At 40.2% G+C, this 72089-nt stretch overlaps 2 protein-coding genes across 4 annotated transcripts; both read left to right on the top strand.

The window, feature by feature from the left end:
• Positions 1 to 842: 842 nt before the first annotated feature.
• Positions 843 to 31820, top strand: lrif1 (ligand dependent nuclear receptor interacting factor 1). Of its 3 annotated transcripts, none has more exons than XR_002427581.2 (4): positions 843 to 1140; positions 6923 to 8546; positions 29691 to 29815; positions 30394 to 30516. XR_002427581.2 is itself a non-coding variant. In XM_021313820.2 (4 exons), the coding sequence occupies exons 1-3, from the start codon at positions 1133 to 1135 to the stop codon at positions 9317 to 9319; spliced, it is 1761 nt and encodes a 586-aa protein (XP_021169495.2). In that variant the 5' UTR covers positions 843 to 1132; the 3' UTR covers positions 9821 to 10003. The 3 variants fall into 3 exon arrangements, 2 of the variants coding, with proteins under 2 accessions (XP_021169495.2, XP_021169494.2); XM_021313820.2 differs by lacking the exons at positions 29691 to 29815; positions 30394 to 30516 and adding exons at positions 9191 to 9319; positions 9821 to 10003; XM_021313819.2 differs by lacking the exon at positions 29691 to 29815 and having other exon boundaries at positions 844 to 1140; positions 30394 to 31820.
• Positions 31821 to 45525: 13705 nt separating this feature from the next.
• On the top strand, positions 45526 to 55573 carry LOC105921442. Its single transcript, XM_036133107.1, has 3 exons — positions 45526 to 45562; positions 54227 to 54478; positions 54611 to 55573. Exons 2-3 carry the CDS (start codon positions 54227 to 54229, stop codon positions 54962 to 54964), a joined length of 606 nt encoding a protein of 201 aa, XP_035989000.1. The 5' UTR covers positions 45526 to 45562; the 3' UTR covers positions 54965 to 55573.
• The last annotated feature ends 16516 nt before the right edge of the window (positions 55574 to 72089 follow it).

A 72089-nucleotide genomic window follows, 5' to 3' on the forward strand; every position in this document is an offset into this window, starting at 1 on the left:
GTGAGCACGGAAGCCAGACTGGAAAACGTCAAAGCGGCTGGTCGTTGTTAAGAAGGTGTTTAATTGTTGAAACACAGCTTTTTCAATAATCTTACTGATAAAGGGGAGGTTTGAGATGACTAGGGGAATGAGTGTCCAACACCACTCGTAAACCGTCGCAAACACAAAAGTATTAAGTCTTCTTGGTCAAGACAGGGTTTCTGAAGTAAAGGTTTAATGACAGCTATTTATAAGCCTGTGGTACATATTCACAACATTTCTCCCGTGAGGCAGGCAAACGATCAGCCTAACGACTCTCAATCATAAGGGGCGATCAGTTCCATATTAATCTGCATGTGAATCTAAACTCTAACAGTGCCTCACCGGCAGGTCTATAAAGATTGGAACTCCACGCTACTCCAGACATTTTGAATTGAGAAAGCTTCCTGGATGGGAAGCGAAAATGTCTTCAGCTTTAGAATAAAAGTCCAGTTGTTTTATTCTGTGACCTTTTTGGACTGCTCATGAGCTGGATGACTGAGAATCTTCACCAACACCTTGTAGCTAACTTTTTAACTTAGAATATCACAGAAATGAACAGAAATACATACAGTACTGTAATTTAAATTTCTAAGCACAAAATGGAATAATCAGAACAAATTAGATTTATTTTTAGTGTGTAATACAAGTAATCTCACTATGAACCAGGATTCAATTAATACAATTATTCATAAAGACTTTAATTAACTAAAACAAACAAGTACAAAAAGTAATTCTGGCTTGGAAGTTCAAAGAAAGAAAGTTTATGTGGATGTGTTTAAACACCACATCCCAGCCTGTAGGCGGCAGTAATGCGCCACCAAAGCGTCTGCTTGCTTCGTCAGAGAGCAGTAGAAGAACAGATGGATCTGCCGCACTTCAGTTGTAGGTGTTGTTTTGGAAATAGGACACCGTGTTTAAATCAGATGGTAGTGTCCTTGTGTTAATGCATATTTTGGATACATTATGGATGGGTAGCATCACGGATTTTTTAAACGGTAGAGCACCCTGTGATCCGCACTCAACAGACTGCAGGAATTAGCCGGCCCCCTGAGGCTTCCTGCTTCCATTCCCTCCATTGGAAACCAGGCTTCATCTGCTGAGGAGAAACAACATGGACAGGTATGTTGGCGACCTGTTCGGTGAAAATAAAGGTAGCAAAAGAGACCAGCAACTTAGAATTTGTAGTCAGCTTCCCTCTTCTCTACCACATATTCTGTTCTGACAGAGCTCTAGTTTGGTTAAAGATGCAGCATAAAACCAACAAAAAAAATTATAGCAAACCCAAATGTATCATGTTTCAGTATCAGTTACAGTGATGTGAAAAAGTGCATGCCCCCTTCCTGGTTTCTTTTTTGTTGTTGTTTCATGTTTGTCACAATTAAGTGTCTCAGAACATCAAACAGGTAGCAATATTACTCAAAAGACATGACATGTAAACACATTTGTTTTATTATCAAGGGAGGAGAAATAATTAAAAGTTATACAGCCATGTGTGACAAAGTAATTGCTACCCCAACATCCAAAGAAGTGCAGGCCTCCTTGCCTCAGTTAAGGTCAGAGTTTATGCCTCCACCATCAGAGACTGGGCAAAAACAGCCAGCATGGTAGAGGTCCAAGACCAACACATCTTAATGATCCTCAAAAGCCTTTTGGGAAAACCTGTGGACTGATGAGACAAATGTTGAACTTTTCAGAAGGCGTGTCTCCCGATACATCTGGCACTAAAGTAACACAGCATTTCAGAAAAAGAACATCATGGCAACAGTAAAATCTGGTGGTGGTCCGGGGCTGTTTTCCTGCTCCTGGACCTGAAAGATTTGCTGTGATAAATGGAGCCATGAATTCTGCTATTGACTAAAAATCCTGAAGGACAAGGTCCTGTCATCTGTTTGGGACCTCAAGCTGAAACCAACTTGGGATTTGCAGCAGGACAATGATCCAAAACACACCAGCAGGTTCACCTCTGAATGCCCGAAGAAAAACACAATGAAGACATTTTGAGTGGCCTAGTCAAAGTCCTGACCAGAATCCTACTGAGATGCTCTGGTATGACCTTAAAAGGCAGTTCATGCTGGAAAATCCTCCAATGTGACTGATTTACAACAATTCTGCAGAGATGAGTGGACCGACATTCCCCCACATCGCCCCTCATAGCAGCAACAGCTAGGGCCCCTCATAGCTGTTTCTACAATGAGGGGCCCTAGCAGTTATTAGGTTTAGTGGGCAATTCGTTTTTCACACAGAGCCATGTAGAATTGGATTTTTCCCCTTAATGATAAAAACCTATAATTTGTTTTTACTTGTGTTGGTTTTCACTAATATTTACATTTATTTAGATGTTCTGAAGTGTCACAAACATGCAATAAATAAATATATGTCAAATGTGTGAAATGTTATTACATTATTAAGGCCAATTAATAACTACAGTTCTTTTGAACATTTAACCCTCAGTTTCCCTCATCCAAACTGCCAAGCAATAAAACCTCTTCTGTTTGTTGTTTTGTATCGTCCACCAGGCCCTTACACTCAGTTTTTGAATGAGTTGTCAGATTTCTTATCTGATTTGGTGTTAAATACTGATAAGGCTATTATAGTGGGTGATTTTAACATCCATGTTGACACAGAATGTGATAACCTTAGTGTAGCCTTTAAAACTATCCTAGATTCAATTGGTTTTGCTCAAAATGTGCATAAACCGACGCACTCTTGGCTCCATACTTTAGACCTTGTGCTGACATATGGCATTGATTGTGAAGAATTAACAGTATTTCCTCACAACCCTGTCCTATCTGATCATTTTTTAATAACATTTGAGTTTAATCTAACTGAGTTCTCCACCCCCAAAAGAGGGTTCCATTATAGTAGATCTTTATCGGATAATGCTGTATCAAAACTTAAAGAGTCTGTCCCCTTTTTAATATCCTCCGTATTGCAGAAATGCCCTGTAGATGGCAGCAATGTTGTTTCTTCCAATTCACAAATAGATGTCTTTGTAAACGGTATGACTTCGTCATTGCGTTCTGCATTAGACAATGTAGCTCCCTTGAAAAAGAAGGTGATTATTCACAGGAAGCTGGCTCCTTGGTTTAATTCAGAGCTGCGTTCCTTGAAGCACAATGTTAGGAAATTGGAGAGAAAATGGCGCTCTACACACCAAGAGGAATCCTACTTAATCTGGAAGAACAGTCTATTGTTGTATAACAAGACCCTTCGCAGAGTTAGAGCAGCATATTTTTCATCATTAATTGAGGAGAATAAGAATAATCCTAGATTTCTCTTTAGTACAGTTGCCAAACTTACCCAGAGCCACAGCTCTGTTGATCCATCCATTCCCTTAGCTCTTAGCAGTAATGATTTTATGGGATTCTTCATAAATAAAATTGATTCCATTAAAAATAAAATAATTGGCATCCTCCCAAACATGATTACCTCATCCTCAGTAAGTGAGGCAGCATTGGAGGAATCCTTAGAACCTGCGCAGTGTCTGAACTGTTTAAAAGCAGTAGAGCTTTTTGAGCTATCTAAAATTTTAGCTTCATCTAAACCTTCTACCTGTATGCTAGACCCAATCCCAACCAAGTTGTTTAAGGAGGTATTCCCTCTGATCAGTGGTCCTATTTTAGACATGATTAATCTATCCTTGGTAAATGGATATGTACCACAGGCTTTTAAAGTAGCTGTTATTAAACCTTTACTTAAGAAACCATCTCTTGATCAAGATGAGTTAGTAAATTACAGACCTATATCTAATCTTCTTTTCTTATCTAAAATTCTTGAGAAAGTAGTTGCTAATCAACTATGTGAACATTTACAAAGTAATGACCTACTTGAGGAGTTTCAGTCAGGCTTCAGAGCTCATCATAGCACTGAAACAGCTCTGGTGAAGGTCACTAATGATATTCTCATGGCCTCAGATAATGGACTTGTGTCTATACTTGTCCTGTTAGATCTCAGTGCTGCGTTTGATACAGTTGATCACAATATTCTCCTACAAAGACTTGAACATACTGTAGGGATTAAGGGGAAAGCATTAGGCTGGTTTAAATCTTATCTGTCGGACAGATTCCAGTTTGTTCATGTTAATAATAAATCTTCCTCAAACTCTTGGGTCACCTGTGGAGTACCACAGGGTTCAGTTCTTGGACCAATTCTATTTACTATATATATGCTTCCGATTGGCAAAATTATCAGACAGCATGGGATTAATTTCCACTGTTATGCTGATGACACTCAGCTATATTTATCCATAAATCCTGATGAATCCAATCAGTTACTTCGACTGCAGTCATGTCTTGATGACATCAAAAGCTGGATGACTTTAAATTCCCTGCATTTAAATTCTGACAAGACAGAAGTTGTAATCTTTGGGCCAGAGTCTTCAAAAAATAAAGTTCTTAATCAATCCCTTAATCTGGATGGCATTAACTTGGCCTCTGGTAATAAAGTTAAAAATCTTGGTGTTGTTTTCGACCAAGACATGTCATTTAAATCCCATATTAAACAGGTTTCCAGAGTTTCCTTTTTTCACCTCCGGAATATCGCCAAAATTAGAAACATTCTGTCCAGGAGTGATGCTGAAAAACTAGTCCATGCATTTGTTACTTCAAGGCTGGACTATTGTAATTCTTTACTATCAGGAAGTCCACAAAATGCAGTTCGAAGTCTTCAGCTGATTCAAAATGCTGCGGCAAGAGTTCTGATGAAAATCAACAAGAGGGATCATATGTCTCCAATTTTAGCTTTCCTTCATTGGCTTCCTGTTAAATCAAGAATAGAATTTAAAATTCTCCTTCTAACGTATAAAGCCCTTAATAATCAAGCTCCATCATATATCAGAGCTCTGATTACCCCGTATGTTCCTAACAGAGCACTTCGCTCTCAGACTGCAGGTCTGCTGGTGGTTCCTAGAGTCTCTAAAAGTAGAATGGGAGGCAGATCCTTTAGCTATCAGGCTCCTCTCCTGTGGAACCAACTCCCAGTTTTGGTCCGTGAGGCAGACACCCCGTCTACTTTTAAGACTAATGTTAAAACTTTCCTTTTTGACAAAGCTTATAGTAAGTGTGGCTCATGTTACCCTGAGCTATCTCTATAGTTGTGCTGTGATAGGCCTAGGCTGCTGGAGGACATCAGGGTCTATTTTTCTCACTCTACTGATTTCTACTGTTCTCCAGTTTTGCATTGTATTACATTGAAATGACTGTTGTCATTTCAGCTTTTAACTTTTTGCTCTCTCTCTTTTTCTTCATAGTAGGTACACCTGGTCTGGCGTTCTGTTAACTGTGACATCATCCAGAGAAGACGGCTCACCCGCTACTACCATCTAATGTAGAACAGATTACTGGATCAATGTGTGCTTCTGTGCTTTTTTGTCTCTCTTGTTGTGTCTCTGCTCTGTCTTCTGTAACCCCAGTCGGTCGAGGCAGATGACCGTTCATACTGAGCCCGGTTCTGCCGGAGGTTTTTCCTTCCCGTTAATGGGTGGTTTTTCTTCCCACTGTCGCTTCATGCTTGCTCAGTATGAGGGATTGCAGCAAAGCCATGTACAATGCAGATGACTCTTCCTGTGGCTCTACGCTTCCCCAGGAGTGAATGCTGCTTGTCGGGACTTTGATGCAATCAACTGGTTTCCTTATATAGGACATTTTTGACCAATCTGTATAATCTGACCCAATCTGTATAATATGATTGAACTTGACTTTGTAAAGTGCCTTGAGATGACATGTTTCATGATTTGGCGCTATATAAATAAAATTGAATTGAATTGAATTGAATTTGAATTAAAACAAGGATATGATTTCACCCAAAGTACAGACATACCATTTTATTAGTAGAGTTCTTAATAACTGAAATCTTAATATATAATACAGCTCCAGGATGAGGCTTTGTTATATTTAAACAGTGTTGGGCAGCATAGAACTTTTAAGGGAGAATAATTTTGAGTTGCTGAGCTCTGTAGCTTAATAATGGAGCAAAACGCCTCATCCACTCTCAGAACCTGGCATGGGTCCATTGTATGTGCTCAGAACAGTCAGAACCAACAAACCTCTGCATTTGTTGTGTTTTTTCCGCATGGGAGGAAGTACAGAACTTCTGACATTTTAGGGAAATTTGACAACAGTGGGAATGTCAGTTTCTGTTCTGAGTACAGCTTGGTGCAAGTAAATGCACGTCATTGTTGCATTATTTGATTTTGAGCTCTTATAAACTGTACATTAGCAACACTTTTTAATCTGAGCAGATATGAATCCGATCAGGGAATTTAGCGCATTTAAACATAGCTATTGTCATTAACCAGCTAACATCAGCATCAGGCGAGCTATCAGCCAAACTAACATTAAGACTCGGTCATAGTCTTGCAGGACTTTTCTGACAGTGTGCAGGCTAAGCGCTGTCAGCGTTTCCTCACCTTGAAACAGAACAACGTCAGATATTGTAATAACTTTCCCTGCTGTTTAGCTTCTATCACTCTCATCGGTGACTGCATGTTGTTTCAGGCGCTGTATCATAACCATGGTGCACTTGTGCCATGTCAGGTCACTTTTGCAAAGCTTGCTTTTTACCTATTTTTTTTTTTTTTTTTTGGTTTTGTGAAGTGTTCCCAATGTTTTGAGTACTTGGTACAAACAAAAGCAGTATTGTGGATGAAGACAGTGTAAACAAATAGAAGTCTGTTTCCAGATGCCCATCCCACAATGCAGTGCGGTTGTTACACCACCCTCTCAAGCCCAATGTTAGAAGATCTATATTAGAATGACTAATTTTCATGTCTTAGTGAGCCAACAATAACGGTAACAAGAGACTGTCTGTCAGATGAATGTTTGTAGGAGATTAAAATGTATACTTTTAGATGGCTTGTCTTTTTTTCACATTTCCATACTTTTTGTTGTTTATGTCTTTGTAGGAGCAGTATCCTCTACCAGGCAACGCCTGCTGTTGGTGCCGATGGAAAAAACATAATGAAGCTGATTCCTGTCCTAAGAAACAACACACAGCCTCTCCCGACCCAGGCGACTGTCCAAAGGAGCAACAGACAGTCCTATTTGACTCAGACGTCTGTCCAGATAATCACTGCATCATCTTTTTCCACCCAGATGCCTGTCCCAGCGGCCATTGTGTCGTCTGACCCAACTCAGTCGCCAGTACAAATAATCGACGCAGAGTTTTTTCCATCTGAGATGCCGGCCCAAACGGCCAATGGACAGGCCTGTCAAACTCTGACACCTGTCCAGATAGTCAACTGTGAGTCTTTCCCGATTCAGACGGCTGATGTAAGGACCAGCGGACCGTCTTTGCGGGATCCGGTACCTGTCCCAAGGCCCAGTCAACAGTCCCACCTGACTAAGATTCCTCAGAAAGTCATCACTTTGCATAACCCCGTGCTCCTGAGTGCCCCTCCAAGGTTTATCAGCAGGCCAGTTTCTGATTTGAATATGTTGTCAAGCCAAATCTGCTCATCTTCTAGAGGCTCCTTAAATGAACACAGTTCTCATGAGAAGGCTGTGAGTTTGGTGGGATGTCCTATTGAACTTCCAGTTACAGTTAAGTCTCCAGGCTTCCCCAAATCAGAAGTCCTAAATATTCCCAGGGAAGCACCGGTGCAGGGAATTTCTGTATCCACGCCCCAGACAGCAAGTTTCTCTACCAGATGTAGTTCACCCACTGTGATCTATATGTCACCTGTTACCACGGTGAACCAAAAGGTAACCCAAACTATTGCCAGTGCAGCTGAAAAACTTAGAGAATTGGCAATAAAAGCAAATCCTTGTCACTCACCTAGTAACGGTGGCGAATCACAAATGTTTACCTGTGATTTTCCTCCAAGGAAAGGAAAAACTCCAACATTAAAACTGATTCCAAAAGTTTCAAAAAGACCCAATAGTCCAACACGGTGGGTGATAGAAGAGATGGACAGCTGCACAGCCATGAAACCCCTTTCATCTGAATCTGCCTCCTCAGGAAATCTTCACTCAACCTCCAAGAAAGATGTTCCCAATAAAACGCTGCCACAAAATCACTGTGTAATGTATGATGGAAGGCTGTTTTTTATAACCAAAAAGGACAGCTCATCTTCTGAATCCGCTGCAGCTGCAGAGCCCGTTCCTTCATCTTCACAACAGCCACTCAAGTCACCTGTAACTCTCACAAGTGAAGTGATAGATCTTTGTGGTGAGGACAGCTCTCTGTCCTCTAACATGCCTGCGATTTATCATGGAGATGAAGATAACGTAATCTTTGTGTCTTATGTTCCACCCAAATCCAAGTCTGGCTCTGCACAGAAAGTCCAGCTGGGCTGTGGCAGCTCCAACAGCAGAACTGATGTTTCAGCTGAAAGAGGTGGAGGGCAGGTCCAGAACAAGTCCATCAGCCATGATAAAAGTGTTTATGGTCCAGCAGAGATAGACGTTACTGAGAGTTTAAAGACAAAGGATCTGAAGAGAATCCCTAACCATCAGTTAGACACCCTGGAGATGGATGCAGAGATGAGAAGTTTGGCAAATTCCAGCGAGTGTGGTCCAGCAGTACAGGTGAGGCCACTTCCAAAACATTGCTTTTTTGGAGCACTGCATTGAGTTTTGAGTGATCAGTTTTTTTGTTTCCAGATAATATTCCACTCTATCCATTTTGGACGCAGACAATATTGTGACATATTAGCTTCATGTCCTGCTCACATGTCTTCATTTCAGAGTGAGGAGGTTACATATTAACCTTGTAGCTCGTCCATACCGGTACCGGCATGAGCAGAGTGACAGCCATTTTTAACCACCTTTAAAAGTAGGCCTGAGACAGTCATGTTTTTTTCCTAAATCCTCATAAGGAGGAGGGTTAGAGGTTTCTTAAACAAGTTGGATTTTTTTTAAATTCACAGATACTTTTGATTTTACAAAAAAGATGTTATTTAAAACTATATCAAACATTGCCGACTCTCTTGGAAAAATGTTTCGCTGCACAGAGATGATTAGCTCCACTCCCACACCCATTGGAAACTAAAGACTAACCTTTCCAGCAAGGTCTATGTCCGACATGTTCCGGTTATTTAATGTCCGTACATAGCAGAGGGAACAGAACTGCCAAAGCAGTTGTCATTTTGCTCCCAGTTGGAGCGTGTTGTTTTCGCAAATCTCTTCAGCATTTATTTTTTATTTGAACGTCTGTCATTATATTGGTGCAGAAGAGGACATTGACCGCACTACAAGAAGTTATAAGGACAGGTGACACTGAGATAGAGGGGTTTATAACACCGGCGTGGATTTCGAAGAGGAGGGAGATAAAAACTGCTTATTATGGACCTGATCATTGAGTAAGTAATAGTTACTTTTTATTTCCACCATCTTTACATTACTTGTTGGCTATTTCAAAAAGAGACTATAGGTTATGCTTATTTGTGTCTTGTGATCCAAAAACTTTGTAGAGGAGTCCCCTCTCTCCCCCGCCCTCGTAGAACAGAAATTCCTTCCGGTGCATATATGTTGGATTGTATGAAGCTGTTATATAATTTACACTTTTCTAATACGACTGTTATTTTTACAACACTTTTATGTTACTGTGTGATTTTATTTTAATTTTACAATGTTTGTTTATGATTTTAGAAATGGTAAATAACAATTTGTGGTATATACTTTATATAATAAGGCTTGGCCCTACTGTAACAACTATTCATTGATAATAAATTGTGACACATTTTATACTTCACAATAAGGGCTTCCTGTCACATTTATACATGTTTATTAGTCAGATGCAACCTGTCATTGAGATTAACACAGTCAAATGTAATCTTCAACATGTGTCCTTGTTTCCCCAGTGACAATGGGAGAAACAAAGAAGAAGAGTATCAGCCATGGACTGCCTCAAGGCCTGTGAAGCATAAGGCACAACATTGTTGTTTCATTGATAATTCTGTTTTGCAGATTTGGTTATTTGCACTTTTATTGAACCCTTTTTCAATAAAATTCCTGTTGTTGGTGACAAAAGGACACAATTCAGCTCATTTCCTCTTCATTTTATTGATTTGGTGCTGTGTACAATGATACATTTTGATGATACACAATACAGGGTAAATGTCTTGATCAAAGGCTATATATACAATATGTAGGAGTTCCTACAATTAAAATCAGCACGTTTCACTAGATTTCTTTTTATGCGGTTAAAAACATATTTGGCACAGTTTTGGCACATTTGGCTAAATGGTAATATTACAGGTCTGCCTGGCACACTGCTCACAAAAACAATTGTGGAACGAATATGCTTTAGCTGATTTAGAACATATTTAATGCAGGTATAGTCAAGATATGGATCTATAAAGTCTTATGCTTCTACCTTTTCAAAAGGGTTTTCATGTTGTTTTGCAAAAACACCATCATTTTTTTTTTTTTAAAACCACCCATAAATCAGACATTTGCAATAGTGATTCCCCTGGGAACATATTTTATATATGACCTTGACACGGATACCAAAAATGTGCAGTTAGACTTTATAGCTGTGTTTGATTTATATCAGTTATGTAATTTCAGGGGCAAACTGCTTCTAAAACCTTCTAGATTTAATTAAAACACTCAAACTGCTTCCATTCAGGACATTCATCACTGATAAGAGAACAAAACTGAAAAATTCTAAATTTAAGATATAAGACAACTAGCACTTAAACAATAATGCAAAATCATAGTTACTCCTTAATGGTTCTCTGCTGTACGTGTAAAAGTAAGTAAAAATGCTCCCTTTCAATGTTAGAATGATAAGTCTTAGTTACAGATAATAGACCAGAATGTTGCAAGGCTATATAATACCAGACAAACATGAAATGCCATGCCATTCCTGAATATTGGAATATTGATTACAGTTAAACCATATTTTCCCCTCTTCTCTGTTGTTTCCTTCAAACCTGTTGTTGCCGTCCAACCTTCTTCAAAATTCAATTCAATTTAATTCAATTTTATTTATATAGCGCCAATTCATGAAACATGTCATCTCAAGGCACTTTACAAAGTCAAGTTCAATCATATTATACAGATTGGGTCAGATTATACAGATTGGTCAAAAATGTTCCTATATAAGAAAACCAGTTGATTGCATCAAAGTCCCGACAAGCAGCATTCACTCCTGGAGAAGCGTAGAGCCACAGGGAGAGTCGTCTGCATTGTACATGGCTTTGCTGCAATCCCTCATACTGAGCAAGCATGAAGCGACAGTGGAAAGAAAAAACACCCGTTAACGGGAAGGAAAAACCTCTTGCAGAACCGGGCTCAGTATGAACGGTCATCTGCCTCGACCGACTGGGGGTTACAGAAGACAGAGCAGAGACACAACAAGAGAGACAAAAAAGCACAGAAGCACACATTGATCTAGTAATCTGTTCTACATTAGATGGTAGTAGCGGGTGAGCCGTCTTCTCTGGATGATGTCACAGTTAACAGAACGCCAGACCAGGTGTACCTACTATGAAGATAAAAGAGAGAGAACAGAAAGTTAAAGCAGAAATGTAATGCAATGCAAATCTGGAGAACAGTACACTGGAGAACAGTAGAAATCAGTAGAGTGAGAAAAATAGGCCCTGATGTCCTCCAGTAGCCTAGGCCTATCACAGCACAACTATAGAGGTAGCTCAGAGTAACATGAGCCACTCTAGTTATAAGCTTTGTCAAAAAGGAAGGTTTTAAGATTAGTCTTAAAAGTAGATAGGGTGTCTGCTTCACGGACCAAAACTGGGAGTTGGTTCCACAGGAGAGGAGCCTGATAGCTAAAGGATCTGCCTCCCATTCTACTTTTAGAGACTCTAGGAACCACCAGCAGACCTGCAGTCTGAGAGTGAAGTGCTCTGTTAGGAACATACGGGGTAATCAGAGCTCTGATATATGATGGAGCTTGATTATTAAGGGCTTAAGAAGAATAATAATTTTAAATTCTATTCTTGATTTAACTGGAAGCCAATGAAGGGAAGCTAAAATTGGAGAAATATGATCCCACTTGTTGATTTTCATCAGAACTCTTGCTGCAGCATTTTGGATCAGCTGAAGGCTTTGAACTGCATTTTGTGGACTTCCTGATAGTAAAGAATTACAATAGTCCAGCCTTGAAGTAACAAATGCATGGACTAGTTTTTCAGCATCACTCCTGGACAGAATGTTTCTAATTTTGGCGATATTCCGGAGGTGAAAAAAGGAAACTCTGGAAACCTGTTTAATATGGGATTTAAATGACATGTCTTGGTCAAAAATAACACCAAGGTTTTTTACTTTATTACCAGAGGCCAAGTTAATGCCATCCAAGTGATTGGTTAAGAAGTTTATTTTTTGAGGACTCTGGCCCAAAGATTACAACTTCTGTCTTGTCAGAATTTAGATGCAGGAAATTTAAAGTCATCCAGCTTTTGATGTCATCAAGACATGACTCCAGTCGAAGTAATTGTTTGGTTCATCAGTATTTATGGATAAATATAGCTGAGTGTCATCAGCATAACAGTGGAAATTAATCCCATGCTGTCTGATAATTTTGCCTATCGGAAGCATATATATAGTAAATAGAATTGGTCCAAGAACTGAACCCTGTGGTACTCCACAGGTGACCCTAGAGTTTGAGGAATATTTACTATTAACATGAACAAACTGGAATCTGTCCAACAGATAAGATTTAAACCAGCCTAATGCTTTTCCCTTAATCCCTACAGTATGTTCAAGTCTTTGTAGGAGAATATTGTGATCAACTGTATCAAATGCTGCACTAAGATCTAACAGGACAAGTACAGACACAAGCCCATTATCTGAGGCCATGAGAATATCATTAGTGACCTTCACCAGAGCCGTTTCAGTGCTATGATGAGCTCTAAAGCCTGACTGAAACTCCTCAAGTAGGTCATTGCTTTGTAAATGTTCACAAAGTTGATTAGCAACTACTTTCTCAAGAATTTTAGATAAGAAAAGAAGATTAGATATAGGTCTGTAGTTTACTAACTCATCTTGATCAAGAGAAGGTTTCTTACGTAAAGGTTTAATAACAGCTACTTTAAAAGCCTGTGGTACATATCCATTTACTAAGGATAGATTAATCATGTCTAAAATAGTGTCACTGATCAAAGGGAATATGTCCTTAAACAACTTGGTTGGGATTGGGTCTAACATACAGGTAGAAGGTTTAGATAAAGCTAAAATGTTAGATAGCTCAGAAAGCTCTACTGCTTCTAAGCAGTTCAGACACCGCGCAGGTTTACATTAAATTAAAATTAAATTGAACATGTGTAAATCACGTTTCACGAATATAAAGTATGTTCTGAGATTATTGCGTGCATGTTCCTTGCTAGTTTCCTCTTGTTGGCCATGCATGCACACTTCTAGTGTTAGCCTTTCATTGTATTTGATAGTATCTCTTTCATTGTATCCATTTCATTGTATCTCTGTAAACCACGTACAAGTTTATGAGAAGAAGAGGAAGGCCTCAGTAGAAAAAGAAATAAGACCAGAGGGGATTTGAGTATTTTTTTCACAGAAGCCCTCCCTCTGAAGAGCAGAAGAGCAGGTAAAACTGTCTTGCACATGCATAGTTATTCAAAAAGGGACTTGGGCGTTTCTTACTTAGATTTTAGGAAAAAAGGTTTCTTAATACTGCAGTAAGGAGTTCTAAGAAAACTGTGGACTTTGCCTGGAAATTTGAACAAGCACACCTTCCATGTAACTCCTCCTTGCTCTCTGCTGCGCTGCAGCTCTCCCTCCACAGCTCCTCCTCTACAGCGATGCCTGCCGTGCTACACCAATGTTTTCCTGTCTTTCTTTACTGAGCAGGTACAACTCCAGAAATTGGCATTTCTTTCTGAAAAACAACTTGTTTTTCCACCATTTCTCCACATAGCTGCAGTGCACTACCAACCCTCAGCTTGGATGATAGAGACAGATTCTACAAAATATGTAAAAATAGACTCATAAAAGTTACATAGTGCAGCTTTTAGTAAAGGTTTAATAACAGCTACCGTGAAAGTCTATGGTACATATGGGTTCACTAAGGATATATCAATCATATCTAAAATGGGAGGCATTACTCATAGGATTAAATAACTTGGTTGGGATTGGGTCTAGCATATAGGTAGAAGGTTTAGATTAAGCTAATATTTTAGATAACTCAATAAACAGTACCCTCTCTAGAGTCACAGAATCTGATAGCACACGGAAATTTGTGTAACACCTGTCTGCCCTATAATAGCACCAAACTTTTGTCTGTTCCTTTATAATAGTGGCAGTGTGCTTCAATTCCTCATCAAAAGATGTTGCTCGTTTGGTTTGAAGTATGGCGCACAAAAGTTATCCATTGTAGCATTGGTGAATTTGTGATCGACCTCATGGTCTCCTGTAAAAAGCTGAGGTAGGCCAATTACCTGAATTACTTAAACCTGGCTTGACATAGTCACACCTGTTGTGCCTGGTTTGGTCTTGTGAAACAGATAAAGCCATGATCACACTAAGTAATACATGGCTGTATGTCTGATTCTTTTTCTAAATTCTGCTTTTTGAAACAGCCCTGTGGATGAATATTGAACAGCATCTGTAGCAGCAGGACATCAGTGGGGGTTGCTTACTAATGAGACAATTTTTAAAATGTAATCCACAGTATAGAGTCTTCTAATTTAGCATGTGTGCGACAAAGACTAGAATTAGAAACCAATATCTATTGGGAATAACATACATTGTTTATTATGCTAAATTATAAAGCATTGTTTATACAATATAAGCCAATAACCTTCATTAACATATTCAAAGATGCATATTTTATCATATTATCAAAATATTCTAAGATGACCGAAACTCTAGAGGGAACGTTATAAGCGTTAATTTAAGTACCTGGGTTAAAGTTAGAGTGGGCGATTTTTCTGGAAATGTAGGTAAGAAACGGTCAAGTCCCTTTTTAAATAATTGTGTATGTCCAGGACCATTTTACCTGCTCTTCTGCTGCTCAAGGCGATCACATGAAAGAAATCTCTAAATCCACTCTGGTCTTACTTCTTTCTGAGGCCTCTTCTTCCTCTCATAAACTTGTAAGACAGTTTGCTTATTGCAACTCTCAGCTATTTTCAAAGTATATGGTGAGAGCAGCGGTGCAACAATGAAGCTAACTGGATACATAAACACTAGAAGTGCGCATGCTTAACCAGGAAGAGTAAACTTGCAAGGAAGGTAAATGCACATTGGCGTTATGTGAGCGTGTCTAAGTGATTGGCATGTGAGACAACCAATAGATAAGGCAATCCCCCCAGAACTCAAAGCCAAAAAAAGATCTGTCACTATACCTTTAAGTATTTTTTTGGCCAAAAATGACTGACCAATCAATTCCAAAATACTTAGCCAGTTTCATTGTTTAATAAAATTCCAAAAATATTCTTAGATAACCAGGGCTATATAAGGAAACTTATACTGTACATAATCATGACCCTAAATCTAAAGTGTTTTCAATAGAAAAAAAAATCTGACATTTAAGCCATATAAGCCACTAGTGATCTGTATGTAAAAAAAATTAAAACCTATATTTTCGTAGAATTCCCAAAATATTCTTTGATGACCGAAATGGTAGAATAAACCATATAAATGTTTACTCAAGTATACTGCTCAAAAAATAGAGGGAACACTTAACACAATGTAACTCCAAGTCAATCACAATTCTGTAAAATTGAACTGTCCACAATCAGTTTCAGGGACATTCTAAAACGCTTAACGTGAAAAAGCTTAACGTTGCTTAAGGTAGGAAAACAACAAGGGATCATCACTAGGGATGGGAATCGAAAACCGGTTCCTGTTCAGAACAGGTTCAGTGTTTTTCAATTCCGTGGCACCGTTTGGCAGCTCGATTAACGATTCAATTCAATTCAATTCAATTCAATTTTATTTATATAGCGCCAAATCATGAAACATGTCATCTCAAGGCACTTTACAAAATCAAGTTCAATCATATTATACAGATTGGGTCAGATTATACAGATTGGTCAAAAATGTCCTATATAAGGAAACCAGTTGATTGCATCAAAGTCCCGACAAGCAGCATTCACTCCTGGGGAACCGTAGAGCCACAGGGAGAGTCGTCTGCATTGTACATGGCTTTGCTGCATCCCTCATACTGAGCAAGTATGAAGCGACAGTGGGAAGAAAAACTCCCCATTAACGGGAAGGAAAACCTCCGGCAGAACCGGGCTCAGTATGAACGGTCATCTGCCTCGACCGACTGGGGTTACAGAAGACAGAGCAGAGACACAACAAGAGAGACAAAAAAGCACAGAAGCACACATTGATCTAGTAATCTGTTCTACATTAGATGGTAGTAGCGGGTGAGCCGTCTTCTCTGGATGATGTCACAGTTAACAGAACGCCAGACCAGGTGCACCTACTATGAAGAAAAAGAGAGAGAGCAAAAAGTTAAAAGCTGAAATGACGATAGTCATTTCAATGTAATACAATGCAAAACTGGAGAACAGTAGACTGAAGAACAGTAGAAATCAGTAGAGTGAGAAAATTAGACCCTGATGTCCTCCAGCAGCCTAGGCCTATCACAGCACAACTATAGAGATAGCTCAGGGTATGAGCCACTCTAACTATAAGCTTTGTCAAAAAGGAAAGTTTTAACATTAGTCTTAAAAATAGATAGGGTGTCTGCCTCACGGACCAAAACTGGGAGTTGGTTCCACAGGAGAGGAGCCTGATAGCTAAAGGATCTGCCTCCCATTCTACTTTTAGAGACTCTAGGAACCACCAGCAGACCTGCAGTCTGAGAGCGAAGTGCTCTGTTAGGAACATACGGGGTAATCAGAGCTCTAAAATATGATGGAGCTTGATTATTAAGGGCTTTATACGTTAGAAGGAGAATTTTAAATTCTATTCTTGATTTAACAGGAAGCCAATAAAGGGAAGCTAAAATTGGAGAAATATGATCCCTCTTGTTGATTTTCATCAGAACTCTTGCCGCAGCATTTTGAATCAGCTGAAGACTCCGAACTGCATTATGTGGACTTCCTGATAGTAAAGAATTACAATAGTCCAGCCTTGAAGTAACAAATGCATGGACTAGTTTTTCAGCATCACTCCTGGACAGAATGTTTCTAATTTTGGCGATATTCCGGAGGTGAAAAAAGGAAACTCTGGAAATCTGTTTAATATGGGATTTAAATGACATGTCTTGGTCGAAAACACCAAGATTTTTAACTTTATTACCAGAGGCCAAGTTAATGCCTCTGGTAATTCTGTTTTCGATTGCGTTGTGCTGCGGCTCTGAGCAAGTTACGCAAGTTACGTCACGTTTTTTTACGTAAGTTACACACCCGGCATTCAATAAGCACATAAAACTATCAGAAAATCGAAACCAAAGTCCAATTATTATGGACGTTATATGACATTAAGCGTTTCTCAATTAAGGTCTGTATTAAAAGGAAAAAGCTTAACGCGGTTTAATGTACCTAATCAATGATCACCAAATTTCTCTTTCATATTGCTCCTAATAAGCACATAAAACTGTCAAAAAAATCGAAACCAAAGTCCAATTATTATGGACGTTATATGACATTAAGTGTTTCTGCTTCATTGAGCACTATTGAAAGGAAAAAGCTTAACGCGGTTTAATGTACCTAATCAACGATCAATGATCACCAAATTTCTCTCATATATTGCTCCTAATAAGCACATGAAACTGTCAAAAAAATTGAAACCGAAGTCCAATTATTATGGACGTTATATGACATTAAGCGTTTCTGCTTCATTGAGGACTATTGAAAGGAAAAAGCTTAACGCGGTTTAATGTACCTAAACAACGATCAATGATCACCAAATTTCTCTTTCATATTGCTCCTAATAAGCACATAAAACTGTCAAAAAAATCGAAACCAAAGTCCAATTATTATGGACGTTATATGACATTAAGTGTTTCTGCTTCATTGAGGACTATTGAAAGGAAAAAGCTTAACACGGTTTAATGTACCTAATCAACGATCAATGATCACCAAATTTCTCTCATATATTGCTCCTAATAAGCACATGAAACTGTCAAGAAATCGTGGGTGTTTTGCTCATTTTAAAATGTTTCTTAAATAGTGGAGAAACGAGTTGAGAGTTAAGAGGAAGTATGCCGAGTGTAGCTCAACTTGGAGTCGAGGAAAGTTCTGGCTCCGCCCATCTCGAATGCCGTTGGTTAAGTCATTTCTCCAGTCAGTCCCAAAGCACACTGAAGGTCCAATGAAAATGTTTGTTGTCATTTGAATCTTGAATAACGGACTCTTAAGACTGTCAGCAGCACAGACCTTCACTTGTACATTTCACAGCATTTTCACAGAGCTTCAGTTTATTCAGTAGTCTTCCTACAGCATTGCATTGAGCTTAGTTCTTACTTAAAATCCAACAGCCTTTTTAAAGGCAATTTAATCCATCTTTTATAGCAACTTATTATAGAATAGACTAGTATAGTGTTAGGCCCATATAATTACAGTTAAGCCTATAGGCTACTGTATCTAATACAGTCTATATATGTGTATAACACATACTGTATAGAACGTTATTAAAGTCATTGTCCAATTTGCAAGCAAATTCTTGTTTTTCTTTCTTTGTTTAACATATCACAATTCAGTACAGTATTTCAGTATTACAGTTTTTCATTAAAATCTTTAGTATGGTTATGGCTTTCATGCAAAAAAAGAATTTACTTTGGGTGAAATAGAGACTATTCTGTGCGATTCTGAGAGGCACAAAGACAGTATTTTGCACGAACTGCCCCTGGATCCCAAGGTGGGTGATGTGTACCTTTATCGAAATTTGAAGGGAGGTAGATCAGATATGGACTTTCGTTTTGACCAAATGTCTTGGAAACAGAAGGGATCAAACTACCATAACATAAAAAAATATGGTGGTAGAGTGCTGAAGCGGTACTATCACATCAGGACAGCGCAGTTTAGCAAAGGTTCATCTCAATTCAGAAAAAATGTTTACTGTCTGCTGCAGCAAGGTGAAGATGTTAATTTGGGAAATTTGTATCTGATCCATTATTTGGGAGATGTGTCCATCTATGTGCCAATGAAGCATGGTAATGCAAAGTCAGATCGGGTGTTCATTCCCTCTAAAAAAGAGGTGTTTACAGAAATCCTACAAAATGACCAGGGGCAGGCTCTATCGAACATCTACCGATCCACCTTGTCTGGAGCCTCCAGTGGTAATGTGGAGCACATGCCTGTTAATAGCCCACGTAACCTCAAACAGGTCCAAAACATTGTGTACGCTAGCAGAAGTAAAGACAGAATCTCACCTGATGAAATGTTTAGTCTCCATGAGCTGGCATATCAGCTTCCAGGTTTCGTCTGGCACATTTCAAGTTTTCCTGACCTTCTGGTTTTTGCAGGGATACCAGAAATGATTGATTTAGCACGCACCAATTTGGTCAAAGCAATGAAATTTAACTACCCTCAAATGCTGAGTTATGACACCACATTTCAGATGGGTGATTTCTATGTTTCTGTGCTTGCGATGAGGAACACATCGCTTGTTAATGAGCCAGATGTGGGTTGGGGAACTACACCCTAAAGCGAGGGGTCCCTGTTGCTCTGAGGGATGTCAAAATGCCCTCATTCATTCCTTTAGAGAAAATAGTGGAACGAGTCAAGTCTGGTGTTAAAGGTGAGCAATGTAGTGTTGAAACAACTGCATCAAAGACTTCCTTAGCTAGAACTGTGGTTGAGATGGGCCTGGTGAGTCTGAGTGCATCTTCAGGGGTGTTCATAGTTAAAAGTCCAACAAATGAGTCTGTCCATGTTGTTCAAAGCACCTCCAGCGGCACAACATGCTCTTGTCCTAGTTCAGGGAAATGTTTCCACATCCTTGCTGTGGAAATGGCTACTGGGCTGCATTTACCCACAAAATGTACCTACAGTCTTTCTTTGCTGCGGAAAAGGGATAGAGGAAATGAAAGCAAATCTGGCAGGAAAAAATCTAGAACGAAGGACTACGATTATACAGTCAGTCCGGCCCCAGATTCAGTCCTTTCCCAAGTACAAGAACCTGAGCATGATAGTGATACTGAGAACAATACATTTGCTCCCTGGCTACATGTACAAACACCTGAGCCTAACTGGTCGTCAGTGTCTCGCAGAAGCCAGTGTCTTGCTCCCAAGATCTGGCTTGAAGGGGAGACAATTGAGCAGGCCATCGCAGGCTACATTTGTCAGGCAGCAAAAATCGACTCTGGAAATGGAAAAATGGTATTATGTGTGCCGACGTACATTTATCAGATGGCTGCAGTTTTGAATTTTGGCCCAATTTTGCAGTTATGCGCAGCACAAAGGGCTCTGAATTTTGACACGATATCGATGCCCTTCAACACCGATGTTCAAGGTTCAGGCTTACACTGGGTTCTAGCATCAGCCGATTTTAGGGATCGGGACATTTCCATCTACAATTCAATCCACAGCTCTACAACTGCAAACACTGCCTGCTCAACACTTCTCAAAGTTGTGGCCTATATTTTCACGGCTGCTGGAGAAGATTTTAAGGTATCTGATTGGACTGTTACAGACGTCATAAATGTCCCACAACAAAGTAATGGATATGACTGTGGTGTTTTTACTGTTCTCTATGCCTGTGCAATCATCAGGAACGATCAATTAGGGCCAGTGGACAGCCACAAAGCCAGACTATGGATCCACTCTCTCATTGAAGAGTACATGCCAGGGAAAGTCAGACGTTCAGGCCTCTCCCAAAAAAAACTATCACAAATGTATGTGCTCCAACTGAACTCAACCTAGGCATTTTCAACTATATGAGGTTCTTCCAGGCATTCATCGTCTTCGTCTTACAGGGTATCATCACCTTTTCTTGTTTGTTAAAAACTTGGATAAAGCAAGAGACCGTTACAATAAAAAAAGAAAAAAAAAAGAAGAGACCGTTACAAAAAAAAGAATAAAAAAAAGAAGAGACCGTTACAATAAAAAAAAGAATTAAAAAAAAGAATAGCAGTTTGTATTATAGTTTTATTTGTTTACTTTTTATCTAGGTTCAACTAGACCTCGACTCACATCCTCTTTTAGTTTTTTCCCCTATTCCCTCAAGCCCGAGGGGCCAGAATTGTTTTTGGTTACAACTCAACCAGTTTTGCATATGGCACGCAAGTATGAGTGACTTCCATCCTTACACTACAACTTTGCATCTTGCAGGGTTGGTAATCCCAGGGTAGCTATGTAGGGCACTTGCGCCTGGTAGTGCTAACTAGCCAATGGTGTAAATAGTTAATCAATATATCTATCTATCTATCTATCTATCTATCTATCTATCTATCTATCTATCTATCTATCTATCTATCTATCTATCTATCTATCTATCTATCTATCTATCTATCTATCTATCTATCTATCTATCTATCTATCTATCTATCTATCTATCTATCTATAATAACAGAGCAATGGGGTGATTTGAAGAAAGAGGACAGATGTGGACTAATTAGTAAGACCATGATTAGTTATTAAATGACATTGGTTAGTGTTCTATCATCTTGACTGTTGTCAACTTAAATGAGTGAGACACATATGCCTCAGTCTCCATCACATGCCTGAGTCTCTATTTCTGTATTAATGTCAATTTTGATCCAATGTGACTGCTGTTTCATGTCTACTATATTTTTTTCCGCTGTGGATATTATTGAGCTTGTAGAAGTTTTAACTCTTACATTCTGAACATCTCACACTGCCATTGCCCTATGTCATTTCTGAATCATATCACATTATCTGTCTCTCTTTTAAATGCCTATTAGGCTACAATGTCTATGTGTTTTATATATAATATAGAAATAAAATAACCCAGGCAGTCTCAGAGATGTTTAAATTAGTTTAGTCTAATTTGGTGATTACCGAGCGTTGTTTAGGTACATTAAACCGCGTTAAGCTTTTTCCTTTCAATAGTCCTCAATGAAGCAAAAACGCTTAATGTCATATAACGTCCATTGGACTTTGGTTTAGATTTTCTGATAGTTTTATGTGCTTATTAGGAGCAATATGAAAGAGAAATTTGGTGATCACTGAGCGTTGATTAGGTACATTAAACCGCGTTAAGCTTTTTCCTTTCAATAGTCCTCAATGAAGCAGAAACGCTTAATGTCATATAACGTCCATAATAATTGGACTTTGGTTTCAATTTTTTTGACAGTTTTATGTGCTTATTAGGAGCAATATAATAGAGAAATTTGGTGATCATTGATCGTTGATTAAGTACATTAAACCGCGTTAAGCTTTTTTCTCGCCATAGGCGCCAATGAAGAAGAAAACATTAATGTGAGATATCTTCTATAATCGTTGGATTTGGGTTTATTTCTTTTTACAGGCTTAAGTCTTCACGACAAGATATGGCCATGCGAAATTTGGTGATGATCCCTCGTTGTTTTCCTACCTTAAGCAACGTTAAGCTTTTTCACGTTAAGCGTTTTAGAATGTCCCTCAGTTTCACCTGCTGTTGTGCAAATAGAATAGACAACAGGTGGAAACTATAGGCAACTAGCAAGACACTGTTGTGCTATTACACACTGTTTAAAGTTATTTAATGTATAATAAAAACTCTTTGTCTGTTAGGTATTGTCTGGTGAATATCAATCCAAGGCCTGATATTGGGACAATAATTGAAAGGAATGATTTGAGCATTGCCGTTCTTTTAACAACAAACTCTGCACACATATAGAATAAATGAGTGACGACTTCTCTTCAAGTTCAAGAATTTATTAACATAAATAAATGAACATCCAGAGAACATCACTATAAAATGCTGTTTTGTCTGAATTAACACTATATTTCAGTCAATAAATGCTCTCTACTTGGCTAGTGAAACTTAACCAAAACTACTAAGCAAAATTAAGATAAAAAGAAGCTAAGGAAGTATGTACACACAAAAGAAACAAAAGGACAAAATATGGTTGATCACCATCATCGGAATGAGTCAGCGAATCCTAGTTCACTGAATCTACAGGTCCTTCTCAAAATATTAGCATATTGTGATAAAGTTTATTATTTTCCATAATGTAATGATAAAACTTGAACATTCATATATTTTAGATTCATTGCGCACTACCTAAAATATTTCAGGTCTCGTCTTAATACGGATGATTTTGGCATACAGCTCATGAAAACCCAAAATTCCTATCTCACAAAATTAGCATATTTCATCCGAAAGAACAGTGTTCTTAATACAAAAAAAGTCAACCTTCAAATAATTATGTAATTATCTCTCAACTTTCTCTTCACAATATCCCACAGCTTCTCTATGGGGTTCAGGTCAGGAGAGTTGGCAGGCCAATTGAGCACAGTGATACCATGGTCAGTAAACCACTGAGCAACAGTCCAGTGCTGCTTCTCTGTAGCCCAGGTCAGGCGCCTCTGCCGCTGTTTCTGGTTCAAAAGTAGCTTGACCTGGGGAATGTGACACCTGTAGCCCATTTCCTGCACACGCCTGTGCACGGTGGCTCTGGATGTTTCTACTCCAGACTCAGTCCACTGCTTCCGCAGGTCCCTCAAGGTCTGGAATCGGCCCTTCTCCACAATTTTCCTCAGGGTCCGGTCTCCTCTTCTCGTTGTGCAGCGTTTTCTGCCACACTTTTCCCTTCCCACAGACTTCCCACTGAGGTGCCTTGATACAGCACTCTGGGTAAAGCCTATTCGTTCAGAAATTTATTTCTGTGTCATACCCTCTTGCTTGAGGGTGTCAATGATGGCCTTCTGACAGCAGTCAGGTCGGCAGTCTTACCCAGTGGTGTAGTCTATGTGATACGCGGGTATACGCCGTATACCCACTAGAAAAGCTTGTGAATTTCCGTATAACCACTTAAAAGTGCCCAATAATACGTGACATCGTGTCTGTATCCTGCGCCAATTTCTTTATTAAATTCGCTTATAAACTCATCATTGCTCCTCTCCGATGCCGCTACCTGATGACATTCACTTCCCTTTACCCAAATCTCTCTGCTCTGTGATTAGTTTCTTATTCCGCTGCTTCTTTACGATTGGCTGGGGATGTAGGCGGGAGCAGCTTAGATTGGCTGGGGATGTAGGCGGGAGCATCTTAGATTTGCTGGGGATGTAGGCGGGAGCAGCTTAGGCAGACACACCACTAGTCGAGAGACGCAGCAGCAGTTATGTTACGAAAATGAAGCGAAAACAAGCTACACTTGCCACCGAAGTCATAGAGGCAGCCTCAGAGGAACCTGCCAGTTTGACGAGCGAAATCATCGACAGTAAGGCGCATGACAGCGTTACCCCTGGTGAGTGAAAGTAGTTTGTTTAAAAATTAGCCGAAGCTAGCTTAAGCAGCAACTGCGTCATCGGGCAGTCCCGCTATTTGCAGTAATAGGACAGTATTTTATTGAGTGCAAGTTTGCAGGACTAACATTAAATCAATGACTATTTAAAAAAAATATCTTTGAGTCAGTGTGTCATTGCTTAAAGGATAAGTTTCTTTTTTTCAACCTGGACCTTATTTCTAGGAGTATATACGTACACTAATTCCACAGTAACAATTCTGTATTACTCTGACTCCTACATGAGATATTTAGATTTTTTTCGCGATCAGCACCTATGTCCATATAATGGGAGGAAGCGGGGCAGCCAGAGCGGGCCTCTATATAAGGTATTATCTGCTGCAAAACTCGTTTAATTTCATCAAAACTTACTAATGAATGAACAAACGAGCCAGTATTAATCCAGGTGTTTCAGCAAATAATCAGACACACCTGGATTAATCAGTTCATCCAATCTTGAAAGACCGGAAACAAAGGTGCAGTATTAAGTTCAGGAAGTACTGGAGCTGTGCATAACACCCATTGTTACTGGGGTATTAGTGTACGTATAAACTCCTAGAAATAAGGTCCACGTTGAAAAAAAAATAAACTTATCCTTTAAACAATCAACCAAGTGCAATGCTCTTTTGTACTGTTGTGAAAATGCTTGTTTCCTTTTTTAGATGTGAGCTCCTCCTGGCTCGCAGTGTGGAGTGACAGCCAGGCTAGGGAATTTAAAAACAGACATCCTTGGTTAGAATAGAGGGAGAGAAAGTTAGGTAAATGCCAGATAAACACTGGAGCAGTTATAAAGATTAGTTCATCAAATCAATCTGTGCAGAAAAGTTTAGCAAAATATACGCATGGTAAACATTTTACATTAAACATCAATTAAAAAGTTTATTAGTATAATACATATTAAAGTCTGATAGTTTAATTGTCAAGTTTTAGTTAGTCATAGTGCAAAAGTGTAAGCAGTTAATTATGAATGTTATTGTGGATGTATTGATCCACCAGTAGATGCTATTAGTAATACAGGTCTCCTGTTAATCTTCTTGAACCTAGGAAGTATGTGACAACATGGTTAAGAAACCACCGCTCTGCAACAGAAACAAGAAGACAAAACATAAGGAGCCTCAAAACAAACATGTCTGGAACATTTTATAGACAGTTTTAACCTGCATAGTACTTCTGTACTTACATACTTAAGCATGTTTTGTTGTACTGTTTTATAGATTATACATCTTTTCAATACAAAGCCAACTGTAGTACAGTTTGTTATTCATTGATTCAAATGTAAGCAACTGAGAAATTAAGCAATGTTAAATATGCTCAAAAATAAAAAAAGGTCAATTACATTGCACTTACTGGCGTGCTTATTTCTAAGCACAGTATACCCACTACAATAATGTAGACTACACCACTGGTCTTACCCATGATTGGAGTTTTGAGTGATGAACCAGGCTGGGAGTTTTAAAGGCCTCAGGAATCTTTTGCAGGTGTTTAGTTTTAATTTGTTGATTCAGATGATTAGGTTCATAGCTCGTTTAGAGACCCTTTTCATGATATGCTAATTTTGTGAGATAGAAATTTTGGGTTTTCATGAGCTGTATGCCAAAATCATCCGTATTAAGACAATAAAAGACCTGAAATATTTCAGTTAGTGTGCAATGAATCTAAAATATATGAATGTTCAAGTTTTATCGTTACATTATGGAAAATAATGAACTTTAGCACAATATACTAATATTTTGAGAAGGACCTGTAAGTTAAAGAACCAAAGTTAATTTTAAAGAATGTGGAATGAGGTTAAATTAGCTCAACTAATTTTGAACATTTGGTATGTGTTTCAAACCATTTCAAACCACAATGCAAATTCCGAGCTAAACTAATATTATTTGTTAAAATAACATTTTAAAGAATGATTTGCTCAGTAACTTAGGATGTTGATTTTAGTAATGCGATTATTCCTCTGGGAAACTAGGGGTCGCTGTAGCGATTGGTTGCTAAAACCATAAAAATCAACATTGATGTTCCATATTAATGCGGTACTAATACGCATAGCACTATCGAACGATGGCAGAGCAAAACGAAACAAACCTTTTGTTTGAAACGAACCGTAGTTACACTGTATGTTATCCAGAAAGCTAATAGCCTTTATGCTAGTGGACATTCAGTGCTAATTTTTAAAAGCTTCAGCTCGATTTTGGTCGTAATGAGCAGACCGGAAAACACAAACATTAATATCCCATCAATGTATAAAACTCTTGTGAAAATATAGCGAATATAAATTTGTTATAAATGTAAAAAGACACTCGAATAACATCAGCATGGCATGGTTTCGAAGAAGCTAGCGGGAGCTATCATGTAAGCTCCATGTGTTTTTAAAAACACAGTGAAAACGTATTTAAGTAAACCGTTCTAAATAAACCATTTAACTTTCCCTGTTTATTTCTCTGCCACTTATATTGTATAAACAATTCTCTGCCTCTGTGTCAGTTGGGTTAATTTTGGGCATCCAGTTGGAAGCAGTTGAATTACACCAAGGGAAACCTGGCCCAACTAGGCTGACATACCCCCAATCTTTAAAAAAAAAAAGAAAAGAAATAAAAAACTTTGCGTATAAACGTGGATATAAACGGGATGCAAAAAAAATGAAGAAATAATTGTTGTTGGTGTGAAAGCTCAGGAATAGATGTGTGTGCGAGTGAAAAAAATGAACAAAACATGTGACTATTAAAATGTAAAATTTATTAATTTCAATGTCAATATGTAATACTGTGTCTCTTTGTTTAAGAGACAAAAAAAAATCGGCATGACAACAGATATTTATTTAAATATTTGTTTACACATTGTGTAAACATCAGGGCGTTATGAATAGCAATTTTGCCATTATTGGTCTAAGTTTAACATTTTACAGCACCAGGATGTTTTCATTCCAATTTCTGAAAAATGCTTGAAAAATAAAAAAATAAAGCTATTTTTTGTACAGGCATGTTTTTTACTTGTCATGTATTGCATAATTGCACATTAAAAATGCCCAAATAGGCTTTTACACTTTCAAAAATAAAAAGATAAAATCTGCAATTAATTTGCAATTAGTCTTGAGTTAACTATTGACATTGTGCAATTAATTGCGATTACATTTTTTAATCGTTTGACAGCACTAACATGAATATGCTGACACAAACATAATATTTTATGTGTGTGTGTACATTCACACGTTTCAACTAATAGCAGGAAAGTCTGAGTTCCCCAGCCTTCGTGTCTGCTCTCAATCATCACGAGAAATGTCAACTCTGTGCCCAAATCTGATAAGATATAGGTGAAGGCAGTCTACATCAGCATAATTAAAATTCAGCAAACATGCATCCACATCATTTACACAGCTACTACTACTTTATGAAGTTCTCTATGATGTGACTACCAGGATACGCACTAAAAACCTTGATGTACTTTGTATTATAATATCACTTCAAGAAATTCAAACATGACTTTGGACATGTGTCCCTGATGGATTCAGAGAGATGTGGTGGAGACACTGAGCAATCTCAGGTCATCTACTTTATGGCACCTTGCTGGATCAGAACATAGTGGTAGACGGTTCCTCTGTTAAATGCGGGATGAGAAATTGTGAAGATCCTTCATACCTGCAGCAATCAAGTTTCCTTTTTTATCCTTATCTTATCCTATTTCATCCTTTTTAAAATCAAAATGTAAAATCCAAATGAAGTTTGTTTGGTGCCTTAAAAACTCTGAATATACTAGCTTAAACCTGAACTTTAATAATTTGTGGTTTAGTCACAAGTTTTTCTTTTATGATATGATACAATTATACATTATTTGTTTAATATTTGTCAGACCCAACTCTGGTACATTAAAAAGTCACACTACACAGAACCCATTAAGAAAGTATATGAATTTCTGGTTTGTGGTGTCCAGTTTAAGTTTTGTTGTGTGTTTGAATAAAAAAACTGTGAAACACTGAAGCAGTTTTAATTTTTTTATTAAAGGCCAAGATCCCAGAGCAGGTACATCTGCAGAGAGAGACAGAAAACATATCTATCACAAAACTGAAAACAGAAACTGTCATGTTGTGTAGGCGAGGACCCAAATGCAGAGTAAAGTTGCAGTGAGATTTTAATAGAAAAACAAGTTACACTAACAGATGGAATCCAAAACAACAAATGACAGAAAAATAACAGCATACAGTAGGAGTAAGGAACAAAAATCAGCAACAACCTGAAACCTAATAGTAGGTCTTACTGACGTCATCTTAGGAAAAATCTAAGAATTTCCTGAATTTTAAGGTTTGTTTCCTCGGTCAGATAAGTTATTCACTAAGCATCTTAAGTCTTCAGAGAGTTTCTAAAGTGACACAATGTTAGGAGTAGTGAGGAGGACTTTTAGCGAGCCGAATGGTGTCTGAAGCAGGAAGATGGTGGAAACACAGTAAGCTGTTTGGCTGATCCATCACCTAAACAGTGGAGTATATGAGCACATAAACTTATTTAACAATCAGAGTTATTATCTAGATAAGATAAACTTTACCATCCCCAAAGGGGTTAAATGTCTAGCTTCAGAGGCCCGACCAGTTAAAGGCACGATTCTAGTACCATCATTTTATTAAGGATCAATCTATAATTGTGAAAATATTGGATAATCATGAATAAAGTGGAGGAATTTACAAATAATATATATAAAAGATGTGAGAAAGTATTTTCTGTATTGCACGTTAATTTCAATAGCCTATGGTGTGTAAAAGCACCTAGCCCCTTTGCAGATTTGAACTAGAAATAAGTAAAATGTTCTTAAAATGAGTGTATTTGTCCTTGATTTGAGCAGGTTAATAAGATGATTTGCCAATGGAAAGAGATTTCTCCATCATCTTATTTCAAGTGCAGGATGTCTAATTATCTTATTTTAGGGGTAAATTACTCATTCCATTGGCAGATAATCTTATTTACCTGGCCAAATCAAGGATAAATACACTAACTTTAAGAACATTTTACTTATTTTTAGATCCGTTTTTGCAGTGCTGTGATCCAGAGACCAATTTACCTTTCAGCACACAGCACACTCCTTTATTGTCCTCCCTGCGCTGCCCTGACAAACGCACTGCTGTGTAGCTTTTTTTCTCCATTTTATGTTGGTCGTTCTGCCAAATTCTGCCACTTTATATAAGCAGGCAATCCCAGTGAAATGCTAACATTTGAGAGCACATTAATATCAGTGAAAAAGCAGTAAATGACTGGCGACTAAATATAACTAAGTAAATCAAAATAATGATATAAATAAGGTGCATTCAAATATTTTGATGCTGTGACAATAAATTTACTTGTTTCATCATCATGTCATTTCTTAATCCAGTCTAATCAGTAAATTTCTTTTTCCCTCTTGTACCATCAATCAATCACAACTCTTAGAAGACAGCGTCACACCTAGAAACGGGGTCAACCACAACTCCTCACTAAGATAACAAATGTTGCCATCTCCTTACTCAGAATCGCTCTTAGCAGCATCTGAGTCACTCTGAAGCCAAGATTCCCTGGTAAGAATTTTTAAGCTAAGATAGGAGCTCTCTGAGAGACACTGAAAATCCTTGTTAATATATGGGCACAGATCTGCTTAAACGCTGATAGGACAGGTAGAAAGAAAGCATGAGGAGCCGCTGGAGTGAATAACATTGAAAATGTTTTTGAATTTGAATCCCAAAAATGTACTTATTTCTAAGAATATCTAGCTCATGTGGTTCCTGGACAAGATACTCTCTACCCAACCTATGATTAGTCAGAGCATGTTTTAAGTGAGAAGAAACTCAACGAATATTAGCGAGACCTAATATTGTAGCCAATCAGTGTCAGTGCCATTTAAGATTTTATTTATGACCTGATGTTGACTGTAACATCACCTGTATTGTTCCTCTCTCCAACCTTGCAAATTCTCTCTTTATATGTCTTTATTTGAGTTATTGTTCTGATTTTTCCTTTCTCAAATGGATAGTGAATCTGCCCAGGGAAGTTAGAACATAAAACAAATGGCAGAAAATGTATTCAGTTACATATTGGATGCTTAGTCTGCTTGTGTTTCCTGTGTTTAAGAATTTTTATTTTTATTTATATCTTGCAGAACTTTCAACAGGGTGTTCCTGGGACATCTTTATCAGCATCAGAACCCCATAAAATGTTCGACCACCAGCTCAGGAAAATATTTGGAATTACAGCTGATCTGAAAATTTCTCTTCAAAAGATTGATGAAATGCCACAGACTAACTTTCCACAGACTAAACCCAGAGTTTCAGTAGATGGTAGTGAGTCGTTTAGAAAGGTTTTAAAAATTAAAGAGGTTTCTCTGCAGAACTTTTCCAGTCCAGATAAACTGGATGTAAAGATCCTAACTGAACATGAGCAGTCGCCATCTTCTCACACCACAAATCTAAAAAGTCCAGATATCAAACTGAACACAGTTCATCACTGTGTATCAAATAAGAACTGTTGTTCCAGCTTGGAAATGTCCTTTTTACATGAAGCTGAGTCTGTGATTGGTTATGTTGAACCCATAGATGAGGATTTCCCTGATGAAAATGACGTTCCTCAGTTACAGGACACTCTTCAGACGCAGACATGTGTAGATGTTAACACAAACGCGAGGAGAATGGGAAGGACAAGAAAACGCACCATGTGCCTGTGCTGTGTCCCAACTATTCTGCATCCTGTTATTAAATCAGCCACCAGCTTGGAAGAGGTGGAGAGGTGGATGTCAACAACAGACCTGATGACTAAAAGAGGAGGGCGAATAAAGGCTTCAAGGAAAAATGGAAGAACATCTAAGAAGACCAGCTACCCAAACTGTAAAGTACACAAGCCTCCTGCTAGCAACAGTTCATCAACAGCATCCACAGGCTCTGCAGGGTTAAAAAGACATGAGCAGATGAAGAGACACAATGAAGAGACACGATGAACATCAGGCAAAGAAGCACACAAATGACCAATACTAAGTGCTGGGACAGAAAAATGTATGCTATTTTCATCCTAGGCAAAAATAGACAGGAGCTTGACATTGTACTGAATTGAAGGAATAGTCATGGTCATGTCACATCTTCACTTTGTTTTTAAAGCCCTCTTTAAACTTGGAATATAAAATATGCAACATGTTTTTATATACATTTTGTATTGATACTGGTCTGTAGTTAAATATTTTATAATGCAAAAACAACAAATTTGTTACTATTCATTTTGAACTATTGTTTGAGTTCATTGCTTTTTTATTGTTTCTAATTGTTCATTGGATATTATTGAGCAGTGACTCAACATGTACTAACCTCAGAACTGTAACATGACAAACAGCAGTGGCCAACATGGCTGTAAATTGCAGTGCAGAATTGGCCCAGTCAGAGCTAAAACACTACTTTTCAGAGTGTTTTATGGAAATGTAAAGTTGTAGACAAAATTTGCCAGGGTGGGGCCAATGTCTTCACAGGTCACTCCAAATTTGTTAAATGGCCAATTTCACCAAAAGTGACAGACTCACTTTAAAATAATAAATGGTATATATGCTGTGGGCCAATTTCTTAAAAGATTTAGATATGAGGTGGACCTGTCATTTCTGTAAACAAAACTATTCATCATCTTTATTTTTTTAATATCACTTTTCACAGGATTTCATGAAATATATGTGATTGGTTAAACCTTAAACTCAACCTTCCACCTTTTAAATTTTGACTTATTTTGTGTTTTCAGTGACTTGTCTTCATCCAGTGTGATAAATATTATATTACTATTGGCCAATATCATATTTATTGTTGCAAGTAGAAACTCCTCTTTCTTGTGTATTACAGCTCCTTGAAAGTTGACTTTCAAATCAACTTTCAAGGAGCTGTAAGACTGGAAAACAGCTCTGACCACCAGCCTTCAAGTCACTCAGTAGAAGTACAATGTTTTGTCATTTGTCATCGCAACATACATTCCCATAAAAATGGGTTCTCTGCATTTAACCCATCCCCTTGAGAAGCAGTTGGCTATGCCGAGGGCTCCTGCAAGTGCGGTATTTCCCCCACAGACCACCAGGGCGGCCGAGAAAACCTTTGTTCGACCTGAAATGACTCATTTAATCATCCAAAACAGTATGGAACACATTAATTAACCGAAAAATGTTGCATAGTATGCCTTTAAGGTGGCAGGGTGATTTTAAATGGAGAGTAGGCCTACAGATCTTTTTACAATCAAACATAAAAATATTGATGTTTTTTTTTTTATTGAAGAAAAGGTACCGATCCGTTGTGGTGAAGAGAGAGCTGAGCCAAAAGGCGAAGCTCTCGATTTACCGGTCGATCTACGTTCCTACCCTCATCTATGGTCACGAGCTTTGGGTCATGACCGAAAGAACAAGATCCCAGATACAAGCGGCTGAAATTAGTTTTCTCCGTAGTGTGTCTGGGCTCTCCCTTAGAGATAGGGTGAGGAGCTCAGTCATCCGGGGAGGACTCAGAGTAGAGCCGCTGCTCCTCCACGTCGAGAGGAGCCAGTTGAGGTGGCTCGGGCATCTGGTTAGGATGCCTCCTGGACGCCTCCCTGGTGAGGTGTTCCGGGCACGTCCCACCGGGAGGAGGCCCAGGGGAAGACCCAGGACACGCTAGAGGGACTATGTCTCCCGGCTGGCCTGGGAACGCCTTGGGATTCCTCCTGAGGAGCTGGCCCAAGTGGCTGGGGAGAGGGACGTCTGGGCCTCCCTACTGAAGCTGCTGCCCCCGCGACCCGACCCCGGATAAGCGGAAGAAGACGGATGGACGGACGGACGGACGAAAAGGTACAACACAAACTCGTGGAGGACAAACAAATAAAAGGAACCAAATGCTAGGGGGCAGCACAAATACAAAAAAGAAACAGTTATTTGAATGTGTCCTACACATTTAAATGTGGTGGAGTGGTGGCCAAGTGGGCAGAGCATTGTGTTTGTGTCCCTGAGATTCTGGGTTCAACTCCCGCAGACTGTCACTTTGGCTCCCTGAGCAAGACCCCTAACCCAAGATTGCTCCCCGGGCGCCGCTCAGTGGCAGCCAACTGCTTCTCAAGGGGATGGGTTATATGGCGGTAGCGTCTCGCCAACATAAAAAAAATAAAATAAATAATAATAATAATAATAATAATAAAACTGGCGAGGCCGCGGCGGCCGCGCCTCGCCAAGATAGCGCTGCGGGAAGCTTGATGTTCATACTTTCACTGTGTTAGTCATTGTTTGTACTGCCGTTTTTTCCACTTTTCGTTGCATTCGCCTGTCTGCTAAGCTCAAAACAACCGCGCCTGGCTTGACGGAGAAACCAGAACAGCTGAGCATCTTTACGACAGTGCACTTTTACTTTCGCCCTCTGGGGGAGCCTCGCTGGAAAATCAACCCCGGTTGCATAGTATACCTTTAAATGACTGCTCACCAATTTTTGTTTCTTAGAACTAATATGGTAGCTATTTTTACTTATACCTTTTTAACTTTTCTATTTTACTTTTGACATATGAAATGGCTTTTAACCTTCCCCAGTATTAGAGCTGAAAATTACCGTCTGTTCACTGGGCACAGCCTCCACCAAGGATACGACTGAGTTAACAGCTGTAAACAGTTGTAATGTAGGCTGGCCTTTAGCAGCTGGAGTATGTCAGGTGTGGAAGGAGATATGCAGAGGAGGAAATTGCGTGGGCCACAATCTTTTATTATTTTTATAATGCCTATTTACATAAAGTGCACGTAACAAAAGAGCAAATGCAATAGAGGTTAAGGGAGCAGTTTGTCTTCTCTAGTAGCAGAACCGGAAATAATGAAAACAGGCGGCATAAATATTGTCTCGCTAACTAGCTAAAACCACTAAAACTCCCAGGGATGTAGATGTTGAGATAAGTACATAAAACTAAATACTAAAATCTATGTATAAATCTAAAACCTTCCATAAACCATAACCACATCCATAAACCATATAAAACTTCAAGCTATAAAATCCTAAATAAAACACCTAAAATAAATGGAAACCCCATAAACCACTAACAGCTCAACTGTATCTCACTGAGGCTTAAGAGACATCACCAAAGGAAAATCTATATTCTTATTTTGTAAGGGTGAGAAAGCAAATATTATTCCTCTGCAAGAAAGTCGTCCAAACTGCAAAGCAATAAAACCTCTTCTGTTTATTGTTTTGTATTGTCCGAACAGGCCCTTACTCTCATTTTTTAAATCATTTCTCAAACTTCTTATCTGATCTAGTGTTAAACACTGACAAGGTTATTATAGTGGGGGATTTTAACATTCATGTTGACACAGAATGTGATAACCTTACCGTAGTCTTTAAAACTATTCTAGATTCAATTGGTTTTGCTCAAAATGTGCATAAACTGACACACTCTTGCCTTTATACTTTGAACCTTGTGCTGACATATGGCATTTATTGTGAAGAATTAACAGTATTACTTCACAACCCTGTCCTACCTGAGCATTTTTTTATAACGTTTAAGTTTAATATAACTGAGTTCTCCACCCCCAAAAGAGGCTTTCATTACAGTAGATCTTTATCAGATAATGCTGCATCAAACTTTAAAGAGTCTGTCCCCCTTTTAATATCCTCAGTATTACAGATATGCTCGGCAGCAATGTTGTTTCTTCCCTTTTACAAATTGACGCCTTTGTTGACTGTATCACTTCCTCTTTGCGTTTTGCATTAGACAACGTAGCCCCCTTGAAAAAGAGAGTGATTATTCACAGGAAGCTGGCTCCCTGGTTTAATTTAGAGCTGTGTTCTTTGAAGCACAATGTTTGGAAATTGGAGAGAAAAAGGCGCTCTACACATAAAGAGGAATCCTACCTAATCTGGATAATCAGTCTACTGTTGTATAAAAAGACCCTTCGCAGAGTTAGAGCAGCATATTTTTCATTAATAGAGGAGAATAAAAATAATCCTAGCTTTCTCTTTAGTATAGTTGCCAAACTTTAACAGAGTCATAGCCAGACCTCTCAACTTTTGTGTTGAGTGATATTATGTTAATTTTCAGGTGGCGGGGCGGAGCTGGGGGCATGACTAGGGGCGGGGCTGACTGGACCCTGGAAGAGCCGGTCCAATTAACATGGTATTGTTCAGTTAGTGGGTTAAACAGAAAAAAACACATCATTGTTCAAATGATACTGAATAAAATAAAGTAGTTTTAAGTTATTGACTATTATTACATCTATGGGTTAGATTATCAGTGAAGATCTATAACCTCATTGGTGAATGAGGCTGATTTTCATCAAGCCTGTATGGTCCAACATTTTTCCCTCAGCTGCAACATTTGAAATACACAAGGGTTCACACTGCATCTTTACGCATGATCCAGCTGCTGATGTATTCCCTCTTTTCAGATCCATGCACTTCTAGCCTGTTAAAGTTTATAAGCATTATCATCACCTCTCACAGTGACAGGTTTCTCATCTCAGTCCCCTCGCTGACCAAACAAATCACCTTTATGGCGCAGGGCACTCTGGTGCGTAAGTATGCAAGCCAAAGGCTGAGTTTAAAGTTGTTCTCTGAGCGCGTTTTGTTTGTGGTCGGAGTGGACAGAATAATACTTTCTGTTCGCTTTTAGCCCACTAATAGTCTTAAATGTGGAATCCTATAGGAAATATAGTACTTTTTATACATTGCAATCCCAGGATTGGTGCAGCTTTTCAAGCTCTGCATCTCACTGGTTCCTAAGTGACAGTAGAAAAAAAAAACTTTTTTTGGTAATGTCTGGTATCAGCATAATTTATACGTAATGATATAATTTTGAGGCTTTGAGGTAGGCGGATTTTACCTCCATTGGTGCGCTGCACGCGAGGGATAAACAGTGGGGGAAATGCATAAATAAAGACTGTAAAGGGCTCATTAGAAGGTAGTCAAGTATGAGCATGTGATGTTAGTGAAATGCGTGTGTCACACGGTCAATGCGTGAGAGTTGAAAGCCCTGGTCATAGCTCTGTTAAGAGAAAATCTTATTGTTGATAAGAGTATGATGGATGATTTATGACCCCAATCATTTCCGGTCTCCCTTGATTTCCGGCCCCCCCTTGATTTCCGTTCCCCCTTCCCCATACCCCCCCCCCCCCCCCAAACAAACACCCACTCAGCCCCTCCCTTACCCATATTATATAATTATAATTCATTATATTATCGTGATTATTTAATTATGTCTAATTATTTAATTCTTTTAATACACACAGTTATTTAACTCTAGTATAAAGATCAATTCAGTCCCTCCAAACCTTTAGTTTGGAGGGACAACAAAAAGCATCTTCATCTTGTACTGGACAGTGTCTTATTGACCACGACCTCACTTTCACAAGATCTTTTGGGGGGTGGAGTTTTGTCAAAAGAGCACCCTTGTGGGCTTGGACGCAGCAGGAAAGGAGGATATGAATCAGAATGCACAGATTCGTGCCGGGCGTTATCTTATCATTTCATACATCTAAGAGCAAAATCATCCCTTTCAAAGAGCATGACACATCCTTTCATTGTTAGTTAGTAATCAAAACACCAAGCCTCACTGTTATATTAATCAACAGACTGACTGGTCAGCGCAGGTCACCAGCAGGTCAGTGGATCCCACCGCATTTCCTGGTTAGGTAGGGAACCAAACAGGAAACGTCCCTGTTATCTCAATAAACCACTGACTGCCGCAGCTCAATAAAAATCCAAACGGTCAGTGAAAGTCATTACGCTGGTGTAAGTCATGCCTTTCTTATCCTATAACTCTCTTGGTAAAAAAAACAGCAACTATATTTTAACTAACTCTGAAGGCAGCCATTTCTCTACAGATGGTACTAATATTTGTCCTGTCACCTGTACATGTCCTAACTAAGGCTCTTATAAACTATTATTTTAATAAATGATTATTCTAATGATTATTCAGACAATTAATCATGTAATCGATAAAAATTTACAAATTCTGATGATTCTTAACATAAGTACTTAAGCTTATTGTATGAGTAATAGAAATGAAAAAATTCTAATTGGTGAATAATTCACTTTGAATAACAAGGATAAATCTCCAACTAAAAAAGTTCTAGGATCAAAATGTTAAACGTTCAGCCCTTTCTGGTTGACTTAACAGTGCAGATGCCTCTGTAGTGAAAATAGTCACAAAAAAGTATCAAGTTCCACTTGTACATTACATTCTGTTTTTTTTAGATTAGAATATATTTTATTCTATTAATATAAAACAGAACCTTCTAGTGTACTGCAGGGGCAAAGTTAAACTAGGTTTTTTTTAGTCGACAAATGATAATCTAATGATAATGACACATTTATCAAATAAAGTAAACCTCTAGCTTAAACTAAGGCATGATAAATACTACCTTTTTCATATCATTTTGACCAAGTTTAAACAGAATAGAAATAGCTGAACCGTCCCACAGTGGGGAAATTCAGGTGTGAAAGTGGCAAAAACAGGAGGGGCTAGACAGCTGACTTACAGACAAAACTGATTAAAATGGAACACAGCTCAATTTAAAGTTAAGCCGTACAGCAGAAGGAAAAAGAAAAACAAACTGCAATTATTAATACATAAGGCCTAGTCAGAAAGAAATGAAGAAAAAAACAAGTTCATTTGCAGAATAATGTAATATTTTAAACATATTTTGTTACATAAATTAACAAAAACTGCAAAGACTTTCTCCACAGAACAGAACCAGAACCAAACTTTGCTCTAAATATATTGCTCTGATAAGACTCTTCAGGTTTTTGACTGGAACCTGCTCATTCTGCTCCACCTTGTTGTCTCCATCTTTAAACAAAAAACGACATGCTTTGATTTCGCCTGTCCCCCATAGTTTATTTTATAGAACACAGGGTTTCCCCAGAACTTGGGCTAATCTTTGCAGTAGGTGTCTTGGTAGGTTGAGAGGTGTGTGCGGTTAACTGTGGCGGGGGGATTTTTACCAAAACATTGCTTTTTCATCATTAAAAACATCAGAACAGTTTAGTGTTGTACCAGACAAGTAAAAGTTAGGTAACCAAAGTAAGTTTTGTTTAGTTTCCAAACACATCTAGACCCAGTACCATTAGTTCAGACATTTAGGTGAACATGTGGAAGGGTGTTAGCCTGTATAAGGTTCGACCCTGTCTAGAGCGGCAAAAACCCGACAATAAATTCACGGCTTTTCACCAAATTGTTTGTTTTAATTTTTTTCTTCCAAAATTCACTTCCACGATCAGTGTATGTAAACTTCTGACTGGAAAAATACCAGGGTATGTTGTCCCAGTATAGGTGAAACCAAAGCGCACCAACTATTTTTAAAAATATGTAAGCGGTTTTGATTGACTAATTAACTTTTCTACTCCTATTTTGAAAAGTCAACAGTTACACCCTTTTGGGTCCTTTTTATTTTTTGCATTATTTGTTGGTATTTCAACTTTATGTTCTCTCTGTTTTGTTTTTTCTCTTCATAGTAGGTACATCTACCCTGGCATTCTGTTTAGCTATGACGCCATTACCCTCTTTAACTTAGAAACCATTTGTGGATCAGTGTTTCTGTGTTGTTTTTGTGTTTCTGCTTCTGCCAGATTGATAGTGTTAGTAAAATTGTATTTTATGTAGATATATGGAAAAATATCAAATTTAAACTTGAAAACCTACAATACGAGTGTGGATAGTAACTATATTTGACACCCTAAGACGTCAAATAGGTCAGGGGTGTGTGTGTGTGTGTGTCACTTTATGACATATATGCTATAAAAACACACCAGGTATTATTCCTTTGGGGTAATCTTGCAAAAAATATTTTATTGTTAGTTTTTGAATCTGTGTTGGGTAAAGAGGATGGATAGTATAAAGTTTATGAGGTGTCTAATTTCAGTGGTTAAAAAACCTGCTGATTTGTTTACGAGCAATGTTTACGAATGTCACCCAAATTATTTATTTTATGGCATTAATTGTTTGCATTTGGAGGACCTAGTTGCAAGACACCGCGTGCTAAAGTTATAAAGGATTGTTCATTTGAAACTGAGATCAGAATTGAGTGAAATAATGAAAAGAATATCTGGTATAGTGAGATTTTACAACAGTGACAAAAAACTATTTTACACTTTATTTTATCATATAGCTTTTACTTTATGTGAAAATTTACATAAAATATTATAAATAAATTATAAAATCTGCCATTACATTACTCAAGGAACTTTTTAAACTACACTTAAATCATTTATATATACATATAGTCTCATCATTTAATGTTTTAAATATTTTGTTTATCCACAGTAAAGTCTTTCTCACTGTGTGAACTTTAATTGATGTTTAATTAAGTTAGGTGTGTTAGAAAACCAGAGAGCAAAAGTTCTAACATCAAGTCAGAACCTGACAGTGCACTGGAAAGTTTTCACACCCCATCCACAAGGTCAGACCTTTTTATCTATCAGCTCCAGCTTTACGTGCAAGAGATCGCTATCACTCCAACACAACTTCTTCTTGTTCCTTATTTGGCACAAAGGCAGTTTTTTCTTGGAAAAAGACAAGAAAAGGTACACATTTTAAATCCCATGATAAATTTATTGAGAGCGGAATAAAGGTAGAATTCAAAGTAATAATTATACAGAAAAGATGTGTTAACAAGAAATCCCATGACAGTGGATAACATGTTAGGTGATAAGGAAATTTCAATAAAATTTTATTTATATAGCGCCAATTCATGAAACGTGTCATCTCAAGGCACTTTACAAAGTCAAGTTCAATCATATTATACAGATTGGGTCAGATTATACAGATTGGTCAAAAATTTTCCTATATAAGGAAACCAGTTGATTGCATCAAAGTTCCGACAAGAAAAAAAAAAAAGTCCCGACAAGCAGCATTCACTCCTGGGGAACCGTAGAGCCACAGGGAGAGTCGTCTGCATTGTACATGGCTTTGCTGCATCCCTCATACTGAGCAAGTATGAAGCGACAGTGGGAAGAAAAACTCCCCATTAACGGGAAGGAAAACCTCCGGCAGAACCGGGCTCAGTATGAACGGTCATCTGCCTCGACCGACTGGGGTTACAGAAGACAGAGCAGAGACGCAACAAGAGAGACAAAAAAGCACAGAAGCACACATTGATCCAGTAATCTGTTCTACATTAGATGGTATTGCGGGTGAGCCATCTTCTCTGGATGATGTCACAGTTAACAGAATGCCAGACCAGGTGTACCTACTATGAAGATAAAAGAGAGAGAACAGAAAGTTAAAGCAGAAATGACAACACACAATGCATAATTGAAGAACAGTAGAACTCTATAGAGTGAGAAAATTAGATCCTGATGTCCTCCAGTAGCCTAAGCCTATAGCAGTAAAACTATAAAGATAGCTCAGAGTAACATGAGCCACTCTAGTTATAAGCTTTGTCAAAAAGGAAGGTTTTAAGATTAGTCTTAAAAGTAGACAGAGTGTCTGCCTCACGGACCAAAACTGGGAGTTGGTTCCACAGGAGAGGAGCCTGATGGGTAAAGGATCTGCCTCCCATTCTACTTTTAGAGACTCTAGGAACCACCAGCAGACCTGCAGTCTGAGAGCGAAGTGCTCTGTTAGGAACATACGGGGTAATCAGAGCTCTGATATATGATGGAGCTTGATTATTAAGGGCTTTATAAGTTAGAAGAAAAATTTTAAATTCTATTCTTGATTTAACAGAAAGCCAATGAAAGGAAGCTAAAATTGGAGAAATATGATCCCGCTTGTTGATTTTCATCAGAACTCTTCCTGCAGCATTTTGGATCAGCTGAAGGCTTTGAACTGCATTTTGTGGACTTCCTGATAGTAAAGAATTACAATAGTCCAGCCTTGAAGTAACAAATGCATTGACTAGTTTTTCAGCATCACTCCTGGACAGAATGTTTCTAATTTTGCCGATATTCCGGAGGTGAAAAAAGGAAACTCTGGAAACCTGTTTAATATGGGATTTAAATGACATGTCTCGGTCAAAAATAACACCAAGATTTTTTACCTTATTCCCAGAGGCCAAGTTAATGCCACCCAGATTAAGTGATTGGTTAAGAAGTTTATTTTTTGAGGACTCTGGCCCAAAGATTACAACTTCGGTCTTGTCAGAATTTAAATGCAGGAAATTTAAAGTCATCCAGCTTTTGATGTCATCAAGACATGACTGCAGTCGAGGTAACTGATTGGATTCATCAGGATTTATGGATAAATATAGCTGAGTATCATCAGCATAACAGTGGAAATGAATCCCATGCTGTCTGATAATTTTGCCGATCGGAAGCACTTATATAGTAAATAGAATTGGTCCAAGGACTGAACCCTGTGGTACTCCACAGGTGACCCTAGAGTTTGAGGAAGATTTATTATTAACATGAACAAACTGGAATCTGTCCGACAGATAAGATTTAAACCAGCCTAATGCTTTCCCCTCAATCCCTACAGTATGTTCAAGTCTTTGTAGGAGAATATTGTGATCAACTGTATCAAATGCAGCACTGAGATCTAACAGGACAAGTACAGACACAAGTCCATTATCTGAGGCCATGAGAATATCATTAGTGACCTTCACCAGAGCTGTTTCAGTGCTATGATGAGCTCTGAAGCCTGACTGAAACTCCTCAAGTAGGTCATTGCTTTGTAAATGTTCACAAAGTGGATTAGCAACTACTTTCTCAAGAATTTTAGATAAGAAAAGATTAGATATAGGTCTGTAGTTTACTAACTCATCTGGATCAAGAGAAGGTTTCTTAAGTAAAGGTTTAATAACAGCCACTTTAAAAACCTGTGGTACATATCCATTTACTAAAGATAAATTAATCATGTCTGAAATAGTGCCACTGATCAAAGGGAATATGTCCTTAAACAGCTTGGTTGGGATTGGGTCTAACATGCAGGTAGAAGGTTTAGATGAAGCTAAAATTTTAGATAGCTCAGAAAGCTCTACTGCTTCTAAACAGTTCAAACACTGCGCAGGTTCTAAAGATTCCTCCAATGCTGCCTCACTTACTGAGGACGAGGTAATCATGTTTGGGAGGATGCCAATTATTTTATTTTTAATGGCATCAATTTTATTTATGAAGAATCCCATAAAATCGTTACTACTAAGAGCTAAGGGAATGGATGGATCAACAGAGCTGTGGCTCTGGGTAAGTTTGGCAACTGTACTAAAGAGAAATCTAGGATTATTTTTTATTCTCTTCAATAATGATGAAAAATATGCTGCTCTAACTCTGCGAAGTCTTGTTATACAACAATAGACTGTCCCTCCAGATTAAGTAGGATTCCTCTTGGTGTGTAGAGCGCCATTTTCTCTCCAATTTCCTAACATTGCGCTTCAAGGAACGCAGCTCTGAATTAAACCAGGGAGCCAGCTTCCTGTGAATAATCACCTTATTTTTCAAGGGAGCTACATTGTCTAATGCAGAACTCAATGAGGAAGTCACATTGTTAGCAAAGGTATCGATTTGTGAATGGGAAGAAACAGCATTGCTGCCATCTACAGGGCATTTCTGCAATGCTGAGGATATTAAAAAGGGGACAGACTCTTTAAGTTTTGATACAGCATTATCTGATAAAGATCTACTATAATGGAACCCTCTTTTGGGGGTGGAGAACTCGGTTAGATTAAACTCAAATGTTATTAAAAAATGATCAGATAGGACAGGGTTGTGAGAGAATACTGTTAATTCTTCACAATCAATGCCATATGTCAGAACAAGGTCTAAAGTATGGAGCTGAGAGTGCGTCGGTTTATGCACATTTTGAGCAAAACAAATTGAATCTAGGATAGTTTTAAAGGCTACACTAAGGTTATCACATTCAGTGTCAACATGGATGTTAAAATCACCCACTATAATAACCTTATCAGTGTTTAACACCAAATCAGATAAGAAATCTGACAACTGATCCAAAAACTGAGTGTAAGGGCCTGGTGGACGATACAAAACAACAAACAGAAGAGGTTTTATTGCTTTGCAGTTTGGATGAGGGTAACTGAGGGTTAAATGTTCAAATGAACTGTAATTATTAGTTGGCCTGGGACTAATTAATAAATCAGACTGAAAGATGGTTGCCACTCCTCCTCCTCTTCCCACAGATCTGGAAATGTGGAAATTTGAATAACTGGAGGGGGTTGACTGATTTATACTAACGTAGTCCTCTTGTAGCCAGGTTTCTGTGAGACAAAACAAATCAATCTGATTATCAGAAATCAATTAATTAACTAACTAAGTCTTTGGAGGGAGAGACCTTATATTTAATAGACCACATTTAATTCTTTTATTTTTTGGTTCAAAGTGATCCGTATGGATTTGTATTAGATTTTTATGATTTGTTCCTTTTAGATCAGTTTTTGATCTGTTAGGTTTTGGCCGTGGGAAAGACACCGTCTCAATAGGGTAATGGGTGGGTAACAGTACAGAAGCTGCAGAGAGGTGTGTTAAACTACGGCTCTGCTTCCTGGTCTGGACCCTGGGTTGTTAGCATTTAGGAGAACTAATAAATCCGGCCAGATTCCTACAAAGAAGAGCTGCACCATCCAAAGTGGGATGAATGCCATCTCTCCTGATCAGACCAGGTTTTCCCCAGAAAGTTCGCCAGTTATCAATGTAGGCCACATCGTTTTCTGGACACCACCTAGACAACCAGCGGTTGAATGACGACATGCGGCTAAACATGTCATCACTGGTCAGATCAGGCAGGGGACCAGAGAAAATTACAGAGTCCGACATAGTTTTAGCAAACTCAAAGAGGGAAAAATATGCTTGTAAGATTACCAATAATACCCGGACATTTAAGACGGTCTTAACTATGAAATTAAAAGCTCACATTTCTGTGAGAGGATTATTTTCTGTTTCTGCTTTTCGGTCTATTTAATGTCAGACCTGTAGCCCAACGAATTAAGTTAAATACATTCAGGCTAAAATATCTCAGAAGGCAACATATTATGCCTGGATCTAAATAAATTCAAAAGCAGATTTTGACATTTATCATCGGCATCTATCTGTCTGAAGAGGGTATCATGCCATTTTATCTTTTCTTTTCAGACCACCAGTGACCAGGACAATATTATTCCAAGAGTACACAAACAGCTCATCCAGGAGGCCACAAAAGAACACAGAACATCTCAGGCACTGCACCTGACTTGTTTCAGTTAAGTTCAGCAAAAGTGGATTTATTGTTATTTTTTTTGGAAGATGTGCATCCTGGCAGGTTTCATGTAAAACTAACATTTCAGAAAAAGAACTATATACTCAATCAAATCTGGTGGTGGTACTATGATGGTTATTCTACTCTCTAAAATAAGACCGAGGCCAACTTGCAATGGGAGATCCTACCAGAAGTAAAGATTGTCTGGAAAACATAGTTCTCAGAATCATAGCAGATCCCACAAACCCCTCCACCATTTTAAGGCGGTGAACATGATTCAACAGAGGTGTGATATAAGATAGAGATTTGACATAATGACCTAATTACTAAATTGATAATAAAAACTAGATTTTGTTTCTTTTATTCTGCAATGTTGCCCTTACTGCAGAGCCTTAAATTCTTAATTTCTGCTTTGTATGTTGTACCTTTGTGTCGGAATCTTTCCATTTACATTTGACTTTGCAGTTGTGGCACTCGAATTTCTCAATGAGGCAGAATAAAGCCTATTTCAATTGTATTCTATTCTATTTTTTTTGTATTTAACGTTTCAATCCTCATAAAAGGTATTTATAGTTTTTTATGTTATTAATTACGATATGAAGACGTCTAGGAATTTTCCACTATCCTATACACTGCTTTTTCATTATTTTCATGATTTGCAAAACTGCCAAAAGTAACATTTGAAATACCAGATTATTATTATTCATCATTTACTAAAGCATAGATATAAATCATTACTTTGCACAGGTAATGGAATTGAGGCTTTAATTAGCAACACAGTTCAATAACAGTCAATCTTCTTCTTGGAAACGAATCTGAAAGCAGCAATTAGTCAACTCGGCTCACCTGTGAACCTGTCGACATATACCTGGAAAGGAGGGTCCACGTCCAAAGGAGCCAGTCGAGGTGGCTCGGGCATCTGGTTAGGATGCCTCCTGGACGCCTCCTTGGTGAGGTGTTCAGGGCACGTCCCACTGGGAGGAGGCCCAGGGGAAGACCCAGGACACGCTGGAGGGACTGTTTCTCGGCTGGTCTGGGAACGCCTTGGGATTCTCCCAGAGGAACTGGCCCAAGTGGCTGGGGAGAGGGACGTCTGGGCCTCCCTACTGAAGCTGCTACCCCCGCGATCTGACCCCAGATAAGCGGAAGACAACGGCCGGACGGATGCAGAAAAAAACTATGTCTCATAGGTATGTAGACGTGAACAGAATAAGTATTTGTTGCATTTTTTGAAAAGGTGGGGGAACTCTGTCTCCACAGACAGCCACAGGCTAAATGTTTGTATTTACTGTTTTTTCTTTTCCTCATGTCACTCTCCCCTTAGGAGGCGGCAGAGCTCTTTGAGCACGACGAAATTGAAAAGTTCTTCTAACCACCCTTGACCCATGCACTCCCACCCCTACCACTTTTCCCCAACACATCGACACAGTTCTAGTTTTCTATTAATAACACTATTGATGTATTCATTTTATTAATCTTAGGATATACTAAAAGTGAGGAGAGGCACATTCCTGGCTTTTACACTTGATTTTCTAATTTCATTTTGATGAGATGTACTGATTTTTATCCACAAGCAAGAAATGTTCCCAGATTTGATTTCAGAAATCTGGTCACCTTATAAAATACCAATATATGTTCTTGCTCTAACCTCTAGATGAAAAAAAAAATCATTTTGATACAATTAGCAATTTTGCATTACAGTTTTACAAAAGCACATGGGGCCATTTGCCTTTGTCTAGCACGCTAGCACGTGCTAGTCATTTGCTCTTGGCTAGCAAGTTTCACACAAATTTCACAATCGATATTATGCTCAAAAAGTCCTAAAATCAAATATATGTTTTTGCTCTTACCTCCAGAATGAAGCAAAATATGAAGAATGGAAAAATGCTTTCAAATGAGCTGATAAGGCGATTGGGTGGCTTACAGTTACACTGCTCGCTACGGTAGAAGGCTGGCTTCTGACTCGATATTTTCTTTTCCCGGGTCTAATCCCGGGAAAATATGGGCGGAGTCAGTTAAAACCGGCTGCAGAAAAAATAAAGAGCATCTCAAATTTCAAATCCTTATAAGGTCCCAAGAAGACAAAATCTTGAAATTGGCAGGATCAGTAAAGCACTATAAAAGGAATAAACAGCCCAACTTTCAACTTTGTAGGTTGATTACAGCTCCGGCAGTGGACGCAGGGATTTCCCATTGTTTTTCAATGGAGCCAAGTTGCAGTGATAAATGGACCAATTTACAGGCTTCAAGGTTGAGCTGAACGGTCATGCATGGTGTTAGTGGTGTTCCGTGATGTGCCGAGGCTTCGAGGCGTGTGTCGAGTAATGGAGGGGGCATTTCCGTAATGCGCATATCGAAGCTTGCTTCAGTTAGGGGAGGAGCCGAAAACGATGACGGGGAGGGAGGGAGGGAGGGAGGGAGGGAGGGAGGGAGGGAGGGAGGGAGAGAGAGAGAGAGAGAGAGAGAGAGAGAGAGAGAGAGAGAGAGAGAGAGAGAGAGAGAGAGAGAGAGAGAGAGAGAGAGAGAGAGACTAATCGCTCTCAGAGGTAGATCGCTCTAGAGAGAGAGAGAGAGAGAGAGAGAGAGAGTCACATGTTATTACACAACATGCCATATCACATGACACTACTATTTTGGGAATAATTACACACAGACAATACATTCAAACAATATTTTATTATACACATATGTGTATACATAATTTATGTGGACAAATGATTTCGTCCTACACCTTTTGTGAAGTCATTCCCAAGAGCCATAATAGACAAAAAATCAATGCATCGCACGTGTTAAGGTACAGCTGGCTGTGATTATACACCTGGCCAGTAGGTGGTTTTGTGTGCACATGAAGCTTCAAGAAAATAACCCTTTCTTGAACCAGTTGCCTCAAGTGGTTCAATGCCTCATGAGGTCACCATCACTATATGGTGTCATTCCTCTTATCTGGTCAGCCCCTTCTAATACTACCATGCATTCCTGCAGCGGAAAATCCTACGTGCAGCAAGACGCCAAAACAAGTGCAGCACTGAAAGCGCAAATCAAAGCTCCGCCCCTACTGCAGGAAAAGTTTGCGTGTGACATCACGAGCTACATCCGCGCTACATCCGGGTCACAGTAGGCTAAATACCACCGTAACAAAACGGGTAAATTCAAGCATACTTTTAGTTTATTTTTGGAAACCAAACCATACCTAGAGGAGTTGCTGCCGAGCAGGGCTGGGGGGAGAGGAAGGAGGTTTACGAGCGGAGTGAGAAGTCGGTAGGAGTTTAAATTTTTTTGGCGGATTGCATAAGCTGTACACTGAATGTAGCTTTATGGCTTTCACATCAGCTAGAAATAATGGAGAGGAAATAGAGTGGATGATGTCTAGATCTTCAAGGAAAAAGTGAGAAATGAGGCAAAGACAGGAAAGAGATAGAAGTTGGTCAGATGGGAGTGAGGTTAGAGAGGAAGGCAGTAAAAAGACAAAAACAAACACAAGCCCGGAAAAACAAGTGCAGGAAGAGCGAGCAAATGGGGAAGAGGAGTGGAAAGTTACAATCGAGTTTAAACAAGAGGGAGGACACTTTCATCCGATAAAACTAACTAAAGCAATTGAAAAAGAAATTGGATGAATCAAGTTAGCCAGGATAATGAACAACTGAAAGATATTAATTTCTGCTGTTAGCAAAAAACAACAAGAACAAATTCTCTAAATGTCAACTCTTGTAGGTGAAAGAATTAAAGGTATACTATGCAACCGGGGTTGATTTTCCAGCGAGGCTCCCCCCAGAGGGCGAAAGTAAAAGTGCACTGTCGTAAAGATGCTCAGCTGTTCTGGTTTCTCCGTCAAGCCAGGCGCGGTTGTTTTGAGCTTAGCAGACAGGCGAACGCAACGAAAAGTGGAAAAAACGGCAGTACAAACAATGACTAACACAGTGAAGGTATGAACATCAAGCTTCCCGCAGTGCTATCTTGGCGAGGCGGCGGCCGCCTCGCCAGTTTTATTATTATTATTTATGTATTTATTTTATTTTTTTTATGTTGGCGAGACGCTGCCGCCGCCGCCTCGCCAAGCCGCCGCAGTAGCATCTCGCCAACATAAAAAAAATAAAAAATAATAATAATAATAAAACTCGATATTCTCGCATGTTTATTTGACGTTAACACGCGGTTCTTTGTTGTTGCTTTCGCGCGTGCATATAGTGAATGGCAGGGCAAAAACACATGGAGTTCTCACTGTAAAGCAAGACCGACTCTCGCGGTCTTGCACGAGACTTCTGAGCCTGTGTGTGCGGGCGAGGGCTCTTGCAATTGCAAGTACGGTATTTCCCCCACAGACCACCAGGGCGGCCGAGAAAACCTTTGTTCAACCTGAAATGACTCATTTAATCATCCAAAACGGTATGGAACACATTAATTAACTGAAAAATGTTGCATCGAATGCCTTTAAAACATACATCCCTGGAGCAGCTGCAAGGTTAAGAGGAGTAACTACAGGAGTTCCACTTGACATGACAGTTGATGAAATCAAACAAGAAATTAAAGGAGGCAAAGTTATTGAAGCAACAAGGATAAAACACAAAAGAGATGGAGTTGTTAAAGACACCACGGCAATAATATTGCAGTTTGAGCAAGTGGTACCAGAATCTGGTCAGATTGGATACATAAACTTCAGGGTGAGAGAATACATTCCTAATCCAATAAGATGTTTTGTTTGTCAGAGAATGGGTCATGTAGCAAAGGAGTGCAAAGGGAAAATAAGGTGAGCAAGATGTGGAGGTTTGCATGAATATGGAAAGTGTGACAAAGATGCCTGCCAAAGTTAAATGTTGTAACTGTGGAGGAGAACATAGTGCAGCATATGGTGGGTGTATAGTACAGAGAGAAGCAAGGAAAGCACAAAGAATAAAAATAACAGAGAAGGTTTCATATGCCTGCGACAGACTGGCGACCTGTCCAGGGTGTACCCCGCCTCTCGCCCAGTGTACGCTGGAGATAGGCACCAGCAACCCGCGACCCCATGAGGGATAAAGCGGATCAGAAAATGGATGGATGGATGGATGGTTTCATATGCTGAGGCTTTAAGGAATGTTAGAAAAGAAAGTACAAATAACTTGGGAAACAAAGAAATAAATCAAGGCAAGGCAAGGCAAGGCAAGGCAAATTTATTTATATAGCACAATTCAGTACAAAGACAATGCAAAGTGCTTTACATGATTAAAATATAGCAAAATAAAACAGAATAAAAGCAAGTAGGAATAAAATATAGATAGAAAGTAGAACAAAAAAGTGGTGATTCAGTTAACTAGGACAGTTGAAGGCAATTTTAAACAAATGTGTTTTTAATCTTGATTTAAAAGAACTCAGGCTTTCCGCACTTTTACAGTTTTCGGGAAGTTTGTTCCAGATAATTGGAGCATAGGAACTAAATGATGCTTCTCCGTGTTTGGTTCGTGTTCTAGGTATGCAGAGCCGGCTAGAGCCAGAAGACCTTAATGGTCTGGAGGGTTGATACACTGATAACAAGTCTGTGATGTATTTAGGTGCTAAGCCATTTAGGGATTTATAGACTAACAGAAGTATTTTAAAGTCTATTCTCTGAGATACAGGGAGCCAGTGTAAGGACTTTAGAACTGGGGTTATGTTCTCTACTTTCTTAGTCTTAGTGAGGACGCGGGCAGCAGCGTTCTGGATCAGCTGCAGCTGTCTGATCCACTTTTTAGGCAGACCTGTGAAAACACTGTTGCAGTAATCAATTCGACTAAAAATAAACGCATGGATTAGTTTTTCTAGATCCTGCTGAGACATCAGTCCTTTAATCCTAGAAATGTTCTTCAGGTGATAGAAAGCCGACCTTGTAATTGTCTTTAGATGCTTTTGGAGGTTCAGGTCTGAGTCCATCACTACTCCCAGATTTCGGGCCTGATTAGTGGTTTTTAGCTGAAGCGACTGAAGCTGTGTGCTAACTTTTGATCTTTCCTCTATTGGTCCATATATTATTACTTCAGTTTTGTTTTTATTCAATTGGAGAAAATTTTGGCACATCCACGTATTGATTTCTTCTAGGCATTTACTCAGTGCCTGAACTGGTTCATAGTCACCTGGTGACATGGTGATGTAGAGCTGTGTGTCATCTGCATAGTTATGGTAGCTGATGTTGTTATTTTTTATTATCTGAGCTAGAGGGAGCATGTAGATATTGAAAAGGGGGGGACCCAGAATGGACCCTTGGGGAACCCCACATGTGATTTTTGTAATCTCTGATGTAAAGTTACCTACTGATACAAAAAAGTCCCTGTCCTTTAAGTAGGATTTAAACCAGTGGAGAGATGTACCAGAGAGGACGACCCAGTTCTCCAGGCGTTCTAACAGAATGGAGTGATCAACAGTATCAAATGCTGCACTGAGGTCCAATAGTACCAGCACGGTGGTTCTTCCACAGTCTGTATTTATATGGATGTCATTAAACACCTTGATAAGGGCGGTCTCTGTACTGTGGTGAGCATGGAAGCCAGACTGGAATACGTCAAAGCGGCTGGTCGTTGTTAAGAAGGTGTTTAATTGTTGAAATACAGCTTTTTCAATAATCTTACTGATAAAGGGGAGGTTTGAGATGGGCCTGTAGTTCTGGAGTAGAAGTTTGTCTAAATTGTTCTTTTTCAGCAGTGGTTTGATAATTGCTGTTTTTATGGACTGGGGGAAAACACCTGACAGGAGGGACGTGTTTATTATCTGAGTCACATCAGACGCTATGACAGGTAAAACTTTTTTAAACAAAGCTGTGGGTAGAACATCAAGACAGCATGAAGAGGAACTTAGCTGCTGAAATATCTGCTCTAAGCTTTTGGAGTTTATTTGGCTGAAATGGGACATTTTGTCAGGATAAGTTCCAGCTGAGTACCGCTTTGGTTCTAGAGTTGGTGTGGATGTACAAACTGATCCTCTAATTTTTAGGATTTTCTCAGTAAAGAAGTTAGCAAATTCATTGCAGGCCCTGGTGGAGTGGAGTTCTGAAGCCACGGACACAGGAGGATTTGTTAACCTGTCGACTGTGGAAAATAAAACACGAGCATTATTAATGTTTTTCTTAATGGTCTCAGAGAAGAAACATTCTCTTGCATTTTTCAGCTGTAAGTTATATCTGTAAAGTCTCTCTTTATAGATGTCATAGTGAACCTGGAGTCTGTTCTTTCTCCACCTGCGTTCAGCTTTGCGACATTCCCTTTTTTCACCTCTAACTGCTGGAGCATTTCTCCAAGGAGATTTATTCTTCCCGGAAACAACTTTCACTTTAACTGGAGCAATGCAGTCAATGATGTCTGAGACTTTAGACTGAAAGTTATCTACTAGCTCATCTACTGAGTTGCAGCCCAAGGTTGAAGTAGCAGAGTAAGCTTGAATAAAATTTTCTGTGGCATTGTCCTTAAAGGTGCGTTTTCTTACGATGTCCCTTTGACTAAATGAGTCACTGGTAATGATACATTCAAAGGTAACGGAGAAGTGATCGGATAAGGCAACATCAGCTACATTGACGTCAGAAATCTTTAGACCTTTAGTGATGATCAAGTCTAAAATATGCCCCTGCTTGTGTGTTGGCTGTTTAACATGCTGAGTTAAACCAAAGTTTCTAAGTGTGTCACACAGTTCTTTTGCACTTCTGTCTTCAGGGTTGTCAACGTGAAAGTTGAAGTCTCCCACAATAATTAAACAGTCATAATCAACACATATCACAGACAGGAGGTCACTGAAATCATTAAAAAAGTTTGATGTGGACATAGGAGGCCTGTAGACATTCAGAAACATAGTTCGTACCGGGCTCTTTACCTGCAGAGCCAAATGTTCAAAAGAGTCAAATTTTCCCAAAAACACCTTTTTACACTTTAGTGAATCATTAAACAATGTTGCTACTCCTCCACCTTTCCTTTGCTGTCTGCTCTCACAAAGAAAATTGTAGTTTGGAGGAGTCGACTCCAGCAGAATGGCTGCTTCATTAAATTCATGTAACCATGTTTCTGTTAAAAACATAACATCAAGATTATTGTCAATAATGAAGTCATTAATTAAAAGGGATTTTCCTGACAGAGATCTAATGTTTAATAAACCCAGTTTATATGATTTGGTGGTTGATGGTGTCTCTGTGGCAGGTTGCATCTGACAGTTTATGACTTTTAAGTACGACTGATTATTCCTGTGTGTTTTCCTTTTGCTTATCTTATTTCTGCCACGTATCATAACAGATATTCCATGTTCTCCGTCAGGAGGCCCAGGCTTATGCTGGTGGCGGTCTTGACTGATAAACGTACAGCCAGGGCCTGCTGCATATCACAAGGAAGTAATCCGAAGGTCTTGAGGACAGGCATGTTCTGTGATATGTAGAGGAGGAGGAGGATCTGGACCTCTGCGTCCTTTGGAAGATGCTGATTTAGTCACAGAACTGTGGTTTTCAGAATTAATATGTGGAGAGGATGTCAACTGTAGACCAATCTTAAGGACTTTGTTCATGTTATGAGAGAAATCCAGGAAAGGAACCTCTGGGCTTTGTGGAGAGGAAGGCGAGGCGGGTGTAGTCTGGATTGGTGTTTGTGACGATGGCGATTCTTGGTCCTGTCTTTGTCCTGCTGAGATCTGGGATGAATCCTCCTGTAATTCTGATGTAGCCTCTTTCTGTGTCATCTTTCTGGCCATCTTTATCTTGGTTTGTTCGGGCTGCACTTGGCTTATCTTTTGTTTAGGCACTGGATGTTCTTTGTTTTGGGACAAAGCTGATGACGTATGGTTCACAGAATAGAAGATGTTTGAAATCAGTCGTTTTGCACCTGACCTATTTAGAAAGAAGCCATTGCTGCTAAACAGATGTCTTCTTTCCCAGAAGATGTTAAAGTTGTCTATGAAGGTTACAAGAGATTTAAATCAGGAAAATAATGATTCACAAAGAAAACAGAAGCAAACCAGTGTTAGTTTAACAGCTGAACGTAATGCATGTAAGCACAAATGTAATGTGGATGAAAATACAATGATGGTGAAAAAAGATAATTTTGTGGCATTTATTTGTCACATCATTAATGTCAGAGTGCAAATAAAGAAGATAAGTGATAAAATCAAAACAATTGTAGAAGCAGCAGGAAGGTTTCTAGGTATGAAAGAGATCCAAGCAGATCAAATTCATAAACTTTTGAGTTCAGTTGGAAATGATAAAAAAAATGGTCATACATATTCCTCAATGGAATGCTAGAAGTCTAATAATAAATGGTCAAGAATTTAAAAAATATGTACATGGATTAGAAATAGCTCCAGATGTTATATGTGTTCATGAAATTTGGTTAAAACCATCTTTAGATTTTAAAATTCTTTGTTACAGTTCAGTCAGAAGAGATAGGAGCTTCTCATAGTTTTGGTTGCATTCAGTCAACCAAAACTATGAGAAGCTGTTTGGCAGAAAGCTGGCATCCGTCCGCACGTTACACAGTTAAGAGTGACATCAGAACTACCAGGCGAAATAAAAGTGAGGCTGCATCTGTGATCTCGCTGAAAACTCTTATGCTGTGTCACATTAAGTCCATTTTGCTACCCCTTTTTTTATTTCAGAAGTATATACATTTGTGTCTACTGGACACAAAGCATCCAAAATAACATGACAAGGGGAAGATATGCGCATTAAGTATAAACAGCAGTAAAGTTGAGCACATAGATATAGATAAAAATACAAAGATTCTGCTTGAAGATAGAACAAAAACATTTTTAATTAAAGGACTCAACCATATCTTTGTGTTCTATATGTAATTAGGTTCTACAGTTGACACTCAGCTGAACCATTTTGTTATTGTGTGTTCTAAAACATTTTTGGTTTCACATATTCCACTCTGTATTGTGAGATGAACCGAGACACAGAAGAGACTTCTCGCCTGGTTGAGGAGCACGATGCGGCGGTCGATGACGAAGATGAGGGCTTCTCTGAACTCACAGCTGATGCCACATTGCTGGATTTGAAGGTTTCTCCAATCGCCTCCTCCACCGTGGCTCCCAGTCCCTCCTCCAGGCCTCTTCTCTGCACTGCGGCTCCAGGCATCTACTCCATGCTGCCTTCCAGCATATCTGAGGCTGGAGATACCTCAGATGAAACTATGGTCAGTAACAGCTCTTTGTTACTGTTGTGTACATGCTGCACATTCACATTTTATTAAAGCTAAAGCATCGGTTCTTTTGTTTTTAAGGTTTTAAATAGTCATTTTCTTTGTTGTGCTTAATAATATTCACAGGCTGTTGATGACCAGAACGTGCCAGGGTACGAGCACGTGGACAGGCTCACTGAATACTTGGTTGGGCTTCTGGAGCAGACCTCCCTCTGTCTCACCAACGTACAAGCGGACTGCACCACGGAGCTCTGGCAGAGGCTGGATGTCGGGGACAAGCAGCGCGTTGTTTATGCAGGACACCACCAGCAGAGACTTTTAACTGGACGCTTTCGTACACCAAAGAAGCCCTCCAAAACTCCTGGTGTGGAGAGCACAACCCGCTGCTGCTCAGTGCCAAGCACTTGTTCTACATCAGGTTGTCCGGCCTGCAGAGATGCAGGGAACCCACCAGCAACCCCCAAAAAACAGCCCATATAATAGAACTGTCCAAGCAAACACCCGCAAAACAATGTGGCCTCTTCCGCACAGCAAAGACTGGGCATAGCCACTGTATTGGGAGGTTTACTGCCCATACAAAGCAACCGTGGTTGGAGGAGATGAGGAAGGTGGCAAAATTAGGTGTTTCATTTTTGTAATCGGTTTTATTGAGTGTTGCTTGTGATGTTCACTTTTAGAGGTGAATCTGTTTTTAATATTTGGTTTTAGTATTTTAAGCCTTTACCTATTATATATTTTTTACTTTTTATTTTTGCAAGGAACATCCCAAACATATTTGTGAATAAATTTGAAGACTTTTATTGGCCAACAGTTTTTATAGAAAAATAAAGGCATATTATATATGTACTTAAAGTATAGTAATTGCAATCATTTTCTGAAAGAAAAAATTACTCACTGTGCAGAATGACACTGTTAAACAGAGAGGTCAAAATGGGGGGAATGATATATTAATTTAGTCCTTTTGAGATGGTAGGTCAGCCTTCCATATACTGCCACGGAAGCTGATTGTTCCCTGCAGCCCCATCTTCCTCCATCTTGTACTGTTCTTTCTTTGACATCTTCTATAAAAGCAATACAACAAGAAATAAATGCACGTCTGCTACAGAACTGTTTAAATAAACAAGCACTACAGACAATTCAACTCACTCCTATGCTTTAAATGGTTTTAAGGCATGCGGCTGGAGAGGGAAAGCATGCCAGTTGCTGGTACATTTAAACATTTTTAACGTCATAAGACGAGCACTTTTCTCTTTCAAACTTTGGAATAATGTTAAGAGCATAATAAAGCATATGTGGGTCCAAAGTCAGCCTTGTAATCCAGCAGAAATGCTTTTTTTTAACAATTCAGAATCTCACGTATTTAAAAATCAGCAAGAGCAAAGACCTGTATAATATTTAAAAAAAATCATAATTTGATAACTAAAGCCTGCAGCTCTTTAAGACTTTGCAATATTTTCAAGAACATTACAAAGATGAAGTAATAATGATTTCAACCTTCTCTGACCACTACAGGTGTGGGGAGACCTGTCTAAGATAGTGTATTTTTTCCTCCTCTAGGTCAAAATCACCAAAAATAGACACTCTCTAAATGATCAGTAATATTATTTAAAACAACAGAAAGAAAGAATGCAACCGGCATATCAAACCAAGATATTCTTTGTGGCTCATACAAGTGCAAAACTTGCTATGTTGCCGCTCCATAGTTAGTCACCTATGACTAAAGATCCTGACACCACAGGCACTTATGGATCCCACCTACATATTAGTAGAATGTATGTGACAGGGAAAACACAGAACAGACAGAGGGTTAAAAGAAGTAAAAACATAATTTAGATACATAAACAAAAATTAGTGAAATAAATAAAATAAGACATGCACAATACTTGTGCAGGGTGTGGCAGCATTCCTATGGATCCAACAATAACAAGGGGACACACAGTGGTCCCTTTCTCTGACATCTTCTCTAAAAAGCACAATAAAACAAATTAATACAACACATTACACAGCATAAATAAAAATTTGTGAAATAAATAAAAACTTACTCAGGAACATGATTAAAACATATACAGTCACCGGACACTTAGCTTGGTCCGATGAGAAACAGGCAGGATGCAGTACAAACTCTACATTGACCACCATGCATTCCTGTGGCAAAAAGTCATGAGTGAGAAATGGGGACCAATAGCAACAGCTCTTTCAAAGTGAGGAATTATGGGTGGTAATTAAGATAAGATAAGAAAGAGTTTTGTGTAATATTTGTCATGGTTGAGTTCTGGTTTGACTTCATTTTTCTGTTTTCATTTTTTCATCTCATGTGGGTTTGGTTTAACTTTATTTATTGTTAGTTTTCATTGTCATCAGTTATTTTCTGTGATCTTCACTTCACCCCCTCAGCAGTCAGTCACACCTGTTAACAATTTACCAGTCAATTAGCCAGACCCTTGTTCCACCTGTGAAGTGCTCTATTTAAACCTCCCTCTGCCTTCAGTTCAGCACTGGGCCGTCTTCTGCTATCCACCACTCCATGCCAGTACCTCTGTAAGTCTTTTTATTCTGTGGTTCGTTCCTGGAGAAGCTCTGCTCTTTGTCCAGGTTTCTTCAGTGAATTGCTAACCTGACAAGCTGCTCTGGAGAAGCTCTGCTATGTGCCCTGGTGTCTCCTGAGTAGGGTTGTCAAAAGTATCGATACTCATGAAAGTATCCATACTAAAACGTTGTATCCGGATACGATACTCATTTTCAAAAGAAACGATACCGCGCGTGTGCGGGCAACGCAGACCTTCCGACGCTGCGCCTTTCTCTCTCTTCCCTCGCACGCACGCACACACAGCAGCAGGCACCCTCCCCCTCACCGTGATGCACAATAACAGTAGAGAGCATGGCCAGTGCTGCTGCAGGAGGGCCAAAACAACCAGTTTTGGTGGAAAATTATAGAGGCAAGAGTGCTGTTTGGAGATATTTTGCCTTCAAGCCTGACATGGAAGGAAAACCGAAGGACGTGAATAGGCCAGTGTGCAAACACTGTTTCAAGGTGGTGGCGACCAAGTGTAGCAGTACGTCAAACTTGGCAAAACATCTGAAGGACCGACACCCTGGCCTTTTCACTGAATTTCGACAGGTTAGTGCCTTTCGTTTCAAACTTAAATATTTCTGATGTTCTCGTGGCCAGTGGCCCGCATTAATGTTGGCATGTTATTATTAGCCACAGCTAGCAATTCAAGGCTAACATCACGTTAATGATAACAACGTAAATAAGTAAATCAGGCACGTAATATGCCCATATTACGTTAATTGACAAAATGTCAGTATACATAAGCATAGTTAATACGTTTACATAAATGTTGGTGACTGAAAAGTGTTATTTTCTCTCTTGAAGTCACAGAATGAAGCAGAGAAAAGTAGACCTGCATCCGGACACCATCAAACACAGCCGACTTTAATTCAATTCAATTCAATTTTATTTATATAGCGCCAAATCATGAAACATGTCATCTCAAGGCACTTTACAAAATCAAGTTCAATCATATTATACAGATTGGGTCAGATTATACAGATTGGTCAAAAATGTCCTATATAAGGAAACCAGTTGATTGCATCAAAGTCCCGACAAGCAGCATTCACTCCTGGGGAACCGTAGAGCCACAGGGAGAGTCGTCTGCATTGTACATGGCTTTGCTGCAATCCCTCATACTGAGCAAGCATGAAGCGACAGTGGGAAGAAAAACTCCCCATTAACGGGAAGGAAAAACCTCCGGCAGAACCGGGCTCAGTATGAACGGTCATCTGCCTCGACCGACTGGGGTTACAGAAGACAGAGCAGAGACACAACAAGAGAGACAAAAAAGCACAGAAGCACACATTGATCTAGTAATCTGTTCTACATTAGATGGTAATAGCGGGTGAGCCGTCTTCTCTGGATGATGTCACAGTTAACAGAACGCCAGACCAGGTGTACCTACTATGAAGAAAAAGAGAGAGAGCAAAAAGTTAAAAGCTATTGCATAATACAATGCAAAACTGGAGAACAGTAGACTGAAGAACAGTAGAAATCAGTAGAGTGAGAAAATTAGACCCCGATGTCCTCCAGCAGCCTAGGCCTATAGCAGCATAACTATAGAGATAGCTCAGGGTAACATGAGCCACTCTAACTATAAGCTTTGTCAAAAAGGAAAGTTTTAACATTAGTCTTAAAAATAGACGGGGTGTCTGCCTCACGGACCAAAACTGGGAGTTGGTTCCACAGGAGAGGAGCCTGATAGCTAAAGGATCTGCCTCCCATTCTAGTTTTAGAGACTCTAGGAACCACCAGCAGACCTGCAGTCTGAGAGCGAAGTGCTCTGTTAGGAACATACGGGTTAATCAGAGCTCTGATATATGATGGAGCTTGATTATTAAGGGCTTTATGCGTTAGAAGAAGAATTTTAAATTCTATTCTTGATTTAACAGGAAGCCAATGAAGGGAAGCTAAAATTGGAGAAATATGATCCCTCTTGTTGATTTTCATCAGAACTCTTGCTGCAGCATTTTGGATCAGCTGAAGGCTTTGAACTGCATTTTGTGGACTTCCTGATAGTAAAGAATTACAATAGTCCAGCCTTGAAGTAACAAATGCATGGACTAGTTTTTCAGCATCACCCCTGGACAGAATGTTTCTAATTTTGGCGATATTCCTGAGGTGAAAAAATGAAAACTCTGGAAACCTGTTTAATATGGGATTTAAATGACATATCTTGGTCAAAAATAATAACAAGGTTTTTGCTTTATTACCAGAGGCCAAGTTAATGCCATCCAAGTGATTGATTAAGAACTTTATTTTTTGAAGACTCTGGCCCAAAGATTACAACTTCTGTCTTGTCAGAATTTAAATGCAGGAAATTTAAAGTCATCCAGCTTTTGATGTCATCAAGACATGACTGCAGTCGAAGTAACTGATTGGATTCATCAGGATTTATGGATAAATATAGCTGAGTGTCATCAGCATAACAGTGGAAATTAATCCCATGCTGTCTGATAATTTTGCCAATCGGAAGTGTATATATAGTAAATAGAATTGGTCCAAGGACTGAACCCTGTGGTACTCCACAAGTGACCCTAGAGTTTGAGGAAGATTTATTATTAACATTACCATCTGTGTTTGACCAACTACGGAAATATGATGCCAAGTCCCCAGAAGCTATGAAAAATAAACAGAGCTGTGGCAGAGTACATATGTATGGATCAAGTTCCTATTTACACTGTGAAGAAACCTGGGTTCCAACAACTTATTAAGCAGCTAAACCCAAGGTATGCTCTTCCCTCCCGTAATCACTTTATGTACAGTGAAATCCCAGAGCTGTACAACACAACAAAACAGTCTTGTAGCAGCTTCAGGGGAATCCGTACTTCTCCTGGACCACCGACCTTTGGACCAGCAGGACTGCATCCTCTTTCATGGCTGTAACGCTTCAACTTATTACAGAGTCCTGGGACATGCAGAGCTGGTGTCTGGGATGTGTTGGGCTACATTCAGAGCATACAGGAGACAGCTTAAGGGAGGCTTTGGAGGAGATGGTACAGGAAACTTGGAAGCTGGACATTACTAATATTGGCAGCCATCACTACAGATAATGTGTCAAATAACAAGAAAGCATTTCAGCAGCATTTCACATGGGTCCCATGCTTTGGTCACAACCTGCACTTAGCCATAAACAAGGGTCTGGATATTGATAGTGTATCAGGAGCATTATCCAAGTTGAGAAAAACAGTGGCAGCTTTCAAAAGGTCACCAAAGATGACCCGGCAGCTAAAGAAAAAACAAAAAGACTTGAACCTGCCAGAACACAGGCTCATCCATGATGAACCAACACGCTGGGACTCAACTTTTGAAATGGTGGATAGGTTTATTGAACAGCAGCAAGCAGTCAGTGCAGTTTTAGCAGAGGACAGAAAGAAGTGGTATCTTATGCCAAAAGATTCAGACATCACCATTCTTGAGACTGTAAAAGAGGTACTGAGTCCATTAAGCTCTTTTACTGATGCTCTTAGTGGGGAGAAGCATACCACTCTGTCCTCTGTCCTACCCTTAACCTGGAAGATATATTTCACATTAACAAATGAGGACACAAGCAGCAACTTAGAACGTCAGCTGAAGCAAAAAATTGGAGATGATCTGAAACACAGATATGAGGACAGAAATCTACAGCTGGTATTAAACACAGTTACCTTTCTTGATCCCCGCTTCAAGGAAAGTTTTACTACATTAAAAGAAGTAAAACAACATCTTGTGGATAATATCCAAGGTCTGCACACTCAGAGTCCCAAGTTTGCAAACATCTCCTCCATCTGCAACCCAGCCTACGAAGAAATCCAGAACAGATCTGACGGGACTTTTATCAAACATTCAGGGGGAGAGAAAGAAACAACATGGAGATGATACACCAACAGCATCCACACATGAGGATCCAGAATGTAGGCTCAGGGATGAGTTGACATTATATGAAACCATGCCTGAGCAGAGTGCAGAGGAGGACCCCCTAAAATGGTGGAAAATACATGAGAGCACCTTACCTCATCTTGCCCATGCTGCCAAGAAATATCTGTGTATAGCTGCTTCAAGTTGTGCCTCAGAGCGCGTGTTTAGTACATCAGGTCTCATTTACAGCCAAAGAAGGACAAGACTTACAGAGGAACATATTGACACGCTTGTATTTGTAGCAAAAAATCTGCAAACAGCTATGCAAATTCAGGTCAGTGTTACCACCAGTGGCACCTAAACAGTCATCCATCTAGAGGGCAGAATAGAGGAAAATGCACTTTCTGAACACTGTGATTGAATAATTCTGTGCACTTTTCAGTTTCAGACTTTTTTTGTAACAGGTGCAGCTGCTGAGAATACAGCATTTATTTTTGTTGTTAACTGGTTTGGCTAGTTCATTATGTGTGTAAAGCATAGCCAAGGAAGGAACACTTAAGTTAACTTTTTTTTTTATCAAGCTTGCTTAATAATGTGCACAGCATAGAACCTCAAAATATTGTTCTTATTGTTTATTGTATTTATTTATTTTTGTATTTTATTTATTAATAAAAATATTTCAGTTAAATTTTGGGGTCTTTGTTTTTTATCCTTGTGGTATCGAAAATGGTATCGAGTATCGAATATTTTCCTGAGTATTGGTATCGAGTTGAAAATTTTAGTATCGTGACAACCCTACTCCTGAGAACTGCTAACCTGTCAAGCTGCTCTGGTGAAGCTCTGCTCTGTGTCCTGGTGTCTCCTGATAACTGCTAACCTGACTAGCCGCCCTGAGTCCTGGTGTTGCTATGAGGCCTGTTAGCCGAGCAGCACCTAGTGATTGTGGACTCTCTCTCTCTCCGGGCCGTCAGCTCCTGCCATCACCTACATCCCTGACCTTCTGCAGCCCCGAACCTCCGATCTTCCTCATCCGCCATCCAGCAGGCTTCCTTTAAATAAAAACTCTTAAACTTTAGTCCCATGTGTGCTTCCTGAGTTCTTCGGTAAACAAATCGTGACAATATTACATTCTCACTGTCATCTCAGGTCAACAGAACTACTCTTTTCAACAAAATGAGAACCTAGAAAACTCCTTTAGTCACCTTTAAAAATGTTATAACTTTAAAACTGAACCATGATCAAAGTTGCTATGTCTTACTACAGTGTTAAAAGCCCCTCATCTATAAGAACAACATGAAAGATGGAGGTGCACTATAGGAATAGTTTCATTCAATAGTACAAAATCACAAAAAGTGATTTTGACAGTTTGTCAAAATCACAAAAAAACAAAAACATCCTTTAGCAAGGCTCTTTTGAGATAAATCTTAGCAGGCTTTTTGATTCCAGATACAGTGTTTGATGGGCAGGTACATGTATTTAAAAGGGGTAGCTACAAGCTGGAAAAAAAAAATGACTCCATCTCCTGGAGTATAATTACTGGAGCTCAGCAGGGCTCTAACAGCACAGAATTGGGGCCCAGCCAATCAAGACTCACTATAGAAAAAAAAATCACCTAAAATCCTTATAACTGATCCCAAGGAGGTAGAAACTTGAAATTGATGAGAACAGTTAAGCACAATAAAAGGGAGAAACTCACCTAATGTAAACTCTTTACGTTGACCACAGCTTCCGCAGCGGCCAGGGGTATTTCCCATTGTTTTTCAAAGGAGCTAAGTTGCTGTTAAAACGGACCTCCTCACAGGCTGCAGGCTGCAGGATGGACCTAAATGGTCATGCATTGGTCATTGTTCTTGTCTCGTCAGGCCCTTTAAATGGCACCATGTATAACTGCAGCAAAAAAAAAAATTCTGTGTGCAGCAGGAAGATAAAGCACAATATGGTGGCCTGCCTCTGGGCCCATCCTTTAAAAAAATTGGCCCCTGGAGTAAATACGGACCCCAAATTTATCGAAATCTCCTAACATCCTAGGGCAATCCTGAAATGTTTGGTATTTCTAACTTAAGTGGAACTTTTGTGGCCTTCTTCTGTGCAGCAAAATGCCTTCTGGTGCTGAACAAAACGTATCTGGAAGGTGAGGATTCCGAGATCTGGTCGAGATTGTCACAGAAAGCTCATTTTCACGTATATTCTTCAGTGGGTAACAGGGAGTAGATTCTGAGAGTTTGTTTTTGTTGCGTTTTCTTGTTCACTACTCATGTACACAATGGACGACACTTCTTTTCGTCAGACAGCTGCGTTCACTTTATTTGCCAACGTTCAGAGTAAGAACAACTTCTTCAGATCACCACACACAAGAACTCGCTCTCATTGCCCCCAGTGAACAAAAGCAGTGCAACATGTACATGAACAGAAAAATGACAGGCTACAGAACTTGTAGTTACACCTTTCAATGTAAATTACAAGGCATGAATACATAACAGAAAATAACCCAAGATTAATTTAAGATGAGAACACATTCCAACACCCTCCCTTGTTCTCATCTTCTTTATCTTACAATATTTAATGTCCAAAAAACCATCCTTTAAACTTCAGACGTTTTGCTTTTGATGCAGGTTTGGTTAAAATGTCAGCAAACATATTTTCAGATGGACAGTAAACCACATTGATTTTTCTCTCTCTCAGTGCATCACGTATAAAATGATACTTCACATCAATGTGTTTGGATCTTTGTCTGTTCACAGGATTCTTACACAATGCAATGGCCCCTTGATTATCACCATGAAGCATTGTAGAGCTGTACTTTTGGTTGTAAAAACCATCTAAGAGCTGACTTAAATATAGACTTTCTGGTGTAGTAGCTGTTAGCCCAATGTACTCAGCCTCACATGTGGAAAGAGCCACTGTTGGTTGTCTCTTGAATTTCCAGGAAATAACTGGACCTTGTGGCGTTAAACTGAAACAATAACCTGTAATGCTGCGTCTGTCCTGTACTGAGGACGCCCAATCAGAGTCACTGTAGGCTATAAGGTTCAAGTCTTCATTGTTTTTCTTGAAACTTAGTTCATAGTCACAATTACCTTTCAGATACCTCAAAACATGTTTAGCATTTACTAAATCCTCTGTCACAGGTTTAGCCAATGTATGGGAAAGTTTGCTCACTATCCAACTGATGTCTGGTCTGGTGCAGGTCATTGCATAAATCAGACTCCCTACTATTTCGCGATATTTTTGGGATTGATTTCTTTTGCTTCATCATACTCACAATTTTCTTTGTGATCAGGTCTTGGTTCGCATGGGGTGGATCTTGGTTTGCAATCTGACATTCCATATTTTTCCAGCATTTTTAGGAATGTACTTCTTTTGACTCATTTTTATTTCATCTTCATTTTGTTTGAAATGTATGCCTAAAAAATGCAATGTTTTGCCTAAGTTCTTCATGTTAATCTTTGATTTCATTGTTTCTTTGAAACTGTCTAAAACCTCAATGCTGCTAGCAGCAATGATCAAGTCATCCACCCAGATGAGCACGATAATCGTGTCACTTTTTGTCTGTTTTCTCTACACGCAATGATCAACTGGCTTCCTTTCAAACTTGTTTTGTTCAAGATGATCATTCAGGAGTTTGTACCAATTTCTCCCTGATTGTTTTAATCCATATAAGGGATTTCTTTAATTTATACACACACTTCTGTCCTGTTTCTGTTTGTTGTTCAAACCCTTCAGGCTGTTCCAAGTAAATTTCTTCCTCAATTGGAGCATGTAAATATGCTGTTTTGACATCTATCTGATGTACTTTAAGGTTGTTCTGAACTGCTATCTGCAATAACGCTCGCACTGATGTTATGTTAGCTGTTGGAGCAAAGGTTTCATGGTAGTCGATACCTTCTGTTTGGCTGTAGCCTTTTGCTACATGCCTAGCTTTGAAAATCTCTTTTCCGTCATTTTCTTTGAGTGTATGTACCCACTTCCCTCCAACTGTGTTCCTACCCTCTGGTAGAACGCTCAGTTCGAATGTTTCATTTTCTTTAAGCGAATCAATTTCGTCTCTCATTGCCTGTCTCCACTTGTCTGCCTGTGGTGACTTCTGAGCCTCACTGAATGTTTCAGGGATACCAAACACAGCCCTGTAACAATGATCAACGGTTATTTGTGCCGCATCTTTTGTTTTAGGATCTAATTGGTAATCTTCAAGATTACCAATTAAATCAAGGGAGTTTGCTCCCTGACCATTTGTAACTTTAACACCTCTAAACTCCGACTTTTTGACCTATTTTCTTGCCAGCGCAACACTTTTGAAACTAAAATGAGTAAATCCCACGGGACCCGCCAAGGAAAAAGCCAGACTCAGCTGACTCAGCACTTCAGCCCGCAGGATAAAGATACTAGCAAGGCAGAAGCTAGCAATGTAGCAACAGGTGGAGCCCAACCGTTAACACTGGACATGCTCGTCGGGGAGCTTCAGAAATTACGCAAAGACGTAACAGGTGAACTCACCTCCTCCCTAAACACTGCCATGGCTCCTATCCAAGCCTCTCTGCAGAAGATCGCTGATACAGTAGCCTCGCACACGGCTACCATCTCCGTAATGGAATCAGCTCTCACTTCCCACTCAGATGACCTGACGACTCTGCAACACGAAGTGGTCGCACTGAATTCCAAGGTGGAGATCACCACTCAGACGAATGAAAAGCTGCAGCGGGTTGTCGAAGACCTGGTTTCACGATCCAAACGGCAGAATCTCCGTGTGATCGGCATCCCTGAGGGAGCGTAGGGGAACGATGCTCGTCTTTTCATGACTACGCTGTTTAAGGACGTGACCGGAGATGCTTTACAAGATACGACATTTGAACTGGACCGAGCTCACCGCAGCCTGGAGCCGAAACCGCCGCAGGGTTCCCGGCCCATTATTGTGCGCTTTCATAGCTACATCCAGAAAGAGAAAGTGCTGTTGTGGGCGAAGAAAACACGGAGCATCTCATACCAGGGGTATCCCATAAGGATCTTTGAGGACTTCAGCGCTTCGCTCGCCAAGAAACGAGCATCGTTCAACAAAGTGAAGTCTCTCCTCTACAAGGATGGGGTACGCTTTGGGCTCCTCTATCCGGCGCAGCTTCGGATCACTGTTGACGGTCAGTCTCGCTTGTTTGACTCCGCGGAGGAGGCGGAGCGTTTCTACCGTGATTTCAGCAGTAAGTGAAGACCTGACTTCCCATTACACACATCTAACTTTCACGGAGCTCCACTAGAACTGAACTGTGGGCATTATAGATGTATGGCTGGAGCTGGAGGATTCAGCCTAGAGCTGAACTTAGTTACAGACTCATAAATAAGATCCTAATATCTAAGTTCTGTCATGGTTTTCAGATGACGAGCCCACATGCAGATACGAACGGGAGGCAAAACACAGTTATAAGTTCTTTTATTAAAGGAAAAATAAGCAGGTTTATGGACGGACTACTGGTACTCGGCTGGGTCAGAACGTCAAGGCTGGAGAGACTGTAAGAGAGAGAGCACGTGAGTTCTTCATAATGAAAGCCAGAAAAACCGACTAAGAGTTGCGCTGCTTACCATTAGGCAGGGCGGACCTAACCGGGAAGAAGAAGCGTCAGGAGAACTCTATGTGACTACTCTGATGGAGATAGGTGGCTAGTGGCTGAGGGCGGCAGATGTAGCTGGTGAGGAATCCGAGATGACCTCATCGGCAGCGGTTGACAGATGGATTGACCAGAGTGAGCACAGAACCAACAGCACCCGGGAAAGGGGATCTCAGCCCTCGCTGGGTAATTTCCAGGAAGTATGAGGGGAGCGCCAGAGCAAAATCTGAGCCGACAGGTCTGCTGGTCTGTTTCTTCGGACGAGACGTCAAGACAGGTGAGTGCATCCAAGCACCAAAATCTGGAGCACAGAGAGGTACAAAAATTACTCAAAAAGATGAGCGACAAAAAACTCACAAGCTGGTTTCCGAGAGTTGGGACTGAGGCCACGTCGTACCACGACTGGTTAAGGCTCCGGCGTCTTCCATCTGCCAGTGCTCTGCTTAAGAAGCCAGAGGAAGCCGCCTGCAACGAGCTGCAGGTGTGGACCACGCCTCCTCAGCCAACTAGGCACACCTGCGGAGTAGAGTTAGCAGCCAACACAGAGAATCCTGACACTACCCCCCCCTCAACGGCCGCCTCCTGGCGGCCCAGACGAAGATGTGCTGGGTTGAGTAGACCAAAAGTCTCGGATCAATTCCTCATTGGCGATGGTGGCTGCAGATACCCATGAGCGATCCTCCGGGCTGCGACCCACCCAATCCACGAGGTATTGGTAACCCCTTCCACGTCGACGGGCATCTACAATCCTGGAGACGCGAGAACTCTGACTGTCCTGGGAGGGTGGAGGGGGTCCGGAAGGAGGGTAAGAATCATTGTCCAAAACAGGCTTAATCTGGGATACGTGAAAAGTGGGATGAACACGAGAGTGAGGAGGAAGACGTAAGCGGACAGTGGTGGGGTTGATGACTGTTTCTATTTCATAGGGACCTGTAAACCGGGGAGCAAGTTTCTTGGCGGATGGATTAGTCAAAACATCTCTGGATGATAACCAAACCCTCTGACCGGGGCGATAATGGGGAGCTGGTCTGCGGTGCTGGTCGGCAAACCTCTTGCTCCGCTCTGCGGTGCGAGTGAGGGCTGTAACTGTCTCTTTCCATATTTTCTGGCAGCGAGCAATATAATCGTTAACGGAGGTGAAGGGAATCCTGAGTTCGTCTGAAGGTAGGAGTGGTGGTTGATATCCTAATGCAACTTCAAAAGGTGAACGTCCCGTGGCTGAGGTGATATGAGAGTTCAGGGCATACTCTACCCAAGGCAAAAACTTGTTCCAGTCGGAAGGAGTAGATGACGTGAGGCAACGGAGGGTGGTTTCTAATTGTTGATTCATTCGTTCAGTCTGACCGTTGGTTTGAGGATGGTATCCGGAGGTGAGCGTGTAACGGGCACCCAGAGCAGAGCAAAAGTGCCGCCAGACCTGAGAAACAAACTGGGGACCCCGGTCAGAGAGAATGTCAACAGGAATTCCATGGAGCTTGAAAACATGTTTAATGAGGAGTTGGGCAGTCTGGAGAGCGTTAGGTAGCTTACGGATGGGTATGAGATGACAGGACTTGGAAAAACGGTCAACCACAGTTAAGATAGTTGACATGCCTTGGGAAACAGGGAGTCCAGTAACGAAATCGACAGCTATGTGAGACCATGGACGTTTGGGAATCGGAAGCGGATTCAATAACCCAGAAGGCGGCTGGTTAGACGACTTATTTTGGGCGCAGACAGGACAGGCTAAAACGTAGTCTCTGACGTCCTTGGTCCACGATGGCCACCAGAATCGCCGAGACACCTGAGACTGGGTTCTATAAATGCCCGGATGGGCGGAAAACTTGGCATCGTGAACCCAACGTAAAACCTCAGGACGAACAGATCGGGGAACATACTTTAATCCCGGTGGGCCCGTACCAGGATCCGGATCTAATAACAGGGCCTGATTAATCCTGTCCTCTAGGTCCCAATGCAAAGCTCCAACTGTGCATGATGGAGGAAGAATTAAATCCGGTTGTCTCTCTTGTTCCACTTGAGCAAACTGACGAGAAAGCGCATCGGGTTTAATGTTTCGGGAGCCTGGTCTGTAGGTTATGGTGAGGTTGAATCGTGAGAAGAATAATGACCAACGGGCTTGCCTAGAGTTGAGTCTGCGGGCTGTCTGCAGATAGGAGAGGTTTTTGTGATCTGTCCAAATTATGATGGGCTGCTCGGATCCCTCTAGCCAGTGCCGCCACTCCTCCAAGGCTAACTTAATAGCTAATAATTCCCGATCGCCTACATCATAATTCTGTTCAGCAGGGGACAAGCGACGGGAAAAGAATGCACAAGGGTGAAGTTTATTATCTGTCTCAGACTGTTGGGAGAGGACCGCTCCTACACCAGTGTTGGAAGCATCTATTTCAAGTGTGAATTGTCTGGAAGGATCAGGGTGAACTAGTATAGGAGCCTGGGAAAAACGGGATTTAAGGTTCTTAAACGCCTCATCGGCTTCAGGACTCCAGAAAAAAGGAACCTTGGTGGAGGTAAGAGCATGTAACGGGGAAGCTACTTGACTATAGTTCCTGACAAATCGCCTATAGAAATTAGCGAACCCTAGGAACCGTTGAAGCTGTTTACGTGACTCAGGAACTGGCCACTCTGTTACCGCTCTAATCTTTTCTGGGTCTGATCTTACTTGCCCCCCCTCCAAAATAAGACCGAGAAAAGAAACTGAAGTCTGGTGAAAATCGCATTTTTCGGCTTTTACAAACAGGCGATTCTCTAGCAACCGCTGGAGAACAAGCCTAACATGTTGTTTGTGTTGATCTAGGTCACGAGAGTAAATCAGGATATCGTCTAAATAGACGAACACAAAAACATTCAAAAAATCCCGCAGGACATCGTTCACTAATGCCTGAAACACTGCTGGGGCATTACACAAGCCAAAAGGCATTACTAGGTACTCAAAGTGACCTAACGGAGTCTTAAAAGCTGTCTTCCACTCATCCCCTTGTCTCACCCGAACCAAATGATAAGCGTTGCGCAAATCGAGCTTAGTGAAAACTTTGGCATTCTGGACTGGCTCAAGGGCTGATGATAATAGAGGAAGTGGGTATTTATTCTTGACCGTTATCTGGTTAAGCCCTCGATAATCAATACAGGGTCGAAGGGTTCCGTCCTTCTTTCCCACAAAAAAGAACCCAGCCCCTAATGGGGAAGAAGAAGGACGAATTAACCCCGTAGCCAAAGACTCACCAATGTACTTCTCCAACGATTGACGTTCTGACCTGGAGATGTTATAGAGTCGACTCGCCGGTAAAGGGGCCCCAGGTAACAGGTCAATCGCACAATCGTATGGGCGATGTGGGGGCAGAGAACAAGCCTGAGTCTTACTAAAGACCTGCTGCAAGTCGTGGTAATCCTCAGGAACGCGAGACAGATCAATAACGTCTCCGGAATTAGTTAGGGAAGAGGAGACCACTACGGGTCGAGCAGACTGCAAGCAACGGGAATGACAAGAAGGTGACCATGACTCTAATCGGGACTCAGCCCAATTGAACTGCGGATTATGGACCCTTAACCAAGCTATACCCAAAACCACAGGTGAACGCTTAACCGGGAAGACAAAAAAAGAAAGTTGTTCTCGATGGTTGCCGGAAACTATCACCTCCAAAGGTCGTGTGCGATGAGTAATAAGGGTCAAATTTTGCCCATCCAATGATGAGACCTGGAGTGGTTCGGGTAAATGATCCACAGGTACACGAAGCTGGTCCACAACCGCTTGATCAATAAGATTAAAATCAGAACCTGAATCTACTAGAGCCGAAACATCAAAACTCTCCTGGTCAAATATTAAAGTAAGAGGTAGACAACAACGAGAACCAGATGAAACTTTAACAGTCTCCCGGGGAATAGATCCCAACTTGTCCACCGATCCCCCCGTTAAGAGCGGCGGACTCGATCTTTTGGCCGAACAGGACAATCTCTGAGGAAATGACCATCACCTCCACAATAAAGACATAAGTTCTCTGAGAATCGCTGCTGACGTTCCTTCTTGGAGGGACCCACCTGCCCCAACTGCATGGGTTCGGGAGGAGGTGTAAAGGAACGGGGTTCCCTCCTGATAGGAAAAGAAGCTGTGGAGGTGGATGGTTGCAAGGCAAGGTTGGACTTAACCCGATTTCGGCTGCGTAACCGAGAGTCCAAGCGAATAGCTAGTGCGACAAACTCCTCAAAGTCCTCTGGTTCCTCTACCCGAGCTAATTCGTCCTTTAATGACTCGTCTAGAGCCTGAAAGAAAGCTGCCTTTAACGGTCTCGGCTGCCAACCTGCAACCGCAGCAAATGTACGAAACTCCACAGAAAAATCTGAAACTCGACGACCACGCTGTTTCAAGGTGAGGAGATGTCGAGACTGTTGTGCCGAATCCAACTCCGGTGCAAAAATTGTCTTAAACTCAGTAATGAAATCCTGAAAAGTTGTCCCAAATGACTGACAATCAGGGAATCTAGCCTCAGCCCACCTAAGAGCCCTACCCGTTAACAGGCGTAAAACGTAAGATATCCTTACCTCATCAGAGGCGAAAGTCTGGGGTGAACGGTTGAACACCAGCTTGCACTGGAAAAGAAAACCTCCGCAACTTCCGTCGTCACCGGAGAATTTCTCCGGACAAGGTGACGCGCCCTCAAGTGGTGGAGTCCAAGCCTGATTCTCCATGCTCGGAGCGTCGGAAGGCGGGGTTGCGAGACCTTGAGTGACAAGTGACGTCTTCGCGGAAGTAACTGTGTCCACTAGTAAGCTAACCTGCGCGGCTAACCTCTGAAGTTGTTCCTGAGTGGAATTCACAGCAAAACCTAACGTCTGCATCTGTTCTTGATGTGCGGCTAACTGCCGCCCGAACGTATCCGCTGGACTTTGGTGGCCGGAGCCTTCTTCTGTCATGGTTTTCAGATGACGAGCCCACATGCAGATACGAACGGGAGGCAAAACACAGTTATAAGTTCTTTTATTAAAGGAAAAATAAGCAGGTTTATGGACGGACTACTGGTACTCGGCTGGGTCAGAACGTCAAGGCTGGAGAGACTGTAAGAGAGAGAGCACGTGAGTTCTTCATAATGAAAGCCAGAAAAACCGACTAAGAGTTGCGCTGCTTACCATTAGGCAGGGCGGACCTAACCGGGAAGAAGAAGCGTCAGGAGAACTCTATGTGACTACTCTGATGGAGATAGGTGGCTAGTGGCTGAGGGCGGCAGATGTAGCTGGTGAGGAATCCGAGATGACCTCATCGGCAGCGGTTGACAGATGGATTGACCAGAGTGAGCACAGAACCAACAGCACCCGGGAAAGGGGATCTCAGCCCTCGCTGGGTAATTTCCAGGAAGTATGAGGGGAGCGCCAGAGCAAAATCTGAGCCGACAGGTCTGCTGGTCTGTTTCTTCGGACGAGACGTCAAGACAGGTGAGTGCATCCAAGCACCAAAATCTGGAGCACAGAGAGGTACAAAAATTACTCAAAAAGATGAGCGACAAAAAACTCACAAGCTGGTTTCCGAGAGTTGGGACTGAGGCCACGTCGTACCACGACTGGTTAAGGCTCCGGCGTCTTCCATCTGCCAGTGCTCTGCTTAAGAAGCCAGAGGAAGCCGCCTGCAACGAGC

The sequence above is a fragment of the Fundulus heteroclitus genome, unplaced genomic scaffold (genome assembly GCF_011125445.2).
Source record: "Fundulus heteroclitus isolate FHET01 unplaced genomic scaffold, MU-UCD_Fhet_4.1 scaffold_58, whole genome shotgun sequence".
NCBI lineage: Eukaryota > Metazoa > Chordata > Actinopteri > Cyprinodontiformes > Fundulidae > Fundulus > Fundulus heteroclitus.

What these genes read in the sequence shown, in the direction of transcription:
- lrif1 (XM_021313819.2), top strand. An exon ending in AGTGTGGTCCAGCAGTACAG is followed by an intron (nt 8,547 to 30,393) that starts GTGAGGCCACTT and finishes TATATCTTGCAG; the next exon opens with AACTTTCAACAGGGTGTTCC.
- LOC105921442 (XM_036133107.1), top strand. Translation starts at nt 54,227, where the DNA reads ATGAACCGAGACACAGAAGAGACTTCTCGCCTGGTTGAGGAGCACGAT. An exon ending in ATACCTCAGATGAAACTATG is followed by an intron (nt 54,479 to 54,610) that starts GTCAGTAACAGC and finishes TAATATTCACAG; the next exon opens with GCTGTTGATGACCAGAACGT.